Genomic DNA, 72,089 nt, shown 5'->3' with positions numbered 1-72,089 from the left:
TTACTGTAAATAAAAAAATCTGAAATTTTTCAGTAAAATTTTGGCACCTGAGCTGCCCGTTTGTTATTTGTTGTTTTTACCGCAAATCAACAAGTGTAGATTTCCGGTGTATTACTGTAAATGCCAAAACATCACCACAGTTTATTACAGTAAAAAAAAAAAAAGTACCGTTTTTTTCCATTTAGAGAAAACTGCTGTAAAAAAACAAGGGCAGCCTTGGCAGAGTCCAACCCTCACTGGAGGCTTACTGCCGGCAATGCGGACCAAGCTCTGGCACTGAGCATACAGGGAGCGGACTGCCACAATCAGACAGTCTGATACCCCATACTCCCCGAGCACTCCCCACAGGACTTCCCGAGGGACACGGTCGAATGCCTTCTCCAAGTCCACAAAGCACATGTAGACTGGTTGGGCAAACTCCCATGCACCCTCAAGGACCCTGCCGAGAGTATAGAGCTGGTCCACAGTTCCACGACCAGGACGAAAACCACACTGTTCCTCCTGGATCCGAGGTTCGACTATCCGGCGTAGCCTCCTCTCCAGTACACCCGAATAGACCTTACCGGGAAGGCTGAGGAGTGTGATCCCACGATAGTTAGAACACACCCTCCGGTTCCCCTTCTTAAAGAGAGGAACCACCACCCCGGTCTGCCAATCCAGAGGTACCGCCCCCGATGTCCACGCAATGCTGCAGAGTCTTGTCAACCAAGACAGCCCCACAGCATCCAGAGCCTTAAGGAACTCAGGGCGGATCTCATCCACCCCCCCGGGGCCTTGCCACCGAGGAGCTTTTTAACTACCTCAGCAACCTCAGCCCCAGAAATAGGAGAGCCCACCACAGATTCCCCAGGCACTGCTTCCTCATAGGAAGACGTGTTGGTGGGATTGAGGAGGTCTTCGAAGTATTCCCTCCACCGATTCCACAACATCCGCAGTCGAGGTCAGCAGAACACCATCCTCGCCATACACGGTGTTGATAGTGCACTGCTTAGAGAAAAGCACTATATAAATATCATTCACTTCCTGTGCACTTAAGATGTGACTTTAAGGTTTTACTACTTACGTATAAAATACTACACGGTCTAGCTCCAGCCTATCTTGTCGATTACATTGTACCATATGTCCCGGCAAGAAATCTGCGTTCAAAGAACTCCGGCTTATTAGTGATTCCCAGAGCCCAAAAAAAGTCTGCGGGCTATAGAGCGTTTTCTATTCGGGCTCCAGTACTATGGAATGCCCTCCCGGTAACAATTAGAGATGCTACCTCAGTAGAAGCATTTAAGTCCCATCTTAAAACTCATTTGTATACTCTAGCCTTTAAATAGCCCCCCTGTTAGACCAGTTGATCTGCCGTTTCTTTTCTTTTCTCCTCTGCTCCCCTTTTCCTTGTGGAGGGGGGGGGGCACAGGTCCGGTGGCCATGGATGAAGTGCTGGCTGTCCAGAGTCGGGACCCGGGGTGGACCGCTCGCCTGTGCATCGGCTGGGAACATCTCTACGTTGCTGACCCGTCTCCGCTCGGGATGGTTTCCTGCTGGCCCCACTATGGACTGGACTCTTACTATTATGTTGGATCCACTATGGACTGGACTCTCACAATATTATGTCAGACCCACTCGACATCCATTGCTTTCGGTCTCCCCTAGAGGGGGGGGGGTTACCCACATATGCGGTCCTCTCCAAGGTTTCTCATAGTCATTCACATCGACGTCCCACTGGGGTGAGTTTTTCCTTGCCCGTATGTGGGCTTTGTACCGAGGATGTCGTTGTGGCTTGTGCAGCCCTTTGAGACACTTGTGATTTAGGGCTATATAAATAAAGATTGATTGATTGATTGATTGATCTGTCATGTCTGTATTATCATGTTTTGTTTTAAGTCATGTTTTGTTTAGTTTCTGTCTTTTCACTCCCTTGTCTGGTCACCATAGCAACCATTAGTTTTCACCTGTCACGTCACGCACCTGTTTCACGTTTTGAGTCACGCACCTGCTTTCACTAATCATGTCCATAGTATTTAAGTTCATTCATTTTCTGTTGTTCGGCCTGACGACCTCACACCACATTTATGCTCTGTCCATGCCTGTTACTTCTTTCCATGTCAATTCCTCAAGCAACTATTTCTGTCCAAGCCAAAGTAAGTTTTTGTTCCATGTTTAGTCTTTTTGGTTTCATAGTTTGTTCTCCGCCATTGTGCGTGTTTTTTGTTTGTACTTTTTTGCTATAGTCTTTTGGTTTTATAGTTTATTCTCCGCCACTGTGCGCGCTTTCATTTATTCCTTTTTTTTTATAATAATAAATCATGTACCTTCATTCCCGTCTCGCACGAGCCAACTTTCCGTTGCATCCCGGAAAAGCAAACTCCCAAGATCAAGTCTTGACACTATCGGAGTCTTAAACTAACAGAAAATAACAAAAAACATGATCCAGACCACAGATCATGACCATTTCTATTTAAAAATTGGTGTGATAATATATTTGTGCATAATTAGACAACATTTAAGTGAACATCATTTGAGATTACATGGAGTATTTTTTATTTTTTTTCTCCCAAAATAGAAAGAAAGAATTTAGTAAGAAAAAGTTACAGTACTTTATTGATACATTTTATTTGCAGGCTTTCCAGGGCCAAATGAAATGAAGTGGCGGGCCACATCTGGCCCCCCGGGGCCTTGAGTTAGACACCTGTGTGCTAGCTGGTGTACCTGTTAATCCATCAAACTCAAAGGATTGGTCCTCTTCTTATAAACTAATATTCATGGTCGCCAACCAAATCTGGGAATCGAACCCGTGACGACTGGATGAGTCAAAATGCTTCAAAGAAACGTTGACCTTTTCCAGCCCAGCGATCAATAACACAAAAAAAATGCAATTGAGAGAAAGTGTACTTTTGCAAGAAGACAATGATTGACAGAAGGAGGTTTAAAAGTCCGTCTGGCCTGCAGCTTTGCATAAATGTCATTGTCGGGAGGAAACTAACTTTTATTTTGGTTTTGTCGTGCCAAAATGAGGATTGTATCCGCCGTGCCACTGTGTTTGTGTTTGTGTTTGATGCTGGGGCTCCCTGGACCAGGAAGGTACGTATGATGGATGAAGGAACTGTGATGTAACGTCTTCTAATAATGAACAATTTCAATAATTTTTTAAAAATGATGTTTTTATGAATGAAGTTGTGAGATTTATTATCAAATCAAATCAAATCAACTTTATTTATAAAGCACATTTAAAATTTACCACAGGGGTAGCCAAAGTGCTGTACAATGAGCAGGTTAAAAGATAAAACGAGTACCGAGCAAACACAACACAACACAAACAGAACACGATAAAAAATAAATAATTAAAATAGAATTAATAAAAACATAAAAACATAAAAACAGGATCACAGCAGGTGTATTATGGGGCGCCATTGCAGGATGGATATCACTCAGTGTTAAAAGCCATGGAATAAAAGTATGTTTTTAAGAGAGATTTAAAAACAGGAAGAGAGGAGGCTTGTCTAACACTCAGAGGTAGGTCGTTCCAGAGCTTGGGAGCAGCAACGGCGAAAGCTCTGTCACCTCTAAGCTTCAGCCTTGTGTCAGGGACCGTCAACAGCAGCTGATCGGCTGATCTTAAGGATCGGGTGGGGCAGTAAGGCTGAAGGAGGTCGGAGAGATAGGTTGGCGCGAGGTTGTTTAGACATTTAAAAACAAATAAGAGGAGTTTAAAATGTATTCGGTAACGCACAGGGAGCCAGTGAAGGGACGCTAAAATAGGGGTGATGTGCTCACGTCTGCGGGTCTGTGTTAGCAGACGAGCAGCAGAGTTCTGCACGAGCTGCAGGCGGGCGAGGGAGGCCTGGCTAATGCCAACATACAGGGCATTACAATAATCAAGACGAGTCGAGATAAAAGCGTGGATTAATTTCTCAAGATCATGTCTTGATAGAAGCGGTTTCACTTTCGCTATTTGGCGTAATTGATAAAAGCTTTTTTGAACGACGCTGCTGATTTGTTTTTCGAATTTAAAATCTGAGTCAAACTTTACCCCCAGGTTTGTGACAGAGTCGCTGAGATACGGGGTCAGAGTGCCGAGGTCAACGTTGGGGGAGGGAGAGCGACTTGGACCGAACAACATAACTTCTGTTTTGTCTTCATTTAGGCTCAGGAAGTTAGCTGAAAGCCAGACTTTGATGTCGTGCAGGCAGTCAATAAGACGTTGAACCGTGTTATTTTGTGCCATGGGAAAATAAATCTGGCAATCATCGGCATAAAAATGAAATGCAATACTGTACTTCCTAAAAATAGAACCAAGGGGGAGAAGGTAAAGCGCAAATAAAATTGGGGCAAGGATTGAGCCCTGGGGGACCCCATGTGGTAAAGGAGCTGTGGACGACATAAAACTGTCTACTTTTACACAAAAACTCCTGTCGGTTAGGTACGACCGGAACCAGTTGAAGGCGGCGCCCTTAATGCCCACACAGTTCTCAAGACGAGTGATGAAGGTGGCGTGGTCGACGGTTATGTGCAATACATCTATTTCATGAACTATGTTTATGTTTCATCATCTTTTTAAATGGCATTCCAAATATTGCACTCAAGGAGAGGTTCTTTATTGGAGGCGCACAAAAATATTGATTCACAAATTGCGATTCCATCCATCCATCCATCCATCTTCTTCCGCTTATCCGAGGTCGGGTCGCGGGGGCAGCAGCCTAAGCAGGGAAGCCCAGACTTCCCTCTCCCCAGCCACTTCGTCCAGCTCCTCCCGGGGGATCCCGAGGCGTTCCCAGGCTAGCCGGGAGAGATAGTCGTCCTGGGTCTTCCCCGTGGCCTCCTACCGGTCGGACGTGCCCGAAACACCTTCCTAGGGAGGCGTTCGGGTGGCATCCTGACCAGATGCCCGAACCACCTCATCTGGCTCCTCTCGATGTGGAGGAGCAGCGGCTTTACTTTGAGCTCCCCCCGGATGACAGAGCTTCTCACCCTATCTCTAAGGGAGAGCCCCGCCACTCGGCGGAGGAAACTCATTTCGGCCGCTTGTACCCGTGATCTTGTCCTTTCAGTCATGACCCAAAGCTCATGACCATAGGTGAGGATGGGAACGTAGATCGACCGGTAAATCGAGAGCTTTGCCTTCCGGCTCAGCTCCTTCTTCACCACAACGGATCGATACAGCGTCCGCATTACTGAAGACGCCGCACCGATCCGCCTGTCGATCTCACGATCCACTCTTCCCCCACTCGTGAACAAGACTCCGAGGTACTTGAACTCCTCCACTTGGGGCAAGATCTCCTCCCCAACCCGGAGATGGCACTCCACCCTTTTCCGGAAGAGAACCATGGACTCGGACTTGGAGGTGCTGATTCCCATCCCAGTCGCTTCACACTCGGCTGCGAACCGATCCAGTGAGAGCTGAAGATCTTGGCCGGAGGAAGCCATCAGGACCACATCATCTGCAAATAGCAGAGACCTAATCCTGCAGCCACCAAACCAGATCCCCTCAACGCCTTGACTGCGCCTACTGCGGCCACAGCTCCAATCGGCCGCCTCGACAATAGAGGTACGGAACATTGTCCACTCGGACTCAATGTCCAGCACCTCCCTCGTGACATGTTCAAAGTTCTTCCGGAGGTGGGAATTGAAACTCTCTCTGACAGGAGACTCTGCCAGGCGTTCCCAGCAAACCCTCACAATGCGTTTGGGCCTGCCAGGTCTGTCCGGCATCCTCCCCCACCATCGCAGCCAACTCACCACCAGGTGGTGATCGGTAGAAAGCTCCGCCCCTCTCTTCACCCGAGTGTCCAAAACATGAGGCCGCAAATCCGATGACACAACTACAAAGTCGATCATGGAACTGCGGCCTAGGGTGTCCTGGTGCCAAGTGCACATATGGACACCCTTATGTTTGAACATGGTGTTTGTTATCGACAATCTGTGACGAGCACAAAAGTCCAATAACAGAACACCACTCGGGTTCAGATCCGGGCGGCCATTCTTCCCAATCACACCTCTCCAGGTTTCACTGTCGCTGCCAACATGAGCGTTGAAGTCCCCCAGTAGAACGAGGGAATCACCCGGGGGAGCACTCTCCAGTACTCCCTCGAGTGAATCCAAAAAGGGTGGGTACTCTGAGCTGCGGTTTGGCGCGTAAACGCAAACAACAGTCAGGACCCGTCCCCCCACCCGAAGGCGGAGGGAAGCTACCCTCTCGTCCACCGGGTTGAACTCCAACGTGCAGGCTTTGAGCCGAGGGGCAACAAGAATTGCCACCCCAGCCCGTCGCCTCTCACTGCCGGCAACGCCAGAGTGGAAGAGAGTCCAGCCCCTCTCAAGAGAAGTGGTTCCAGAGCCCTTGCTGTGCGTCGAAGTGAGTCCGACTATATCTAGCCGGAACTTCCCCACCTCACGCACTAGCTCAGGCTCCTTCCCCCCCAGCGAAGTGACGTTCCACGTCCCAAGAGCCAGCTTATGTAGCCGAGGATCGGACCGCCAAGCGCCCTGCCCTCGGCTGCCGCCCAGCTCACACTGCACCCGACCTCTATGGCCCCTGCTATGGGTGGTGAGCCCATTGGAGGGGGGACCCACGTTGCCTCTTCGGGCTGTGCCCGGCCGGGCCCCATGGGGACAGGCCCGGCCACCAGGCGCTCGCCATAGTGCCCCACCTCCGGGCCGGGCTCCAGAGGGGGGCCCCGGTGACCCGCGTCCGGGCGAGGGAAATCTGGGTCCTTGGTTTGTGTTCTTCATCGAGGTCTTCGAGCTGCTCTTTGTCTGATCCCTCACCTAGGACCAGTTTGCCTTGGGAGACCCTACCAGGGGGCATAGAAACCCCCGGACAACATAGCTCCTAGGATCATTGGGACACGCAAACTCCTCTACCACGTTAAGGTGGCAGCTCAGAGAGGAGAAAAATTGCGATTCCTGATTCTAAATCCTTTCATTATTTTCCATAAATGTACATTCACATATTTATATACATATACATATATAAATACACATGCACATACAGTACAGGCCAAAAGTTTGGACACACCTTCTCATTCAATGCATACTTGCCAACCCTCCCGAATTTTCCCGGGAGAGTCCCGAAATTCAGCGCCTCTCCCGAAAACCTCCCGGGACAAATATTCTCCCGAAAATCTCCCGATTTTCAGCCGGAGCTGGAAGCCACGCCCCCTCCAGCTCCATGCGGACCTGAGTGAGGACAGCCTTTTTTCATGACAGGGTGACAAGAACTAAATCATCCAGACTAGAGATAAATTGTATTATTATGTTTATCTTACCTAAAAATAAATATATTTATTAATTTAAAAAAAAACAACTAAATACATTTTTACTATATTTTGCTAAAAACCTCAAAATTAATTGTATTTTTATTTGTATTTTTTCGTGACTTCTTATTACATCCAGCCATAGAATTATACATTAAAATAAACATATTTGAAATAATTGATTTTAAATGATCATAATAATTCATTTAAAATGACCATATTTAATTATTAAAATAATTGCATGTTTATCAACAACTTTAGCATTTTATTCATTACATTTTGAAACTCTCAGAAGCCAAGTTATGTTATATTCCTTAATATTTATTTATGTAAGTTTGAAGTATCAATTATCTAAACACAGTTTGTTTTTTGCATATTTTCAGGATGTAGATATCTATATATGAAATACTTGACTTGGTGAATTCTAGCTGTCAATATACTCCTCCCCTCTTAACCACCTTAACTACCTCTTGAAGCTCATGGAGAGAATGCCAAGAGTGTGCAAAGCAGTAATCAGAGCAAAGGGTGGCTATTTTGAAGAAACAACAATATAAAACATGTTTTCAGTTATTTCACCTTTTTTTAACTCCACATGGAAATAAAGATTGAATGAGAAGGTGTGTCCAAACTTTTGGCTTGTACTGTACATATATACACACATATGTACACATATATATATATGACGTCACTTTCAACCTGAGAAATAACAGCTACCAACCATTCACGAAACCCAACACAACACTCCAATACGTGCACCATGACAGCAACCACCCACCCACCACCACGAAAAGAATACCTACCGGAATCAATAAAAGGCTATCGATGCTGTCATCTAGCAAAGCTGAATTTGACCAAGCAACCCCTCCGTACCAAAAAGCCCTTGATGAAAGCGGATACAATTTCACCCTCACCTATGAACCCACGCCAGAAAACCAGCCAAAAAAGGACAGAAAACGGAACGACATCATCTGGTACAACCCCCCATACAGCAAAAACGTCTCAACGAACATTGGACACAAATTCCTCAATCTGATTGACAAACACTTTCCCAAAGACAACATCCTAAGAAAAGTATTCAACAAGAACAACATTAAATTGAGCTACAGCTGCATGAACAATATACGACAAATCATCTCAAACCACAACAAAACAATTGCAAATGAGCCGTCGGCCCTCAGACAGAACGACTCCAAAACCAACAAAGGATGTAATTGTCGAAAGAAACCTGATTGCCCTCTCAACGGGGGGTGCTTACAAACATCAGTTGTCTACCAATCTAAGGTAATACGCAAGGACATTAACACATCCGACACATATGTAGGATTAACCGAGGGAGAATTCAAAACCAGATGGAACAATCACAAGGCTTCTTTCAGGAACAAAAACCTGCGAAATACCACAGAACTCAGCAAACACATTTGGGACCTCAAAGACAATAATGTTGAATATTCAATAACATGGCAAATTCTTGCATCCAGCACACCTTACAATAGTGGTAATAAAAGATGCAACCTATGCTTGAAAGAGAAACTGTTTATTATTTACCGTCCAGACCTGTCATCCCTCAACAAGCGCAGCGAAATTGTAACAACATGCCGCCATAGACGGAAACACCTCCTAGGTAACACATGAGCCAATCACCACGCCCCTAGGCCAGCCTGTACCCACCCACTCTGTGCCCTATATAAACCATGGTATGCGAATGCTCCCATTAACATCTCCTGACGATTGAGGGTACCCCCCCTCATGAAACAGGCCTGTAGAGATGAAATAGTCTTGTGATTTTTTTTCCCACACATACATATATATATATATATATATATATATATATATATATATATATATATATATATATATATATATTAGAGATGCGCGGTTTGCGGACACAACCGCGGAGTCCGCGGATTATCCGCGGATCGGGCGGTTGAAATTAAAAAAAATTAGATTTTAAATAGATTCAGGCGGGTGGCAGTTAAACCAATTGGGAAATATATATACATAGTTAAATGTTGTTACCCACATACGAAAAACGAGCAGGCACCTGCAGCATATGCCACAACAGAAGAAAAAAAAAAAAAGAGATGGTCACCTTTACAGAGCGGAGAAGGGACGCCTCGCCGGGGTCCGGGACCGAGGCCCCTTCCCCCGAGAGGGCCCCACCGGGAGCCGTAGCTGAGGCGATCCGCGAGAAGGGCCCGACGCACGTCCAGGGTCACCACCGCACCGACACCCCGCCTCGTCCGCCTTCGCCGCCGCCGGCGTCACGCGCAGCAGGTAAGCAGCTTACCTGCCCGCCACCCCCGTGGCCGGGGGCTCGTAACAGGGGTCACTCAGCGCGCTCCGCCCGCGCAGCTTACCTGCCCGCCACCCCTGTTGCCGGGGGCGCGTAACAGGGGTCACTCCGCGCGCAGTGCGCTCACGAAAGGGGTGGGGCTCACCCTGGTTGATATAGACAGCAGGACGGTGGCCATGGAAGTCGGAACCCGCTAAGGAGTGTGTAACAACCCACCTGCCGAATCAACTAGCCCTGAAAATGGATGGCGCTGGAGCGTCGGGCCCATATACCCGGCCGTCGCCGGCAGCGAGACGCGCTTGGAGGTGCGCTCAGCGCGGCTCCCAGATGATTGCGCACTGGTGTGCGTCTGGGTCGTGACAGCGTGGCACGCGAATGTCGGTACTGCATTGGATCAGTCTCCTTTCTTTAACAGGCAAAAGCTTTATAACCTCACTAATGCCTTGCATCGTCTATATTAGATATATAACAACGGGCGGGTGCGGGCGGGTGCGGTTCTGATTAAATGTTAAATCGGGTGGATGGCGGATGGTTGACGACTTTCTGATGCGGTTGCGGATTAAATAATTGCCTATCCGCGCATCTCTAATACATATACATTAGAGCTGCGCGGTTTGCGGACACAACCGCGGAGTCCGCGGATTATCCGCGGGTCGGGCGGTTGAAATAAAAAAAAATTAGATTTTAAATAGATTCAGGCGGGTGGCAGTTAAACCAATTGGGAAATATATATACATAGTTAAATGTTGTTACCCACATACGAAAAACGAGCAGGCACCTGCAGCATATGCCACAACAGAAGAAGAAGAAAAAAAGAGATGGACACTTTTACAGAGCGGAGAAGGGACGCCTCGCCGGGGTCCGGGACCGAGGCCCCTTCCCCCGAGAGGGCCCCACCGGGAGCCGTAGCTGAGGCGATCCGCTAGAAGGGCCCGACGCACGTCCAGGGTCACCACCGCGCCCACCGCACCGACACCCACCTGCCGAATCAACTAGCCCTGAAAATGGATGGCGCTGGAGCGTCGGGCCCATATACCCGGCCGTCGCCGGCAGCGAGACGCGCTTGGAGGTGCGCTCAGCGCGGCTCCCATATGATTGCACACTGGTTTGCGTCTGGGCCGTGACAGCGTGGCACGCGAATGTCTGTGATGCATTGGATCAGTCTCCTTTCTTTAACAGGCAAAAGCTTTATAACCTCACTAATGCCTTGCATCGTCTATATTAGATATATAACAACGGGCGGGTGCGGGCGGGTGCGGTTCTGATTAAATGTTCAATCGGGTGGATGGCGGATGGTTGACGACTTTCTGATGCGGTTGCGGATGAAATAATTGCCTATCCGCGCATCTCTAATATACATATATAAATACACATACACATACAGTACAGGCCAAAAGTTTGGACACACCTTCTCATTCAATGTGATTTCTTTATTTCCATGACTATTTACATCAGACTACGGCACACGGGAAGTCCCAAGTTTAAAAAAAAAAAGAAGTTATTTTTGTATTTTGTACTTTTTATATTATTATTATTTTAAATCTGTCCTTTTTAATCCTTCTCCGAGCCGCTCAGGCAAATCATATTGTCTAAAAATGCATTTTCCTATCGATAACGTGACATCTGTGTCAATTAGTGCTCGAGGAATATATATATACATATACACACATATATATACATATGGATATATATATATATATACACATATATACATATATACACATATATTAGAGATGCGCGGATAGGCAATTATTTCATCCGCAACCGCATCACAAAAGTCGTCAACCATCCGCATCCACCCGAACCAACATTTTATCAAAACCGCACCCGCCCGCACCCGCCCGTTGTTATATATCTAATATAGACGATGCAAGGCATTAGTGAGGTTATAAAGCTTTTGCCTGTTAAAGAAAGGAGACTGATCCAATGCAGCAGAGACATTCAATGCGTGATAATATTATTTATCATTATTATAGTATTACCGTATTTTCCGCACTATAAGGCGCACCGGATTATTAGCCGCACCTTCTATGAATTACATATTTCATAATTTTGTCCACCAATAAGCCGCCCCGGACTATAAGCCGCGCCTACGCTGCGCTAAAGTGAATGTCAAAAAAACGCTGCGCTAAAGTGAATGTCAAAAAAACAGTCAGATAGTTCAGTCAAACTTTAATAATATATTGAAAACCAGCGTTCTAACAACTCTGTCCCAAAATGTACGCAAATGTGCAATCACAAACATAGTAAAATTCAAAATGGTGTAGAGCAATAAATAGCAACATAATGTTGCTCGAACGTTAATGTCACAACACACAAAATAAACATAGCGCTCACCTTCTGAAGTTATTCTTCATTCGTAAATCCTTCGAATTCTTCGTCTTCGGTGTCCGAATTGAAAAGTTGCGCAAGCGTGGGATCCAAAAATGGCCGGTTCCGTCTCGTCGAAGTCATCGGATTCAGTGTCGCTGTTGTTGTGCAGCAGTTCTGTGAATCCTGCCTTCCGGAAAGCTCGGACCACAGTTGTGACCGAAATATCTGCCCAGGCATTTACGATCCACTGGCAAATGTTGGCGTATGTCGTCCGGCGCTGTCTGCCCGTCTTAGTGAAGGTGTGTTCGCCTTCGGAGCTGTGTGAAAAAAGCCACCCGGCCTCTTCGCGTAAACTTCCCTTAACCACTCGCTCATCTTTTCTTCATCCATCCATCCCTTCGAGTTAGCTTTTATGATGACGCCGGCTGGAAAGGTCTCTTTTGGCAAGGTCTTCCTTTTGAATATCACCATGGGTGGAAGTTAGCATGGCAAGCTAGAACCACAGTGAAGGATGACTTCTCATTCCCTGTGGTGCGAATATTCACCGTACGTGCTCCCGTTCCACAGTGCGGTTCACAGGAATATCAGTTGCTGTGAAATACGGTAGTAATCCGTGTGCGGATGGAGAGATTGCGTCTTTTTATGAACCGGATCCTTGTCGCTTAGTAGGAGCCATTTTGTGGTCTTTACAGATGTAAACAGGAAATGAAACGTACGGTGATATCCGCGCGTTTTTTCTTCTTCTTCCGGGGGCGGGTGGTTGCTTACAGTAGAAGAAGAAGCGCTTCCTGTTCTATGGGGGCGGGTGCTTTCCTTGGCGGTTGCTTGCGTAGAAGAAGAAGCGCTTCCTGTTCTACCGGGAAAAAAGATGGCGGCTGTTTACCGAAGTTGCGAGACCGAAACTTTATGAAAATGAATCGTAATAAAGCGCACCGGGTTATAAGGCGCACTGTCAGCTTTTGAGAAAAATTGTGGTTTTTAGGTGCGCCTTATAGTGCGGAAAATACGGTATTGTCATTTCCATGAAGGAAGTGTTGACTATTGTTGCCAATGCCCTCAGATCAGGAGTGCGTTCCTCACACTTTGTGTGTGCAGTTGCAGCAAGCAGAACGAGGCTTTTAAGAAGTTAAAACAATGTTTTAGAAAGACTAGGCCTATATTTTCGTTAGGTAAAAAAAATGTTCTGAATTTATTCCAATGAATATTAACTTGTTATAATGCTCAAATAGGGACGAGGGCGGGGGTGCACAGTGAAGCAGTGAACAATTTCGCGACAAAGATGAACCTTTATTGATTGATCTGCAGCCATGACAAAATATCAGACAATCTCCATTGCCAACGACAGGCAGGAAAATAAAGATAAACACATAGCCTATGTTCTAGGCATAGGCTCATACGTTTTTAAGTTGAAATAAAAAAAATAAATAAAAAATGTGCCTCATAAGCCTTAGGCTGTCAATCACGTGCACAAACTTAAATTATACAATAACATATGTATGTCATCTCTATTTAAACAAAAATAAATTAAATAAATAATAAAAACAAATTACCTGCAACTTATTGGCCAAGGCAAATAGCTGAAGGGGGGAAATCAAACCCATCAGACTGCACTTTATCATCAAACTTGAATTATAATGAAAATAGACGGTCGCGACAAACAAAGCAGGCTAAATATCCTTACATTGTCGCCAATCGGAGATGCGCTTCACTTGAAAGCGAGGCCAAATAATTATTCACACATAGTAGTATATCTCCAATAGAAAAAAACCACAATAAACAACGCAATTGCCTTAATTCCTTTGCATTGTAGTGCGCCCAAACAACACGTAACCATCAAAATTATTCAGCTGACCGAACTGAATATAGGTTAGACATGGGCTTATTTGGTATAGCCTATAGGTATATTTCCGAATTGGTTCAACCGCCAACCGCCCGCATCTATTTAAAATCTATTTTTACCCGCCCGACCCGCGGTTTATCCGCGGACTCCACGGTTGTGTCCGCAAACCGCGCATCTCTAACATATATACATATATATATATATATATATATATATATATATATATATATATATATATATATATATATATATATATATACGTCACTATGGGACGTTTTGACGGAGCAGAAACGTGTGAACTTGTTGGGAGTTTCCTCCTCTCCCAGCTCGCTAGCCTCAATCTGAACCTTGGTATTTACCGTGATGACGGACTGGCAGTGTGTCGCGCCTCGCCAAGGAGCAGCGAGAATACCAAGAAGCGCATATGCCAAATTTTCAAAGAGAACGGCCTACGGATCACGATTGAAGCCAACAAGCAAACCGTCAACTTCCTTGACGTCACTTTCAACCTGAGAAATAACAGCTACCAACCATTCACGAAACCCAACACAACACTCCAATACGTGCACCATGACAGCAACCACCCACCCACCACCACGAAAAGAATACCTACCGGAATCAATAAAAGGCTATCGATGCTGTCATCTAGCAAAGCTGAATTTGACCAAGCAACCCCCCCGTACCAAAAAGCCCTTGATGAAAGCGGATACAATTTCACCCTCACCTATGAACCCACGCCAGGAAACCAGCCAAAAAAGAACAGAAAACGAAACGACATCATCTGGTACAACCCCCCATACAGCAAAAACGTCTCAACGAACATTGGACACAAATTCCTCAATCTGATTGACAAACACTTTCCCAAAGACAACACCCTAAGAAAAGTATTCAACAAGAACAACATTAAATTGAGCTACAGCTGCATGAACAATATACGACAAATCATCTCAAACCACAACAAAACAATTGCAAATGAGCCGTCGACCCCCAGACAGAGCGACTCCAAAACCAACAAAGGATGTAACTGTCGAAAGAAACCTGATTGCCCTCTCAACGGGGGGTGCTTACAAACATCAGTTGTCTACCAATCTAAGGTAATACGCAAGGACATTAACACATCCGACACATATGTAGGATTAACCGAGGGAGAATTCAAAACCAGATGGAACAATCACAAGGCTTCTTTCAGGAACAAAAACCTGCGAAATACCACAGAACTCAGCAAACACATTTGGGACCTCAAAGACAATAATGTTGAATATTCAATAACATGGCAAATTCTTGCATCCAGCACACCTTACAATAGTGGTAATAAAAGATGCAACCTATGCTTGAAAGAGAAACTGTTTATTATTTACCGTCCAGACCTGTCATCCCTCAACAAGCGCAGCGAAATTGTAACAACATGCCGCCATAGACGGAAACACCTCCTAGGTAACACATGAGCCAATCACCACGCCCCTAGGCCAGCCTGTACCCACCCACTCTGTGCCCTATATAAACCATGGTATGTGAATGCTCCCATTAAAATCTCCTGATGATTGAGGGAACCCCCTCTCATGAAACAGGCCTGTAGAGATGAAATAGTCTTGTGATTTTTTTTCCCACACATACATATATATATATATATATATATATATATATATATATATATATATATACATACATACACATATATTTATATAATTTTTTTTAACCCAATGCGGGCCCGGAGTCAAAAAGTGTGGGGCCCCCTCATTTACATTGTGTATTGTCACATCAAAACTATGAATGAACACATGTGGAGTTATGTACTTAACAAAAAAAATAACTGAAAACATGTTTTATGTTCTAGTTTCTTCAAAATAGCCACCCCTTTGCTCTGGTTACTTTTTCGCACACTCTTGGCATTCTCTCCATGAGCTTCAAGAGTCACCTGCAGGGCCGGCCCGTGGCATAGGCCGTATAGGCAAATGCTAAGGGCGCCGTCCATCAGGGGGCGCCACGCCAGTGCCACAAATGTTGGAGAAAAAAAAGAAAAACGTTGGTACTATTATTTCAAAATACAAAAAATAATCCCACGTTAATTAAAATGCAAAGTAAAGCCTATTTATTAGAAATATTATTTGTTACAACATCCCCCCCCCCTCCCCCCGCACGGTGCGCCCCCTCCCTTCCCGTATCATGACTCTTTTTGGACGTCACCACATCAAAAAATCAACACAAGATGTCAAAACGGCCAAAACTGTCAGGTGCCCAGGGAAGAAAAAAGAGAAAAGAAGAGGAGGAGAAACGAGAAAAGACAGAGGTAGCAGGTAGGTAACGTTAGCCTACATGAAATTATTTGTCTGTTACAGAATGTGATAGTAGCTGGCTTTTTAGCATTAAGCTAATGTTACATGATTCGGCAATTGCTAATCAATAAATAGCTAGTTCTGTTTTAACGTCGGGTTAATATTGTGGAGGGGGCTAAATTGTTATGGAAAATAATAATGTAACGTTAGGTAATTACAGTACTCCCACCTTACATTCCTCAGGGACATTTGTATTAGATCTTTTAAGCAGGTGTTTTTTGTTTACATTGTTATTGCCTTCTGGTTAGCTAATGTTTGCCCTGCAGGTAATAGTCACTTTTCCACCCCTTTATATATTAGGTATAGTTGTAAGTAAAAAAAAAAAAAGGTCAAAGACAAAGCTATTCAGTTTCTTGTGAGTATATACCAGAGGTGGGACCAAGTCATTGTTTTGCAAGTCACAAGTAAGTCTCAAGTCTTTGCCCTCAAGTCCGAGTCAAGTCCCGAGTCAAGACAGGCAAGCCCCGAGTCAAGTCCAAAGTCAAGACTGGAAAGTCTCAAGTCAAGTCCTAAGCCCTGCATTTTGAGCTTCGAGTCCTTTCAAGTCCTTTTAACCACAGACTAATATATTAACACAGATTGTGTATGCTTTTCAAACGCTGTATTTATTTATTAAAACAAGTGCATTTTAAATTGCAGGAAAGAAAATTGTGCTGACATTGCACTTTATAATAGCACTATTAACCAGTCATTTGAAACATTAACTCATTCCTTTACAGAACAAACACATTGAAAAATAAAGTGCAAATGTACTTATTTGTACAAAAGTGTTAACATTGAAAAAACATGACATATACCTGAACATAACAAAAAAGTTGTACTTTTTATATGTCAGGGCCCTATGCTGCATTGCATTTGCAAAAGACCAAATTAGCCAAGAGTCTGTCAGTCATTTGTGCACGATGGGGGCGTAGTATGATGCCACCATGGCTGAAAACTCGCTCCACTGGAGCACTGGAGGCAGGCACTGCCAAGACTCTCATGGCCACTCGGAACAGTGAAGGAAGAGTCTTCATGTTCAATGCCCAGAACAAAAGGGGGGAGAGAGTTGTTTTGGGTTGGTGCACTACTTGTAAGTGTATCTTGTGTTTTTTATGTTGATTTAATTAAAGAAAGAAAAAAAAAAATTATTTCTTGTGCGGCCCGATACCAATCGATCCACGGACCAGTACCGGGCCGCGGCCCGGTGGTTGGGGACCACTGAGGTAAACAACCAACAGTATGTCAGAAAGCTAGCTAAAACGGTACACATATTCATAATATAGTATACATTTTAACTGACCTTTATTTTACTATTTTTGTCTTTTTTTAGGTGGCTAAAATACGCGGTGCTGCTGACCGCCGTCTAACGTTACGTGTGATATATTGACTAACGTAACCCTGCTTAAAAAAAATCACTGAACAAAAAGTATGAATAAGGTAGTGAACTGCAACAGATTCCCGTGTTTGCAATAACGTTATAACGTTAGCAGTGAGTTTACAGCCTCACTGATTTAACTACACAGCAAATAAAAGTCACGTTACTTAGCCAATAAACGTTATCTTACATTCAAAACTTACCCTTCTTTGTGCAACTTCAAATGCCGGACGAAGTTGGAAGTTGTTGCCTCTCCATCAGTCATTTTGGAACCGCATGTGTTGCATACTGCAAACCGTTTTGTGTTGACCACCTCGTAATTTTTATACCCAAACGAAATTATTTTAGGTATCATTTTTTGTTCACTGGCGTGTGGTTTGGACATGTCTTCTTCCTTGGTTGTCCTGCAATTTGATTGGATGAATGCTGTGTGATGAAAACAAAGTAGATCTAATTTGATTGGCTGTTGTACTGAGAGCACACCAGCTGACACACGCAACGCTGATAGACAAGTACACAATGAAAAATACGGAGCGCTCCCGAATAACTTTTTCATCTTTGGGTTTTGGGGAAAGTAGCAAGTCATGTCAAGTCATGTCAATTCAAAAGGCTCAAGTCCAAGTGAAGTCACAAGTCATTGATGTTAAAGTCGAAGTCGAGTTGCAAGTCTTTTTACATTTTGTCAAGTCGAGTCTAAAGTCATCAAATTCATGACTCGAGTCTGACTCGAGTCCAAGTCATGTGACTCGAGTCCACACCTCTGGTATATACACTTCACTGCCGATGTGGGGGGGCGCCACCTAAAATCTTGCCTAGGGCGCCAGATTGGTTAGGGCCGGGCCTGACTTATACACATGTTTTAGACCGTGGTGGCAGCAGAGAGTGTGTGTGGGGGGGGTGCAGAATTTATTTATTTTCCTTCCTCAGAGGGCGAGACAGAACATCATTTTGAAGCACTTCCCGAATGCAAAATAGTCCCAAACACAGTGAAAAAAATGTTTTTGTTCTCCAATGACGTGTAAATCTGGTAAATCACTTCATTGAAGTTGTGATTCATGGTTTCTCCTCAAGTGACGCCCTCGTTCACCTCCCTGGGACCGTGACAGCAGTCAGCGTGACCCGTGACAATTTGTACGCCAAGAATGAAGACTTCTTGCACCGCTCTTCTTTCGACGGCTTTCAAAGACGGAGGCCGATGGAGGACTCCAGGTGGTTGTAATCCGTAGTGAAAGTCAAAATATGTTTTTCTAAAAATGATGGTTTCCAACGTTTTCGAGAAAATTCAAAGTTTGCACCTCCGTGGCGTGCGACGTTAATTACAGCAAACTTTCCCCACCAAGTCCTAGTATGACAGGCTATACATACAGGTAAAAGCCAGTAAATTAGAATATTTTGAAAAACTTGATTTATTTCAGTAATTGCATTCAAAAGGTGTAACTTGTACATTATATTTATTCATTGCACACAGACTGATGCATTCAAATGTTTATTTCATTTAATTTTGATGATTTGAAGTGGCAACAAATGAAAATCCAAAATTCCGTGTGTCACAAAATTAGAATATTGTGTAAGGGTTACATTTTGAAGACACCTGGTGCCACAAACTAATCAGCTGATTAACTCAAAACACCTGCAAAGGGCTTTAAATGGTCTCTCAGTCCAGTTCTGAAGCCTACACAAACATGGGGAAGACTTCAGATTTGACAGCTGTCCAAAAGGCAACCATCGACACATTGCACAAGGAGGGAAAGACACAAAAGGTTATTGCTGAAGAGGCTGGCTGTTCTCAGAGCTCTGTGTCCAAACACATTAATGGAGAGGCAAAGGGAAGGAAAAACTGTGGTCAGAAAAAGTGTACAAGCGATAGGGATCACCGCGCCCTGGTCAAGATTGTGGAAAAAAAAAACATTCAAAAATGTGGGGGAGATTCAGAAGGAGTGGACAGCTGCTGGAGTCAGTGCTTCAAGATCCACCACCAAGAGACGCTTGAAAGACATGGGTTTCAACTGCCGCATACCTCGTGTCAAGCCACTGTTGACCAAGAAACAGCGCGCAAAGCGTCTCACCTGGGCTAAGGAAAAAAAGAGCTGGACTGCTGCTGAGTGGTCCAAAGTCATGTTTTCTGACGAAAGCAAATGTTGCATTTCCTTTGGAAATCGAGGTCCCAGAGTCTGGAGGAAGACAGGAGAGGCACAGGATCCACGTTGCCTGAAGTCTAGTGTAAAGTTTCCACCATCAGTGATGGTTTGGGGTGCCATGTCATCTGCTGGTGTCGGTCCACTCTGTTTCCTGAGATCCAGGGTCAACGCAGCCGTCTACCAGCAAGTTTTAGAGCACTTCATGCTTCCTGCTGCTGTCCTGCTCTATGGAGATGGAGATTTCAAGTTCCAACAGGACTTGGCGCCTGCACACAGCGCAAAATCTACCCGTGCCTGGTTTACGGACCATGGTATTTCTGTTCTAAATTGGCCCGCCAACTCCCCTGACCTTAGCCCCATAGAAAATCTGTGGGGTATTGTGAAAAGGAAGATGCAGAATGCCAGACCCAAAAACGCAGAAGAGTTGAAGGCCACTATCAGAGCAACCTGGGCTCTCATAACACCTGAGCAGTGCCAGAAACTCATCGACTCCATGCCACGCCGCATTAACGCAGTAATTGAGGCAAAAGGAGCTCCAACCAAGTATTGAGTATTGTACATGCTCATATTTTTCATTTTCATACTTTTCAGTTGGCCAACATTTCTAAAAATCCCTTTTTTGTATTAGCCTTAAGTAATATTCTAATTTTGTGACACACGGGATTTTGGATTTTCATTTGTTGCCACTTCAAATCATCAAAATTAAATGAAATAAACATTTGAATGCATCAGTCTGTGTGCAATGAATAAATATAATGTACAAGTTACACCTTTTGAATGCAATTACTGAAATAAATCAAGTTTTTCAAAATATTCTAATTTACTGGCTTTTACCTGTATATATATATTTTTTTTAAATGCTAAAACAGATGCTATGAATATTTAAAGCATACTTGCCAACCCTCCCGAATTTTCCGGGAGACTCCCGAAATTCAGCGCCTCTCCCGAAAACCTCCCGGGACAAATATTCTCCCGAAAATCTCCCGATTTTCAGCCGGAGCTGGAGGCCACGCCCCCTCCAGCTCCATGCGGACCTGAGTGAGGACAGCCTTTATTCATGACAGGGTGACAAGAACTAAATCATCCAGACTAGAGATAAATTGTATTATTATGTTTATATTACCTAAAAATAAATATATTTATTAATTAAAAAAATAAATAAATAAATGTTTACTATATTTTGCTATAAACATCAAAATTAATTGTATTTTTATTTTTTCTGACTCCTTATTACATCCAGCCAAATAAACATATTTGAAATAATTAATTTTAAATGATCATAATAATTCATTTAAAATGACCATATTTAATTATTAAAATAATTGCTTGTTTATCAACAACTTTAGCATTTTATTCATTACATTTTGAAGCTCTCAGAAGCCAAGTTATGTTATATTCCTTAAGATTTATTTATGCAAGTTTGAAGTATCAATTATCCAAACACAGTTTTGTTTGCTTATTTTCAGGATGTATATATATATATATATATATATATATATATATATATATATATATATATATATATATATATATATATATATGTATATATATATATATATATATATATATGTATGAAATACTTGACTTGGTGAATTCGAGCTGTAAATATACTCCTCCCCTCTTAACCACGCCCCCAACCACGCCCCGCTCCACCCCCGACCACGCCCCCCACCCCCACCTCCCGTAATCGGAGGTCTCAAGGTTGGCAAGTATGATTTAAAGACAAAACTTTGTCAGCTTTTCATTGTAGGTGAATAATTACTCATTATTAGCAAGAACATTTCAGCTTTTTCTCATTACATTACATTTTTTGTTGCTCTTTTTCTTACAATTTCCCCCCTGTGAAAATAGAAATATAAAATTAATAATAATAATAATAATATGATTATGGAACTGCATAAGTTAGGGTGTCAAAATGTATTCCTGTATGAAAATATTAATGTTCAGTTACACATTTAACAATGTTTATTATTGTTGTTGGATTTTTTAAATTTTTTAATTATTTATTTATTTATTTTTTATTTTTTTTATTGACATCCATCATCAGACATTCCTATCCATTACATCATATTCACATAAATCATATATCTATTGTCTGCCCTAAATGTCAAAATATTTTTGTTTATATCCCACCCATACCACCTCTCACCCCCAAAAAAGAAAGAAACAACAGAAAAAAAACAAAGTAATATCTACAAATACATCGATTAAATAAACAAAGAAAGGGAAAAAAGAAATAATACATTAGTAATAATAATAATCAAAAATAAAATAAAATATAAACAGATGCATATATATATATATATATATATATATATATATATATATATATATATATATATATATATATATATATATATTGGATTTTTTTTACATTATTAATTCATGAATTAGTATTATTTTAATTTTTATATATATATATTTTTTAAATAATACAAATAATAATAATAACAATAATAATAACAATAATATGATTATGTAATTGCATAAGTTAGTGTGTCAAAAATGATGCTTGTATGAAAATATTAATGTTCAGTTACACATTTACAATATCTATTATTGTTGTTGTATTTTTTTTAAATTATTAATTCATAAATTAGTATTATTTTTATTTTTTGATTGACTAACACAACTTTTTTGATATTTTTATTTTATTTTATTTCTATTTTGACAGCTTCTATTATATTAGATCAAGGCTGTCCAAACTTATCACACCAAGGTTGCATGCTGAAAAGTCAAGTATGCGGCGACCAATTTTATATTTTTCATTAAAAAAAACCTTTTAAAACAGATATTATATATATTTAAAGACACACTTTGATGTTTTGGTGATTAGGTAAAATATTATTAATTATTAGTTTGACAATTTCATCTTTTTCTCATTACATTCCCCTTTTATGCTCTTTTTTCTTACATTTGTTATGTTGTTTTCCCCCTGTAAAAATAGAAAAATAATACAAATAATAATAATAATAATAATAATAATAATAATAATAATAATAATAATAATAATAATAATATGATTATGTAAGTGCATAAGTTAGTGTGTCAAAAACTATGCCTGTATGAAAATATTAATGTTCAGTTACACATTTAACAATGTTTATTATTGTTGTTGGATTCTTTTTATTTTTTTATTTATTTATTTTTTTTCATTTTTTTTTTAATTGACATCCAGCCTCCGACATTCCTATCCATTACATCATATTCACATAAATCATATATCTATTGTCTGCCCTAAATGTCAAAATATTTTTGTTTATATCCCACCCATACCACCTCTCACCCCCAAAAAAGAAAGAAACAACAGAAAAAAAACAAAGTAATATCTACAAATACATCGATTAAATAAACAAAGAAAGGGAAAAAAGAAATAATACATTAGTAATAATAATAATCAAAAATAAAATAAAATATAAACAGATGCATATATATATATATATATATATATATATATATATATATATATATATATATATATATATATATATATATATATATATATATATATATATATATATATATATATATATATATATATATATATATATATATATATATATATATATGTTGGATTTTTTTTACATTATTAATTCATGAATTAGTATTATTTTAATTTTTATATATATATATTTTTTAAATAATACAAATAATAATAATAACAATAATATGATTGTGTAATTGCATAAGTTAGTGTGTCAAAAATGATGCCTGTATGAAATTATTAATGTTCAGTTACACATTTACAATATCTATTATTGTTGTTGTATTTTTTTTTTTTATTATTAATTCATAAATTAGTATTATTTTTATTTTTTGATTGACTAACACAACTTTTTTGATATTTTTATTTTATTTTATTTCTATTTTGACAGCTTCTATTATATTAGATCAAGGCTGTCCAAACTTATCACACCAAGGTTGCATGCTGAAAAGTCAAGTATGCGGCGACCAATTTTATATTTTTCATTAAAAAAAACCTTTTAAAACAGATATTATATATATTTAAAGACACACTTTGATGTTATTGGTGATTAGGTAAAATATTATTAATTATTAGTTTGACAATTTCATCTTTTTCTCATTACATTCCCCTTTTATGCTCTTTTTTCTTACATTTGTTATGTTGTTTTCCCCCTGTAAAAATAGAAAAATAATACAAATAATAATAATAATAATAATAATAATAATAATAATAATAATAATAATAATAATAATATGATTATGTAAGTGCATAAGTTAGTGTGTCAAAAACTATGCCTGTATGAAAATATTAATGTTCAGTTACACATTTAACAATGTTTATTATTGTTGTTGGATTCTTTTTATTTTTTATTTTTTTTATTTTTTTTATTTTTTTTTTTAATTGACATCCAGCCTCCGACATTCCTATCCATTACATCATATTCACATAAATCATATATCTATTGTCTGCCCTAAATGTCAAAATATTTTTGTTTATATCCCACCCATACCACCTCTCACCCCCAAAAAAGAAAGAAACAACAGAAAAAAAAACAAAGTATTATCTACAAATACATCGATTAAATAAACAAAGAAAGGGAAAAAAGAAATAATACATTAGTAATAATAATAATCAAAAATAAAATAAAATATAAACAGATGCATATATATATATATATATATATATATATATATATATATATATATATATATATATATGTATGTGTGGGAAAAAAATCACAAGACTATTTCATCTCTACAGGCCTGTTTCATGAGGGGGGGTTCCCTCAATCATCAGGAGATTTTAATGGGAGCATTCACATACCATGGATTATATAGGGCACAGAGTGGGTGGGTACAGGCTGGTGTAGGGGCGTGGTGATTGGCTCATGTGTTACCTAGGAGGTGTTTCCGTCTGTGGCGGCATGCTGTTACAATTTCGCTGCGCTTGTTGAGGGATGACAGGTCTGGACGGTAAATAATAAACAGTTTCTCTTTCAAGCATAGGTTGCATCTTTTATTACCACTATTGTAAGGTGTGCTGGATGCAAGAATTTGCCATGTTATTGAATATTCAACATTATTGTCTTTGAGGTCCCAAATGTGTTTGCTGAGTTCTGTGGTATTCCGCAGGTTTTGGTTCCTGAAAGAAGCCTTGTGATTGTTCCATCTGGTTTTGAACTCTCCTTCAGTTAATCCTACATATGTGTCGGATGTGTTAATGTCCTTGCGTATTACCTTAGATTGGTAGACAACTGATGTTTGTAAGCACCCCCCGTTGAGAGGGCAATCAGGTTTCTTTCGACAGTTGCAACCTTTGTTGGTTTTGGAGTCGGTATATATATATATATATATATATATATATATATATATATATATATATATATATATATATATATATATATATATATATATATATATATATATATATATGTTGGATTTTTTTTACATTATTAATTCATGAGTTAGTATTATTTGAATTTTTTGATTAACTAACTTAACTTTTTCGATATTTGAATTGTATTTTATTTCTATTTTGACAGCTTCTATTATATTAGATCAAGGCTGTCCAAACTTATCACACCAAGGTTGCATGCTGAAAAGTCAAGTATGCGGCGACCAATTTTATATTTTTCATTAAAAAAAACTTTTTAAAACAGATATTATATATATTTAAAGACACACTTTGATGTTATTGGTGATTAGGTAAAATATTATTAATTATTAGTTTGACAATTTCATCTTTTTCTCATTACATTCCCCTTTTATGCTCTTTTTTTCTTACATTTGTTATGTTGTTTTCCCCCTGTAAAAATAGAAAAAAAAAATAAATAAATAAAAAAAAAAAATAATAATAATAATAATAATAATATGATTGTGTAACTGCATAAGTTAGTGTGTCAAAAATGATGCCTGTATGAAAATATTAATATCCGGTTACACATTTACAATAGTTATTATTGTTGTTGTATTTTTTTTAAATGATTAATTCATAAATTAGTATTATTTTTATTTTTTGATTGACTAACACAACTTTTTTGATATTTTTATTTTATTTTATTTCTATTTTGACAGCTTCTAATATATTAGATCAAGGCTGTCCAAACTTATCACACCAAGGTTGCATGCTGAAAAGTCAAGTATGCGGGGGCCAATTTTATATTTTCCTTTTTTTTTAAACTTTTAAAACAGATATGATATATATTTAAAGACACACGTTTATGTTATTGGTGATTAGGGAAAATATTATTAATTATTAGTTTGAAAATTTTAGCTTTTTGTCATTACATTCCCATTGTATGCTTTTTTTTAAAATTACATTTGTTATGTTGTTTTTCCCCCTGTAAAAATATAAATGTAGTAAAAATAATAATAATAATATGATTGTGTAACTGCATAAGTTAGTGTGTCAAAAATTATGCCTGTATGAAAATATTAATGTTCAGTTACACATTTAACAATGTTTATTATTGTTGTTGGATTTTTTTACATTATTAATTCATGAATTATTTTGTATTTTTATTTTAGGCTATAGTATGCTAATATAACTAATATAGACACTTACATCATGTGTTGTCTTCATTATAACACTTATATAAGACTTTTAATGTCATTTTGATAGTAGGCTAATATAGACACTTACATCATGTGTTGTCTTCATTACAACACTCATATAAGACTTTTAAAGTCATTTTGATAGTAGGCTAATATAGCCACTTACATCATGTGTTGCCTTCATTATAACACTTATATAAGACTTTTAAAGTCATTTTGATAGTAGGTTAATATAACTAATATAGACACTTACATCATGTGTTGTCTTCATTATAACACTTATATAAGACTTTTTAAAGTAATTTTGATAGTAGGCTATTATAACTAATACAGACACTTACATCATGTGTTGTCTTCATTATAATACTTATATAAGACTTTTAAAGTCATTTTGATAGTAGGCTAATATAGACACTTACATCATGTGTTGTCTTCATTATAACACTTATATAAGACATTTAAAGTCATTTTGATAGTAGGCTAATATAGACCCTTACATCATGTGTTGTCTTCATTATAACACTTATATAAGACATTTAAAGTCATTTTGATAGTAGGCTAATATAGACACTTACATCATGTGTTGCCTTCATTATAACACTTATATAAGACATTTAAAGTAATTTTGATAGTAGGCTAATATAGACACTTACATCATGTGTTGTCTTCATTATAACACTTATATAAGACTTTTAAAGTCACATTGATAGTCGGCTAATATAACTAATATAGACACTTACATCATGTGTTGTCTTCATTATAACATTTATATAAGACCTTTAAAGTCATTTTGATAGTAGGCTAATATAGCTAATATATACACTTACATCATGTGTTGCCTTCATTATAACACTTATATAAGACTTTTAAAGTCATTTTGATAGTAGGCTAATATAACTAATATAGACACTTACATCATGTGTTGCCTTCATTATAACACTTATATAAGACTTTTAAAGTCATTTTGATAGTAGGCTAATATAACTAATATAGACACTTACATCATGTGTTGTCTTCATTATAACACTTATATAAGACTTTTAAAGTCATTTTGATAGTAGGCTAATATAGACACTTACATCATGTGTTGTCTTCATTATAACACTTATATAAGACTTTTTAAAGTAATTTTGATAGTAGGCTATTATAACTAATATAGACACTTACATCATGTGTTGCCTTCATTATAACACTTATATAAGACTTTTAAAGTCATTTTGATAGTAGGCTAATATTGCTAATATAGACACTTACATCATGTGTTGTCTTCATTATAACACTTATATAAGACTTTTAAAGTTTTTGATAGTAGGCTAATATAGAAACTTACATCATGTGTTGTCTTCATTATAACACTTATACAAGACTTTTAAAGTCATTTTGATAGTAGGCTAATATAGCTAATATAGACACTTACATCATGTGTTGTCTTCATTATAACACTTATATAAGACTTTTAAAGTCATTTTGATAGTAGGCTAATATAGCTAATATAGCCACTTACATCATGTGTTGCCTTCATTATAACACTTATATAAGACTTTTTAAAGTAATTTTGATAGTAGGCTAATATAGCTAATATAGACACTTACATCATGTGTTGTCTTCATTATAACACTTATATAAGACTTTTAAAGTCATTTTGATAGTAGGCTAATACAGACACTTACATCATGTGTTGCCTTCATTATAACACTTATATAAGACTTTTAAAATCATTTTGATAGTAGGCTAATATAACTAATATAGACACTTACATCATGTGTTGTCTTAATTATAACACTTATATAAGACTTTTAAAGTCATTTTGATAGTAGGCTAATATAGACACTTACATCATGTGTTGTCTTCATTATAACACTTATATAAGACTTTTAAAGTCATTTTGATAGTAGGCTAATATAGCCACTTACATCATGTGTTGCCTTCATTATAACACTTATATAAGACTTTTTAAAGTAATTTTGATAGTAGGCCAATATAACTAATATAGACACTTACATCATGTGTTGTCTTCATTATAACACTTATATAAGACTTTTAAAGTCATTTTGATAGTAGGCTAATATAGACACTTACATCATGTGTTGTCTTCATTATAACACTTATATAAGACTTTTAAAGTCATTTTGATAGTAGGCTAATATAACTAATATAGACACTTACATCATGTGTTGTCTTCATTATAACACTTATATAAGACTTTTAAAGTCATTTTGATAGTAGGCTAATATAGACACTTACATCATGTGTTGTCTTCATTATAACACTTATACAAAACTTTTAAAGTCATATTGATAGTCGGCTAATATAACTAATATAGACACTTACATCATGTGTTGTCTTCATTATAACACTTATATAAGACTTTTAAAGTCATTTTGATAGTAGGCTAATATAGCTAATATAGACACTTACATCATGTGTTGCCTTCATTATAACACTTATATAAGACTTTTAAAATCATTTTGATAGTAGGCTAATATAACTAATATAGACACTTACATCATGTGTTGTCTTAATTATAACACTTATATAAGACTTTTAAAGTCATTTTGATAGTAGGCTAATATAGACACTTACATCATGTGTTGTCTTCATTATAACACTTATACAAGACTTTTAAAGTCATTTTGATAGTAGGCTAATATAGCCACTTACATCATGTGTTGCCTTCATTATAACACTTATATAAGACTTTTAAAGTCATTTTGATAGTAGGCTAATATTGCTAATATAGACACTTACATCATGTGTTGTCTTCATTATAACACTTATATAAGACTTTTAAAGTCATTTTGATAGTAGGCTAATATAGACACTTACATCATGTGTTGCCTTCATTATAACACTTATATAAGACTTTTAAAGTCATATTGATAGTAGGCTAATATAACTAATATAGACACTTACGTCATGTGTTGCCTTCATTATAACACTTATATAAGACTTTTAAAGTCATATTGATAGTAGGCTAATATAACTAATATAGACACTTATGTCATGTGTTGCCTTCATTATAACACTTATATAAGACTTTTAAAGTCATATTGATAGTAGGCTAATATAACTAATATAGACACTTACATCATGTGTTGTCTTCATTATAACACTTATATAAGACTTTTAAAGTCATATTGATAGTAGGCTAATATAACTAATATAGACACTTATGTCATGTGTTGCCTTCATTATAACACTTATATAAGACTTTTAAAGTCATATTGATAGTAGGCTAATATAACTAATATAGACACTTACATCATGTGTTGTCTTCATTATAACACTTATATAAGACTTTTAAAGTCATTTTGATAGTAGGTTAATATAACTAATATAGACACTTATGTCATGTGTTGTCTTCATTATAACACTTATATAAGACTTTTAAAGTCATTTTGATAGTAGGCTAATATAGACACTTACATCATGTGTTGTCTTCATTATAACACTTATATAAGACTTTTAAAGTCATTTTGATAGTAGGCTAATATAACTAATATAGACACTTACATCATGTGTTGCCTTCATTATAACACTTAAGACTTGTAAAGTCATTTTGATAGTAGGCTAATATAGCCACTTACATCATGTGTTGTCTTCATTATAACACTTATATAAGACCTTTAAAGTAATTTTGATAGTAGGCTATTATAACTAATATAGACACTTACATCATGTGTTGCCTTCATTATAACACTTATATAAGACTTTTAAAGTCATTTTGATAGTAGGCTGATATAGACACTTACATCATGTGTTGTCTTCATTATAACACTTATATAAGACTTTTAAAGTCATATTGATAGTCGGCTAATATAACTAATATAGACACTTACATCATGTGTTGCCTTCATTATAACATTTATACAAGACCTTTAAAGTCATTTTGATAGTAGGCTAATATAGCTAATATAGACACTTACATCATGTGTTGCCTTCATTATAACACTTATATAAGACTTTTTAAAGTAATTTTGATAGTAGGCTATTATAACTAATATAGACACTTACATCATGTGTTGCCCTCATTATAACACTTATATAAGACTTTTAAAGTCATTTTGATAGTAGGCTAATATAGACACTTACATCATGTGTTGTCTTCATTATAACACTTATATAAGACTTTTAAAGTCATATTGATAGTAGGCTAATATAACTAATATAGACACTTACATCATGTGTTGCCTTCATTATAACACTTATATAAGACTTTTAAAATCATTTTGATAGTAGGCTAATATAGACACTTACATCATGTGTTGTCTTCATTATAACACTTATATAAGACTTTTAAAGTCATTTTGATAGTAGGCTAATATAACTAATATAGACACTTATGTCATGTGTTGTCTTCATTATAACACTTATATAAGACCTTTAAAGTCATTTTGATAGTAGGCTATTATAGCTAATATAAACACTTACGTCATGTGTTGCCTTCATTATAAGACTTGTATACATTTGTTGGGTACCGGTACCAAAATATTGGTATTGGGACAACCCTACACCATACCATACCAAATCACAAGTTGACTCAGGGTTATTGGGGGGAAAAAACTACCTCAAAACATTGCCATTTTTTCCGCAACTTTTTGGAAATTCAGGCATTCTTGGGCGCAACTATCACACACACAAAAAACCCCAGCAAAATCCCGGAGGGCCTGAAAAGGAACAGACTGTATTGGACCGCGGGGGCTTCACGCTGCCCCCACCGAGCCAGAAAAAAACAGGAAGTCTTTCTAGTCAGGAGAAACATTGGCCAAGCACCTTGCCAGCTTCCTGAGCAAGCTTGGAGGAAACTGCAGAACCTCACAAAAGTTGTCGCATCAGCACATTCTTGTGAATTCCCCCCCACTGCCACTGGAACCAGCTCAGATACTGGGTAAGACTAAGACTAAGACCCCCCACTGCCACTGGAACCAGCTCAGATACTGGGTAAGACTAAGACTAAGACCCCCCACTGCCACTGGAACCAGCTCAGATACTGGGTAAGACTAAGACCCCCCCACTGCCACTGGAACCAGCTCAGATACTTGGTAAGACTAAGACTAAGACCCCCCACTGCCACTGGAACCAGCTCAGATACTTGGTAAGAGGTAAGACTAAGACCCCCCCACACTCTTAGCCTGCATTTGTGGCAACAGACTATAGACTTTTGCTCCTCCATTTGTGTGCAGCGGAGTTTAAAAGCTGATTGTCGTACGTCTTCATGCACACAAAAGTGTAAAAGTCCTTCTGCCAGAAATGCTCCGTCAGCACAAAAGGTCACATGACTCAGCAGTGGGAGTGTTGGGCAAGAGTCCGTGTGGGTGGGCCCTGGACCATGGGAGAGATGCAGTGAGGTCTGTCGCCATCTGGTGGTCACACGTGGCGATGCATCAGAAGAGTTATTATTGCCATTGAAGTGTTATTATTGCCATTGAAGAGTTATTATTGCCATTGAAGAGTTATTATTGCCATCAGAAGAGTTATTATTGCCATTGAGGAGTTATTATTGCCATTGAAGAGTTATTATTGCCATTGAAGAGTTATTATTGCCATTGAAGAGTAACTATTATTGCCATTGAAGAGTTATTATTGCCATTGAAGAGTATTTATTATTGCCATTGGAGAGTTATTATTGCCATTGAAGAGTTTTTATTATTGCCATTGAAGAGTTATTATTGCCATTGAAGAGTTATTATTATTGCCATTGAAGAGTTATTATTGCCATTGAAGAGTTATTATTGCCTTTGGAGAGTTGTTATTGCCATTGAAGAGTTATTATTGCCATTGAAGAGTTATTATTGCCATTGAAGAGTAACTATTATTGCCATTGAAGAGTTATTATTGCCATTGAAGAGTATTTATTATTGCCATTGGAGAGTTATTATTGCCATTGAAGAGTTTTTATTATTGCCATTGAAGAGTTATTATTGCCATTGAAGAGTTGTTATTGCCATTGAAGAGTTAGTATTGCCATTGAAGAGTTATTATTGCCTTTGAAGAGTTATTATTGCCATTGAAGAGTTATCATTGCGATTGAAGAGTTATTATTGCCATTGAAGAGTTATTATTGCCATTGAAGAGTTATTATTGCCATTCAAAGAGTTATTATTGCCATTGAAGAGTTATTATTGCCATTGAGAGTTATTATTGCCATTGAAGAGTAACTATTATTGCCATTGAAGAGTTATTATTGCCATTGAAGAGTATTTATTATTGCCATTGGAGAGTTATTATTACCATTGAAGAGTTATTATTGCCATTGAAGAGTTATTATTACCATTGAAGAGTTATTATTGCCATTGAAGAGTTATTATTGCAATTGAAGAGTTATTATTGCCATTGAAGAGTTATTATTGCCATTGAAGAGTTATTTTTGCAATTGGAGAGTTATTATTGCCATTGAAGAGTTATTATTGCCATTGAAGAGTTATTATTGCCTTTGGAGAGTTATTATTGCCATTGAAGAGTTATTATTACCATTGAAGAGTTATTATTGCCATTGAAGAGTATTTATTATTGCCATTGGAGAGTTATTATTGCCATTGAAGAGTTATTATTGCCATTTAAGAGTAACTATTATTGCCATTGAAGAGTTATTATTGCCATTGAAGAGTTATTATTGCCATTGAAAAGTTATTATTGCCATTGAAGAGTTTTTATTATTGCCATTGAAGAGTTATTATTGCCATTGAACAGTTATTATTGCCATTGAAGAGTTATTATTGCCATTGGAGAGTTATTATTGCCATTGAAGAGTTTTTATTATTGCCATTGAAGAGTTATTATTGCCATTGAACAGTTATTATTGCCATTGAAGAGTTATTATTGCCATTGGAGAGTTATTATTGCCATTGGAGAGTTATTATTTCCATTGGAGAGTTATTATTGCCATTGAAGAGTTATTATTGCCATTGAAGAGTTATTATTGCCATTGAAGAGTTGTTATTGCCATTGAAGAGTTATTATTGCCATTGGAGAGTTATTATTGCCATTGAGGAGTTTTTATTGCCATTGAAGAGTTATTATTGCCATTGAAGAGTTATTATTGCCATTGAAGAGTAACTATTATTGCCATTGAAGAGTAATTATTGCCATTGAAGAGTATTTATTATTGCCATTGGAGAGTTATTATTGCCATTGAAGAGTTTTTATTATTGCCATTGAAGAGTTATTATTGCCATTGAAGAGTTATTATTATTGCCATTGAAGAGTTATTATTGCCATTGAAGAGTTATTATTGCCTTTGGAGAGTTGTTATTGCCATTGAAGAGTTATTATTGCCATTGAAGAGTTATTATTGCCATTGAAGAGTAACTATTATTGCCATTGAAGAGTTATTATTGCCATTGAAGAGTATTTATTATTGCCATTGGAGAGTTATTATTGCCATTGAAGAGTTGTTATTGCCATTGAAGAGTTAGTATTGCCATTGAAGAGTTATTATTGCCTTTGAAGAGTTATTATTGCCATTGAAGAGTTATCATTGCGATTGAAGAGTTATTATTGCCATTGAAGAGTTATTATTGCCATTGAAGAGTTATTATTGCCATTCAAAGAGTTATTATTGCCATTGAAGAGTTATTATTGCCATTGAGAGTTATTATTGCCATTGAAGAGTAACTATTATTGCCATTGAAGAGTTATTATTGCCATTGAAGAGTATTTATTATTGCCATTGGAGAGTTATTATTACCATTGAAGAGTTATTATTGCCATTGAAGAGTTATTATTACCATTGAAGAGTTATTATTGCCATTGAAGAGTTATTATTGCAATTGAAGAGTTATTATTGCCATTGAAGAGTTATTATTGCCATTGAAGAGTTATTTTTGCAATTGGAGAGTTATTTTTGCCATTGAAGAGTTATTATTGCCATTGAAGAGTTATTATTGCCATTGAAGAGTTATTATTGCCTTTGGAGAGTTATTATTGCCATTGAAGAGTTATTATTACCATTGAAGAGTTATTATTGCCATTGAAGAGTATTTATTATTGCCATTGGAGAGTTATTATTGCCATTGAAGAGTTATTATTGCCATTTAAGAGTAACTATTATTGCCATTGAAGAGTTATTATTGCCATTGAAGAGTTATTATTGCCATTGAAAAGTTATTATTGCCATTGAAGAGTTTTTATTATTGCCATTGAAGAGTTATTATTGCCATTGAACAGTTATTATTGCCATTGAAGAGTTATTATTGCCATTGGAGAGTTATTATTGCCATTGAAGAGTTTTTATTATTGCCATTGAAGAGTTATTATTGCCATTGAACAGTTATTATTGCCATTGAAGAGTTATTATTGCCATTGGAGAGTTATTATTGCCATTGGAGAGTTATTATTTCCATTGGAGAGTTATTATTGCCATTGAAGAGTTATTATTGCCATTGAAGAGTTATTATTGCCATTGAAGAGTTGTTATTGCCATTGACGAGTTATTATTGCCATTGAAGAGTTATTATTGCCATTGAAGAGTAACTATTATTGCCATTGAAGAGTTATTATTGCCATTGAAGAGTATTTATTATTGCCATTGGAGAGTTATTATTACCATTGAAGAGTTATTATTGCCATTGAAGAGTTATTATTACCATTGAAGAGTTATTATTGCCATTGAACAGTTATTATTGCCATTGAAGAGTTATTATTGCCATTGAAGAGTTATTATTATTGCCATTGAAGAGTTTTTATTGCCATTGAAGAGTATTTATTATTGCAATTGAAGAGTTGTTATTGCCATTGACGAGTTATTATTGCCATTGAAGAGTTATTATTGCCATTGAAGAGTAACTATTATTGCCATTGAAGAGTTATTATTGCCATTGAAGAGTATTTATTATTGCCATTGTAGAGTTATCATTACCATTGAAGAGTTATTATTGCCATTGAAGAGTATTTATTATTGCCATTGGAGAGTTATTATTGCCATTGAAGAGTTATTATTGCCATTGAAGAGTAACTATTATTGCCATTGAAGAGTTATTATTGCCATTGAAGAGTATTTATTATTGCCATTGGAGAGTTATTATTACCATTGAAGAGTTATTATTGCCATTGAAGAGTTATTATTACCATTGAAGAGTTATTATTGCCATTGAAGAGTTATTTTTGCCATTGGAGAGTTATTATTGCCATTGAAGAGTTATTATTATTGCCATTGAAGAGTTATTATTGCCATTGAAGAGTAACTATTATTGCCATTGAAGAGTTATTATTGCCATTGAAGAGTATTTATTATTGCCATTGGAGAGTTATTATTACCATTGAAGAGTTATTATTGCCATTGAAGAGTTATTATTACCATTGAAGAGTTATTATTGCCATTGAAGAGTTATTTTTGCCATTGGAGAGTTATTATTGCCATTGAAGAGTTATTATTATTGCCATTGGAGAGTTATTATTACCATTGAAGAGTTATTATTGCCATTGAAGAGTTATTATTACCATTGAAGAGTTATTATTGCCATTGAAGAGTTATTTTTGCCATTGGAGAGTTATTATTGCCATTGAAGAGTTATTATTATTGCCATTGAAGAGTTGTTATTGCCATTGAAAAGTTATTATTGCCATTGAAGATTTATTATTGCTTTTGGAGAGTTATTATTATTGCCATTGAAGAGTTAGTATTGCCATTGAAGAGTTTTTATTGCCATTGAAGAGTAATTATTGCAATTGAAGAGTTATTATTGCCATTGAAGAGTTATTATTGCCATTGAAGAGTTATTATTGCCATTGAAGAGTATTTATTATTGCCATTGGAGAGTTATTATTGCCATTGAAGAGTTATTATTGCCATTGAAGAGTAACTATTATTGCCATTGAAGAGTTATTATTGCCATTGAAGAGTATTTATTATTGCCATTGGAGAGTTATTATTACCATTGAAGAGTTATTATTGCCATTGAAGAGTTATTATTGCCATTGAAGAGTTATTATTGCCATTGGAGAGTTATTATTGCCATTGGAGAGTTATTATTGCCATTGGAGAGTTATTATTGCCATTGAAGAGTTATTATTGCCATTGGAGAGTTATTATTGCCATTGGAGAGTTATTATTGCCATTGAAGAGTTATTATTGCCATTGAAGAGTAACTATTATTGCCATTGAAGAGTTATTATTGCCATTGAAGAGTTATTATTATTGCCATTGAAGAGTTGTTATTGCCATTGAAGAGTTAGTATTGCCATTGAAGAGTTATTATTGCCATTGAAGAGTTATTATTGCCATTCAAATAGTTATTATTGCCATTGAAGAGTTATTATTGCCATTGAAGAGTTATTATTGCCATTGAAGAGTAACTATTATTGCCATTGAAGAGTTATTATTGCCATTGAAGAGTATTTATTATTGCCATTGGAGAGTTATTATTACCATTGAAGAGTTATTATTGCCATTGAAGAGTTATTATTACCATTGAAGAGTTATTATTGCCATTGAAGAGTTATTATTGCAATTGAAGAGTTATTATTGCCATTGAAGAGTTATTATTGCCATTGAAGAGTTATTTTTGCCATTGGAGAGTTATTTTTGCCATTGAAGAGTTATTATTGCCATTGAAGAGTTATTATTGCCATTGAAGAGTTATTATTGCCTTTGGAGAGTTATTATTGCCATTGAAGAGTTATTATTACCATTGAAGAGTTATTATTGCCATTGAAGAGTATTTATTATTGCCATTGGAGAGTTATTATTGCCATTGAAGAGTTATTATTGCCATTTAAGAGTAACTATTATTGCCATTGAAGAGTTATTATTGCCATTGAAGAGTTATTATTGCCATTGAAAAGTTATTATTGCCATTGAAGAGTTTTTATTATTGCCATTGAAGAGTTATTATTGCCATTGAACAGTTATTATTGCCATTGAAGAGTTATTATTGCCATTGGAGAGTTATTATTGCCATTGAAGAGTTTTTATTATTGCCATTGAAGAGTTATTATTGCCATTGAACAGTTATTATTGCCATTGAAGAGTTATTATTGCCATTGGAGAGTTATTATTGCCATTGGAGAGTTATTATTTCCATTGGAGAGTTATTATTGCCATTGAAGAGTTATTATTGCCATTGAAGAGTTATTATTGCCATTGAAGAGTTGTTATTGCCATTGACGAGTTATTATTGCCATTGAAGAGTTATTATTGCCATTGAAGAGTAACTATTATTGCCATTGAAGAGTTATTATTGCCATTGAAGAGTATTTATTATTGCCATTGGAGAGTTATTATTACCATTGAAGAGTTATTATTGCCATTGAAGAGTTATTATTACCATTGAAGAGTTATTATTGCCATTGAAGAGTTATTATTGCCATTGGAGAGTTATTATTGCCATTGAAGAGTTATTATTGCCATTGAAGAGTATTTATTATTGCAATTGAAGAGTTGTTATTGCCATTGACGAGTTATTATTGCCATTGAAGAGTTATTATTGCCATTGAAGAGTAACTATTATTGCCATTGAAGAGTTATTATTGCCATTGAAGAGTATTTATTATTGCCATTGTAGAGTTATCATTACCATTGAAGAGTTATTATTGCCATTGAAGAGTATTTATTATTGCCATTGGAGAGTTATTATTGCCATTGAAGAGTTATTATTGCCATTGAAGAGTAACTATTATTGCCATTGAAGAGTTATTATTGCCATTGAAGAGTATTTATTATTGCCATTGGAGAGTTATTATTACCATTGAAGAGTTATTATTGCCATTGAAGAGTTATTATTACCATTGAAGAGTTATTATTGCCATTGAAGAGTTATTTTTGCCATTGGAGAGTTATTATTGCCATTGAAGAGTTATTATTATTGCCATTGAAGAGTATTTATTATTGCCATTGGAGAGTTATTATTACCATTGAAAAGTTATTATTGCCATTGAAGATGTATTATTGCTTTTGGAGAGTTATTATTATTGCCATTGAAGAGTTATTATTGCCATTGAAGAGTTTTTATTGCCATTGAAGAGTAATTATTGCAATTGAAGAGTTATTATTGCCATTGAAGAGTTATTATTGCCATTGAAGAGTAACTATTATTGCCATTGAAGAGTTATTATTGCCATTGAAGAGTATTTATTATTGCCATTGGAGAGTTATTATTGCCATTGAAGAGTTATTATTGCCATTGAAGAGTAACTATTATTGCCATTGAAGAGTTATTATTGCCATTGAAGAGTATTTATTATTGCCATTGGAGAGTTATTATTACCATTGAAGGGTTATTATTGCCATTGAAGAGTTATTATTGCCATTGGAGAGTTATTATTGCCATTGGAGAGTTATTATTGCCATTGAAGAGTTATTATTGCCATTGAAGAGTAACTATTATTGCCATTGAAGAGTTATTATTGCCATTGAAGAGTTATTATTATTGCCATTGAAGAGTTGTTATTGCCATTGAAGAGTTAGTATTGCCATTGAAGAGTTATTATTGCCTTTGGAGAGTTATTATTGCCATTGAAGAGTTATTATTGCCATTGTCAATGCATATTGTCAGTGCTCAGTTCCAGCACCCGCACGTGTTTTAAAATGTGTTTGGCATGGTGGCAGTATCTTCCTGCCAGGCCGTGCGTGTGCCGCCTTGTTGGTCTTTGTCAAAACAAGCAAATATTTGCTTTGCCTGACGGGAAAACCTGCAGAGTTTCTAGTACATTACGCAACGCCCGAAACAGCACTTTGTGTGTTGCCCTGCAGTAGAAGTGACATCAGTGGTCTTTCATTAATCTAGAGTTGCACCGATACCAATATTTTGGTACCGGTGCCGGTGCCGGAACCGGTAACAGGTGGTGTGGTATTAGCGGTGCACCTTGCATCATTTACAGACCACATTGGTCTGACTACGGTCCTTTTGAAAAAAATCCAAAAAAAAGTGCGATACTGTCCAGGTGACTTTTCCTCTTTTATCCACCATTTCTTCCCTCTTTGCCGCACTCTTATTGTATTTTTATTTTGTTGAGAATGTCTTTGCTCTATACAACACTCATTTTTTTTTTGTGTTTAGCAACAAATGATTTGCTCTCTGCAGCACACTTTTTAGAAATATATTTGTGGAATTCTCGCAACTCAGGGTTCCCTGGACCACCAATGACGGACATGACAGCCTCGGTCATCTTTGCCAACAATGATTTATTTACGCCCCCCACAATATTCATTGTATTATATTTTCATCAACAATTTTATACGCTCTCTGCAGCACTTATTTTATTCATTTATTTTTTTAACATATTTATTTATCTATTTGATCGACAATTTATTCACTCTCTGCAGCACTCATTTGTACTTTCTCTTCTCACTCCATGCAGAGAATCAACCGCCGACAACAAAATGGCGCAACCAGACTTGATAGTTGATACTGTCACCCGATTGGCTGTTTGCATGTCACACCCACTGACCACTGATCACTTCCTGCATTGCTTGGTGACCAGAGAGCGAGTGTCTTTGTTCATGCAACCAACCTTGCTTCCATACTTCCACTTTCTCCGATGAATAAGAAAAAAACATATTATTCAACGCATTTTTTATTGATATCGTTTCATCGGCCAGCCCTATGACCTGTCAGTGCAGGTGATATCATGCTAGTTCAGAGGTATCAAAATCATTTTCATTGAGGGCCACATGGCAGTTATGTTTGGCCCCAGAGGGCCGCTTCTAACAGTGAATACTATTATTATACATTTTTCTATGCATTTTATTAGTAGATTTTTTTTTTAACTAAAATGTATAAAAAAATATGGTAAGTTGTAATAATTTCACATCAAAATGTAGTGTATATTACTGTAAATGGAATAATATTACTGCTGTTTTTATGGTAAAAAAAAAAAAAGGCAGCTCAATTGCCAGAATTTTACTGTAAAATTTAAAAAAAACATTTTTTTACTGTAAATAAAAAAATCTGAAATTTTTCAGTAAAATTTTGGCACCTGAGCTGCCCGTTTGTTATTTGTTGTTTTTACCGCAAATCAACAAGTGTAGATTTCCGGTGTATTACTGTAAATGCCAAAACATCACCACAGTTTATTACAGTAAAAAAAAAAAAGTACCGTTTTTTTCCATTTAGAGAAAACTGCTGTAAAAAAAAATATGGTAAGTTGCAATAATTTCACCTCAAAATGTAGTGTATATTACTGTAAATGGAATAATAGTACTGCTGTTTTTATGGTAAAAAAAAAAAAAAAAGGCAGCTCAATTGCCAGAATTTTACTGTAAAATTTAAAAAAAACATTTTTTTACTGTAAATAAAAAAATCTGAAATTTTTCAGTAAAATTTTGGCACCTGAGCTGCCCGTTTGTTATTTGTTGTTTTTACCGCAAATCAACAAGTGTAGATTTCCGGTGTATTACTGTAAATGCCAAAACATCACCACAGTTTATTACAGTAAAAAAAAAAAAAGTACCGTTTTTTTCCATTTAGAGAAAACTGCTGTAAGAAAAAATATGGTAAGTTGCAATAATTTCACCTCAAAATGTAGTGTATATTACTGTAAATGGAATAATAGTACTGCTGTTTTTATGGTAAAAAAAAAAAAAGGCAGCTCAATTGCCAGAATTTTACTGTAAAATTTAAAAAAAACTTTTTTTTACTGTAAATAAAAAAATCTGAAATTTTTCAGTAAAATTTTGGCACCTGAGCTGCCCGTTTGTTATTTGTTGTTTTTACCGCAAATCAACAAGTGTAGATTTCCGGTGTATTACTGTAAATGCCAAAACATCACCACAGTTTATTACAGTAAAAAAAAAAAAAGTACCGTTTTTTTCCATTTAGAGAAAACTGCTGTAAAAAAAAATATGGTAAGTTGCAATAATTTCACCTCAAAATGTAGTGTATATTACTGTAAATGGAATAATAGTACTGCTGTTTTTATGGTAAAAAAAAAAAAAAAGGCAGCTCAATTGCCAGAATTTTACTGTAAAATTTAAAAAAAACATTTTTTTACTGTAAATAAAAAAATCTGAAATTTTTCAGTAAAATTTTGGCACCTGAGCTGCCCGTTTGTTATTTGTTGTTTTTACCGCAAATCAACAAGTGTAGATTTCCGGTGTATTACTGTAAATGCCAAAACATCACCACAGTTTATTACAGTAAAAAAAAAAAAAGTACCGTTTTTTTCCATTTAGAGAAAACTGCTGTAAAAAAAAATATGGTAGGTTGCAATAATTTCACCTCAAAATGTAGTGTATATTACTGTAAATGGAATAATAGTACTGCTGTTTTTATGGTAAAAAAAAAAGGCAGCTCAATTGCCAGAATTTTACTGTAAAATTTAAAAAAAACATTTTTTTACTGTAAATAAAAAAATCTGAAATTTTTCAGTAAAATTTTGGCACCTGAGCTGCCCGTTTGTTATTTGTTGTTTTTACCGCAAATCAACAAGTGTAGATTTCCGGTGTATTACTGTAAATGCCAAAACATCACCACAGTTTATTACAGTAAAAAAAAAAAAAAGTACCGTTTTTTTCCATTTAGAGAAAACTGCTGTAAGAAAAAATATGGTAAGTTGCAATAATTTCACCTCAAAATGTAGTGTATATTACTGTAAATGGAATAATAGTACTGCTGTTTTTATGGTAAAAAAAAAAAAAGGCAGCTCAATTGCCAGAATTTTACTGTAAAATTTAAAAAAAACTTTTTTTTACTGTAAATAAAAAAATCTGAAATTTTTCAGTAAAATTTTGGCACCTGAGCTGCCCGTTTGTTATTTGTTGTTTTTTACCGCAAATCAACAAGTGTAGATTTCCGGTGTATTACTGTAAATGCCAAAACATCACCACAGTTTATTACAGTAAAAAAAAAAAGTACCGTTTTTTTCCATTTAGAGAAAACTGCTGTAAAAAAAAACAAGGGCAGCCTTGGCAGAGTCCAACCCTCACTGGAGGCTTACTGCCGGCAATGCGGACCAAGCTCTGGCACTGAGCATACAGGGAGCGGACCGCCACAATCAGACAGTCTGATACCCCATACTCCCCGAGCACTCCCCACAGGACTTCCCGAGGGACACGGTCGAATGCCTTCTCCAAGTCCACAAAACACATGTAGACTGGTTGGGCAAACTCCCATGCACCCTCAAGGACCCTGCCGAGAGTATAGAGCTGGTCCACAGTTCCACGACCAGGACGAAAACCACACTGTTCCTCCTGAATCCGAGGTTCGACTAACCGGCGTAGCCTCCTCTCCAGTACACCTGAATAGACCTTACCGGGAAGGCTGAGGAGTGTGATCCCACGATAGTTAGAACACACCCTCCGGTTCCCCTTCTTAAAGAGAGGAACCACCACCCCGGTCTGCCAATCCAGAGGTACCGCCCCCGATGTCCACGCAATGCTGCAGAGTCTTGTCAACCAAGACAGCCCCACAGCATCCAGAGCCTTAAGGAACTCAGGGCGGATCTCATCCACCCCCGGGGCCTTGCCACCGAGGAGCTTTTTAACTACCTCAGCAACCTCAGCCCCAGAAATAGGAGAGCCCACCACAGATTCCCCAGGCACTGCTTCCTCATAGGAAGACGTGTTGGTGGGATTGAGGAGGTCTTCGAAGTATTCCCTCCACCGATTCCACAACATCCGCAGTCGAGGTCAGCAGAACATCATCCTCGCCATACACGGTGTTGATAGTGCACTGCTTAGAGAAAAGCACTATATAAATATCATTCACTTCCTGTGCACTTAAGATGCGACTTTAAGGTTTTACTACTTACGTATAAAATACTACACGGTCTAGCTCCAGCCTATCTTACCGATTGTATTGTACCATATGTCCCGGCAAGAAATCTGCGTTCAAAGAACTCCGGCTTATTAGTGATTCCCAGAGCCCAAAAAAAGTCTGCGGGCTGTAGAGTGTTTTCTATTCGGGCTCCAGCACTATGGAATGCCCTCCCGGTAACAGTTAGAGATGCTACCTCAGTAGAAACATTTAAGTCCCATCTCAAAACTCATTTGTATACTCTAGCCTTTGAATAGCCCCCCTTTTTTAGACCAGTTGATCTGCCGTTTCTTTTCTTTTCTCCTCTGCTCCCCCCTATCCCTTGTGGAGGGGAAGACACACAGATCCGGTGGCCATGGATGGGGTGCTGGCTGTCCGGGGTCGGGACCCGGGGTGGACCGCTCGCCTGTATATCGGTTGGGAACATCTCTGCGCTGCTGACCCGTCTCCGCTCGGGATGGTTTCCTGCTGGCCCCACTATGGACTGGACTCTTACTATTATGTTGGATCCACTATGGACTGGACTCTCACAATATTATGTCAGACCCACTCGACATCCATTGCTTTCGGTCTCCCCTAGAGGGGGGGGTTACCCACATATGCGGTCCTCTCCAAGGTTTCTCATAGTCATTCACATCGACGTCCCACTGGGGTGAGTTTTTCCTTGCCCGTATGTGGGCTTTGTACCGAGGATGTCGTTGTGGCTTGTGCAGCCCTTTGAGACACTTGTGATTTAGGGCTATATAAATAAAGATTGATTGATTGATTGATTGATCTGTCATGTCTGTATTATCATGTTTTGTTTTAAGTCATGTTTTGTTTAGTTTCTGTCTTTTCACTCCCTTGTCTGGTCACCATAGCAACCATTAGTTTTCACCTGTCACGTCACGCACCTGTTTCACGTTTTGAGTCACGCACCTGCTTTCACTAATCATGTCCATAGTATTTAAGTTCATTCATTTTCTGTTGTTCGGCCTGACGACCTCACACCACATTTGTGCTCTGTCCATGCCTGTTACTTCTTTCCATGTCAATTCCTCAAGCAACTATTTCTGTCCAAGCCAAAGTAAGTTTTTGTTCCATGTTTAGTCTTTTTGGTTTCATAGTTTGTTCTCCGCCATTGTGCGTGTTTTTTGTTTGTACTTTTTTTGCTATAGTCTTTTGGTTTTATAGTTTATTCTTCGCCACTGTGCGCGCTTTCATTTATTCCTTTTTTTTATAATAATAAATCATGTACCTTCATTCCCGTCTCGCACGAGCCAACTTTCCGTTGCATCCCGGAAAAGCAAACTCCCAAGATCAAGTCTTGACACTATCGGAGTCTTAAACTAACAGAAAATAACAAAAAACATGATCCAGACCACAGATCATGACCATTTCTATTTAAAAATTGGTGTGATAATATATTTGTGCATAATTAGACAACATTTAAGTGAACATCATTTGAGATTACATGGAGTATTTTTTATTTTTTTTTCTCCCAAAATAGAAAGAAAGAATTTAGTAAGAAAAAGTTACAGTACTTTATTGATACATTTTATTTGCAGGCTTTCCAGGGCCAAATGAAATGAAGTGGCGGGCCACATCTGGCCCCCGGGGCCTTGAGTTAGACACCTGTGTGCTAGCTGGTGTACCTGTTAATCCATCAAACTCAAAGGATTGGTCCTCTTCTTATAAACTAATATTCATGGTCGCCAACCAAATCTGGGAATCGAACCCGTGACGACTGGATGAGTCAAAATGCTTCAAAGAAACGTTGACCTTTTCCAGCCCAGCGATCAATAACACAAAAAAAATGCAATTGAGAGAAAGTGTACTTTTGCAAGAAGACAATGATTGACAGAAGGAGGTTTAAAAGTCCGTCTGGCCTGCAGCTTTGCATAAATGTCATTGTCGGGAGGAAACTAACTTTTATTTTGGTTTTGTCGTGACAAAATGAGGATTGTATCCGCCGTGCCACTGTGTTTGTGTTTGTGTTTGATGCTGGGGCTCCCTGGACCAGGAAGGTACGTATGATGGATGAAGGAACTGTGATGTAACGTCTTCTAATAATGAACAATTTCAATAATTGTTTTTAAAATGATGTTTTTATGAATGAAGTTGTGAGATTTATTATCAAATCAAATCAAATCAACTTTATTTATAAAGCACATTTAAAATTTACCACAGGGGTAGCCAAAGTGCTGTACAATGAGCAGGTTAAAAGATAAAACGAGTACCGAGCAAACACAACACAACACAAACAGAACACGATAAAAAATAAATAATTAAAATAGAATTAATAAAAACATAAAAACAGGATCACAGCAGGTGTATTATGGGGCGCCATTGCAGGATGGATATCACTCAGTGTTAAAAGCCATGGAATAAAAGTATGTTTTTAAGAGAGAGATTTAAAAACAGGAAGAGAGGAGGCTTGTCTAACACTCAGAGGTAGGTCGTTCCAGAGCTTGGGAGCAGCAACGGCGAAAGCTCTGTCACCTCTAAGCTTCAGCCTTGTGTCAGGGACCGTCAACAGCAGCTGATCGGCTGATCTTAAGGATCGGGTGGGGCAGTAAGGCTGAAGGAGGTCGGAGAGATAGGTTGGCGCGAGGTTGTTTAGACATTTAAAAACAAATAAAAGGAGTTTAAAATGTATTCGGTAACGCACAGGGAGCTAGTGAAGGGACGCTAAAATAGGGGTGATGTGCTCACGTCTGCGGGTCTGTGTTAGCAGACGAGCAGCAGAGTTCTGCACGAGCTGCAGGCGGGCGAGGGAGGCCTGGCTAATGCCAACATACAGGGCATTACAATAATCAAGACGAGTCGAGATAAAAGCGTGGATTAATTTCTCAAGATCATGTCTTGATAGAAGCGGTTTCACTTTCGCTATTTGGCGTAATTGATAAAAGCTTTTTTGAACGACGCTGCTGATTTGTTTTTCGAATTTAAAATCTGAGTCAAACTCTACCCCCAGGTTTGTGACAGAGTCGCTGAGATACGGGGTCAGAGTGCCGAGGTCAACGTTGGGGGAGGGAGAGCGACTTGGACCGAACAACATAACTTCTGTTTTATCTTCATTTAGGCTCAGGAAGACTTTGATGTCGTGCAGGCAGTCAATAAGACGTTGAACCGTGTTATTTTGTGCCATGGGAAAATAAATCTGGCAATCATCGGCATAAAAATGAAATGCAATACTGTACTTCCTAAAAATAGAACCAAGGGGGAGAAGGTAAAGCGCAAATAAAATTGGGGCAAGGATTGAGCCCTGGGGGACCCCATGTGGTAAAGGAGCTGTGGACGACATAAAACTGTCTACTTTTACACAAAAACTCCTGTCGGTTAGGTACGACCGGAACCAGTTGAAGGCGGCGCCCTTAATGCCCACACAGTTCTCAAGACGAGTGATTAAGGTGGCGTGGTCGACGGTTATGTGCAATACATCTATTTCATGAACTATGTTTATGTTTCATCATCTTTTTAAATGGCATTCCAAATATTGCACTCAAGGAGAGGTTCTTTATTGGAGGCGCACAAAAATATTGATTCACAAATTGCGATTCCATCCATCCATCCATCCATCTTCTTCCGCTTATCCGAGGTCGGGTCGCGGGGGCAGCAGCCTAAGCAGGGAAGCCCAGACTTCCCTCTCCCCAGCCACTTCGTCCAGCTCCTCCCGGGGGATCCCGAGGCGTTCCCAGGCCAGCCGGGAGACATAGTCTTCCCAACGTGTCCTGGGTCTTCCCCGTGGCCTCCTACCGGTCGGACGTGCCCGAAACACCTTCCTAGGGAGGCGTTCGGGTGGCATCCTGACCAGATGCCCGAACCACCTCATCTGGCTCCTCTCCATGTGGAGGAGCAGCGGCTTTACTTTGAGCTCCCCCCGGATGACAGAGCTTCTCACCCTATCTCTAAGGGAGAGCCCCGCCACCCGGCGGAGGAAACTCATTTCGGCCGCTTGTACCCGTGATCTTGTCCTTTCGGTCATGACCCAAAGCTCATGACCATAGGTAGAGGATGGGAACGTAGATCGACCGGTAAATCGAGAGCTTTGCCTTCCGGCTCAGCTCCTTCTTCACCACAACGGATCGATACAGCGTCCGCATTACTGAAGACGCCGCACCGAACCGCCTGTCGATCTCACGATCCACTCTTCCCCCACTCGTGAACAAGACTCCGAGGTACTTGAACTCCTCCACTTGGGGCAAGATCTCCTCCCCAACCCGGAGATGGCACTCCACCCTTTTCCGGAAGAGAACCATGGACTCGGACTTGGAGGTGCTGATTCCCATCCCAGTCGCTTCACACTCGGCTGCGAACCGATCCAGCGAGAGCTGAAGATCTTGGCCGGAGGAAGCCATCAGGACCACATCATCTGCAAATAGCAGAGACCTAATCCTGCAGCCACCAAACCAGATCCCCTCAACGCCTTGACTGCGCCTAGAAATTCTGTCCATAAAAGTTCAGAACAGAATGGGTGACAAAGGGCAGCCTTGGCGGAGTCCAACCCTCACTGGAAACGTGTCCGACTTACTGCCGGCAATGCGGACCAAGCTCTGACACTGATCATACAGGGAGCGGACTGCCACAATCAGACAGTCCGATACCCCATACTCTCTGAGCACTCCCCACAGGACTTCCCGAGGGACACGGTCGAATGCCTTCTCCAAGTCCACAAAGCACATGTAGACTGGTTGGGCAAACTCCCATGCACCCTCAAGGACCCTGCCGAGAGTATAGAGCTGGTCCACAGTTCCACGACCAGGACGAAAACCACACTGTTCCTCCTGAATCCGAGGTTCGACTATCCGGCGTAGCCTCCTCTCCAGTACACCTGAATAGACCTTACCGGGAAGGCTGAGGAGTGTGATCCCACGATAGTTGGAACACACCCTCCGTTTCCCCTTCTTAAAGAGAGGAACCACCACCCCGGTCTGCCAATCCAGTGGTACCGCCCCCGATGTCCACGCGATGTTGCAGAGTCTTGTCAACCAAGACAGCCCCACAACATCCAGAGCCTTAAGGAACTCCGGGCGGATCTCTTTCATTATTTTCCATAAATGTATATTCACATATTTATATACATATACATATATAAATACACATGCACATACAGTACAGGCCAAAAGTTTGGACACACCTTCTCATTCAATGCATACTTGCCAACCCTCCCGAATTTTCCCGGGAGAGTCCCGAAATTCAGCGCCTCTCCCGAAAACCTCCCGGGACAAATATTCTCCCGAAAATCTCCCGATTTTCAGCCGGAGCTGGAGGCCACGCCCCCTCCAGCTCCATGCGGACCTGAGTGAGGACAGCCTTTTTTCATGACAGGGTGACAAGAACTAAATCATCCAGACTAGAGATAAATTGTATTATTATGTTTATCTTACCTAAAAATAAATATATTTATTAATTTAAAAAAAAAAAAAACTAAATACATTTTTACTATATTTTGCTAAAAACATCAAAATTAATTGTATTTTTATTTGTATTTTTCCGTGACTTCTTATTACATCCAGCCATAGAATTATACATTAAAATAAACATGTTTGAAATAATTGATTTTAAATTATCATAATAATTCATTTAAAATGACCATATTTAATTATTAAAATAATTGCTTGTTTATCAACAACTTTAGCATTTTATTCATTACATTTTGAAGCTCTCAGAAGCCAAGTTATGTTATATTCCTTAATATTTATTTATGCAAGTTTGAAGTATCAATTATCTAAACACAGTTTGTTTTTTGCATATTTTCAGGATGTAGATATCTATATATGAAATACTTGACTTGGTGAATTCTAGCTGGCAATATACTCCTCCCCTCTTAACCACGCCCCCAACCACGCCCCGCCCCACCCCTGACCACGCCCCCACCCTCCACCTCCCGAAATCGGAGGTCTCAAGGTTGGCAAGTATGATTCAATGTGATTTCTTTATTTCCATGACTATTTACATCAGACTACGGCACACGGGAAGTCCCAAGTCTTTAAAAAAAAGAAGTTATTTTTGTATTTTGTACTTTTTATATTATTATTATTTTAAATCTGTCCTTTTTAATCCTTCTCCGAGCCGCTCCGGCAAATCATATTGTCTAAAAATGCATTTTCCTATCGATAACGTGACATCATCGCGCCACTGTGTCAATTAGTGCTCGAGGAATATATATATATATATATATATATATATATACACACACATATATATATATACATATATACATGTATATACATATATACACACATATATATATATATATATATATATATATATATATATATATATATATATATATATATATATATATATATATATATATATATACATATATACATATTGTACATATATATATAAATATATATATATATATATATATATACACACACATATATACACACACACACACACACATATATATATACATACACATATATACATATATTCACATATATACATATATACACATATATATATACATATATACATACTGTACATATATGTGTATATATATATATATATATATATATATATATATATATATATATATATATATATATGTATATATATATATATATATATATATATATATATATATGTATATATATAATGTATATAATGTCATGGTGCACGTATTGGAGTGTTGTGTTGGGTTTCGTGAATGGTTGGTAGCTGCTCAGGTTGAAAGTGACGTCAAGGAAGTTGACGGTTTGCACCAATACGTGCACCATGGCAGCAACCACCCACCCACCACCACGAAAAGAATACCTACCGGAATTAATAAAAGGCTATCGATGCTGTCATCTAGCAAAGCTGAATTTGACCAAGCAACCCCCCCGTACCAAAAAGCCCTTGATGAAAGCGGATACAATTTCACCCTCACCTATGAACCCACGCCAGGAAACCAACCAAAAAAGAACAGAAAACGAAACGACATCATCTGGTACAACCCCCCATACAGCAAAAACGTCTCAACTAACATTGGACACAAATTCCTCAATCTGATTGACAAACACTTTCCCAAAGACAACACCCTAAGAAAAGTATTCAACAAGAACAACATTAAATTGAGCTACAGCTGCATGAACAATATACGACAAATTATCTCAAACCACAACAAAACAATTGCAAATGAGCCGTCGGCCCCCGGACAGAGCGACTCCAAAACCAACAAAGGCTGCAACTGCCGAAAGAAACCTGATTGCCCTCTCAACGGGGGGTGCTTACAAACATCAGTTGTCTACCAATCTAAGGTAACACGCAAGGACATTAACACATCCGACACATATGTAGGATTAACCGAGGGAGAATTCAAAACCAGATGGAACAATCACAAGGCTTCTTTCAGGAACCAAAACCTGCGGAATACCACAGAACTCAGCAAACACATTTGGGACCTCAAAGACAATAATGTTGAATATTCAATAACATGGCAAATTCTTGCATCCAGCACACCTTACAATAGTCATACCAAAGACTATAAAAATGGGACCCATTACCTCCCTGCTTGGCACTCAGCATCAAGGGTTGGAATTGGGGGTTAAATCACCAAAATGATTCCCGGGCGCAGCCACCGCTGCTGCCCACTGCTCCCCTCACCTCCCAGGGGGTGATCAAGGGTGATGGGTCAAATGCAGAGAATAATTTCGCCACACCTAGTGTGTGTGTGACAATCATTGGTACTTTAACTTTAACTTTAAAAGATGCAACCTATGCTTGAAAGAGAAAATGTTTATTATTTACCGTCCAGACCTGTCATCCCTCAACAAGCGCAGCGAAATTGTAACAGCATGCCGCCACAGACGGAAACACCTCCTAGGTAACACATGAGCCAATCACCACGCCCCTACGCCAGCCTGTACCCACCCACTCTGTGCCCTATATAAACCATGGTATGTGAATGCTCCCATTAAAATCTCCTGATGATTGAGGGAACCCCCCCTCATGAAACAGGCCTGTAGAGATGAAATAGTCTTGTGATTTTTTTCCCACACATACATATATATATATATATATACATACACATATATTTATATAATTTTTTTTAACCCAATGCGGGCCCCGAGTCAAAAAGTGTGGGGCCCCCTCATTTACATTGTGTATTGTCACATCAAAACTATGAATGAACACATGTGGAGTTATGTACTTAACAAAAAAAATAACTGAAAACATGTTTTATGTTCTAGTTTCTTCAAAATAGCCACCCTTTGCTCTGGTTACTTTTTCGCACACTCTTGGCATTCTCTCCATGAGCTTCAAGAGTCACCTGCAGGGCCGGCCCGTGGCATAGGCCGTATAGGCAAATGCTAAGGGCGCCGTCCATCAGGGGGCGCCACGCCAGTGCCACAAATGTTGGAGAAGAAAAAAAAAGTTGGTACTATTATTTCTAAATACAAAAAATAATCCCACGTTAATTAAAATGCAAAGTAAAGCCTATATAATAGAAATATTATTTGTTACAACATTACCCCCCCCCCCCCCCCCCCCCCCCCTCCCGCACGGTGCGCCCCCTCCCTTCCCGTATCATGACTCTTTTTGGACGTCACCACATCAAAAAATCAACACAAGATGTCAAAACGGCCAAAACTGTCAGGTGCCCAGGGAAGAAAAAAGAGAAAAGAAGAGGAGGAGAAACGAGAAAAAGACAGAGGTAGCAGGTAGGTAACGTTAGCCTACATGAAATTATTTGTCTGTTACAGAATGTGATAGTAACCTGGCTTTTTAGCATTAAGCTAATGTTACATGATTCGGCAATTGCTAATCAATAAATAGCTAGTTCTGTTTTAACGTCGGGTTAATATTGTGGAGGGGGCTAAATTGTTATGGAAAATAATAATGTAACGTTAGGTAATTACAATACTCCCACCTTACATTCCTCAGGGACATTTGTATTAGATCTTTTAAGCAGGTGTTTTTTGTTTACATTGTTATTGCCTTCTGGTTAGCTAATGTTTGCCCTGCAGGTAATAGTCACTTTTCCACCCCTTTATATATTAGGTATAGTTGTAAGCCTGGTTGTTAAAGTGCACATCATTAATGTTAATTAAGCAATATGTATGTAAAAAATATTGTATTTCATATATTCATTTTTTATTTTTTGCATTCATTTATTTATTCATATTTTTTTTTATCTTGTTAACTATATTCTGATTGTTAATTTGCTTTCTTTAAGTAAAAAAAAGGTCAAAGACAAAGCTATTCGGTTTCTTGTGAGTATATACACTTCACTGCCGATGTGGGGGGGCGCCACCTAAAATCTTGCCTAGGGCGCCTGAAATGGTTTTCACTTCACCGGTGCGCTTGAAGCTCATGGAGAGAATGCCAAGAGTGTGCAAAGCAGTAATCAGAGCAAAGGGTGGCTATTTTGAAGAAACTAGAATATAAAACATGTTTTCAGTTATTTCACCTTTTTTTAACTCCACATGGAAATAAAGATTGAATGAGAAGGTGTGTCCCAACTTTTGGCCTGTACTATATATGTATACACACATATGTATGTATATATGTACATAAATATATATTATTTACATTTTTTATTCTATTTTATAAGAATTTAAAAGAAAAAAAGACAATATTCAGCCACGACTTGTCCAGGGTGTACCGCGCCTTCCGCCCGAATGCAGCTGGGATAGGCTCCGCTCGCCACCCCAAAAAGGACAAGCAGTAAAAAAAAAAAAAAAAAAAAAGGCTAGATGGATGGCATATTCAGTGGCCTAGTGGTTAGAGTGTCCGCCCTGAGATGGGTAGGTTGTGAGTTCAAACCCCGGGACGAGTCATACCAAAGACTATAAAAATGGCACTCAGCATCAAGGGTTGGAATTGGGGGTTAAATCACCCAAAAATGTTTCCCGGGCGTGGCCACCGCTGCTGCTCACTGCTCCCCTCACCTCCCAGAGGGTGAACAAGGTTATGGGTCAAATGCAGAGGACAAATCATTAGTACTTTAACTTTTCTAACCTGTTTTGAAAAAGTTTCATCATCATTATTATACCAAATAATTGGGGGAATGGATTCTGAATTGAATGGTCACCCAGGAGTCAGAGTTAAATCGTTCCATGCCCAAAGATTCACACTCCTATTAATTATGCCAGGATCTATCACTCCGTCCACACAATGCTAAGTTAAAGGCCTTATAATAAACACACAGAGTTTATCAAGTGAGCCAAGTTTTAGAATCCAATACACAAACCTGATGGCTGACTTCCTCCTCAGAGAATACACAACAGAGCTAATGGTGGCTAATTGTGTCTTCCAGGGGAGAAGAACTTCCCGACCCGCCCGCTGTGGACTGCCAGTGGAGTCGCTGGTCTGAGTGGAGACTTTGTGATCCCTGCACTTTGACGCGAGTAAGTCCAACTTTTACTCAAAACTATTAGTTTCATGACATGGTCTGAAAGCTGCTAAACACCCGACCAGGTCATGCCATCACTGGCCACAGGGGGGAGACATACAACGGAACCTCCGCAGCTGAAATCTCCCTCAAGTGGGACAATTTAGAGTGTGACACAACATTTTTGGGGGGGTTAAAAAAACATGCCTCAAAAATTTAATATCAAATATCAATTTATCATCGAGAATCGTAAAACTTGAGCTGACTCAGCAACATACTTGCCAACCTTGAGACCTCCGATTTCGGGGGGTGGGGTGGGGGCGTGGTTAAGAGGGGAGGAGTATATTTACAGCTAGAATTCACCAAGTCAAGTATTTCATATATATATATATATATATATATATATATATATGGATTGGCAGACCGGGGTGGTGGTTCCTCTCTTTAAGAAGCGGAACCGGAGGGTGTGTTCTAACTATCGTGGGATCACACTCCTCAGCCTTCCCGGTAAGGTCTATTCAGGTGTACTGGAGAGGAGGCTACGCCGGATAGTCGAACCTCGGATTCAGGAGGAACAGTGTGGTTTTCGTCCTGGTCGTGGAACTGTGGACCAGCTCTATACTCTCGGCAGGGTCCTTGAGGGTGCATGGGAGTTTGCCCAACCAGTCTACATGTGCTTTGTGGACTTGGAGAAGGCATTCGACCGTGTCCCTCGGGAAGTCCTGTGGGGAGTGCTCAGAGAGTATGGGGTATCGGACTGTCTGATTGTGGCAGTCCGCTCCCTGTATGATCAGTGTCAGAGCTTGGTCCGCATTGCCGGCAGTAAGTCGGACACGTTTCCAGTGAGGGTTGGACTCCGCCAAGGCTGCCCTTTGTCACCCATTCTGTTCTGAACTTTTATGGACAGAATTTCTAGGCGCAGTCAAGGCGTTGACGGGATCTGGTTTGGTGGCTGCAGGATTAGGTCTCTGCTTTTTGCAGATGATGTGGTCCTGATGGCTTCATCTGGCCAGGATCTTCAGCTCTCACTGGATCGGTTCGCAGCCGAGTGTGAAGCGACTGGGATGAGAATCAGCACCTCCAAGTCCGAGTCCATGGTTCTCGCCCGGAAAAGGGTGGAGTGCCATCTCCGGGTTGGGGAGGAGACCTTGCCCCAAGTGGAGGAGTTCAAGTACCTCGGAGTCTTGTTCACGAGTGAGGGAAGAGTGGATCGTGAGATCGACAGGCGGATCGGTGCGGCGTCTTCAGTAATGCGGACGCTGTATCGATCCGTTGTGGTGAAGAAGGAGCTGAGCCGGAAGGCAAAGCTCTCAATTTACCGGTCGATCTACGTTCCCATCCTCACCTATGGTCATGAGCTTTGGGTTATGACCGAAAGGACAAGATCACGGGTACAAGCGGCCGAAATGAGTTTCCTCCGCCGGGTGGCGGGGCTCTCCCTTAGAGATAGGGTGAGAAGCTCTGCCATCCGGGGGGAGCTCAAAGTAAAGCTGCTGCTCCTCCACATCGAGAGGAGCCAGATGAGGTGGTTCGGGCATCTGGTCAGGATGCCACCCGAACGCCTCCCTAGGGAGGTGTTTAGGGCACGTCCGACCGGTAGGAGGCCACGGGGAAGACCCAGGACACGTTGGGAAGACTATGTCTCCCGGCTGGCCTGGGAACGCCTCGGGGTCCCACAGGAAGAGCTGGACGAAGTGGCTGGGGAGAGGGAAGTCTGGGTTTCCCTGCTTAGGCTGCTGCCCCCGCGACCGACCTCGGATAAGCGGAAGAAGATGGATGGATGGATGGATATAAATAAGAGAAATACTTGAATTTCAGTGTTCATTTATTTACACATATACACACACATAACACTCATCTACTCATTGTCGAGTTAAGGGTTGAATTGTCCATCCTTGTTCCATTCTCTGTCGCTATTTTTCTAACCATGCTGAACACCCTCTCTGATCATGCATTCTGCTTCGTCTCCTTGTTGTGTGCGCAGTTGTGCACTGCACTCTCTAAAAGCCTTAGATATTATTGTCATATATGCATGTACAATAGACATACTTGCCAACCCTCCGGGATTTTCCGGGAGACTCCCGAAATTCAGCGCCTCTCCCGAAAACCTCCCGGGACAAATTTTCCCCCGAAAATCTCCCGAAATTCAGGCAGAGCTGGAGGCCACGCCCCCTCCAGCTCCATGCGGACCTGAGTGACGTGTTGACAGCCTGTTGTACATGCACATGTGACCCACCCATAATGTGTCACATTTTTGTGTTGATTTATTTAGTTTATTTTGTGGTTTGAAATCGTTTTTGGAGCTGTCATTACACATTTATCAGTATTCACATTGGTCAGTAGGGGGCAGTAGGGCGTTTCTTCCCAATTGAATGCTATCACCTGCAGACCGGAAGTGTCTTGTCATTCTGATGAGCGCGACCGGTCTGTGAACAATTGAAACGTCCTGTGTGCTTTTTCCTCCTGTATAACAGGTTAGTTTTGGTGAATCAACTCACTGAATAATATCCATGTGATCTTTATAAGTTTAAGTACACATTCTGATGGTGGAGCCTAACTCTAAAGTGTTTGTGAGTTGTAGTTTGTAAATGAACACTGAAATTCAACAAAAAAAAAAATATATATATATATATATATATATATATATATATATATATATATATATATATATATATATATATATATATACTTGACTTTCAGTGAATTCTAGCTATATATATATATATATATATATATATATATATATATATATATATATATATATATATATATATATATATATATATACTTGACTTTCAGTGAATTCTAGCTATATATATATATATATATATATATATTTTTTTTTTTTCTTTTTTTTTTTTTCTTATATATATATTTCTTATATATAAGAAATACTTGACTTTCAGTGAATTCTAGCTATATATATATATATATATATATATATATATATATATATATATATATATACGTATATATATATATATATATATATATATATATATATATATATATATATATATATATATATATATATATATATATATAGCTAGAATTCACTGAAAGTCAAGTATTTCTTATATATATATATATATCTTAACCACGCCCCCAACCACGCCCCCCGCCCCACCCCCAAAAACGCCCCCACCCCCACCCCCCACCCCCCACCTCCCGAAATCGGAGGTCTCAAGGTTGGCAAGTATGCATACAGCTTTTGGAGCAACATATGTTGCCATCCAAGCAACGTTATCATGGACGACAAGCAAGACAATGCCAAACCACGTGTTACAACAGCGTGGCTTCGTAGTAAAAGAGTGCGGGTACTAGACTGGCCTGCCTGTAGTCCAAACCTGTCTCCCATTGAAAATGTGTGAAGGCTAAAATATGAGAAGGGAGACTGTTGAACAACTTAAGCTGTACGTCAAGCAAGAATGGGAAAGAATTCCACTTCAAAAATGTGTCTCCTCAGTTCCCAAACCTTTACTGAGTGTTGTTAAAAGGAAAGGCCATGTAACAATCTTTGTATTCTCTATATTTACACAACGTGACAACTTTACTGCTTTTGTCAATTTTGCGTGTCATGTATCGATTCTTTTGTCGCCTTTTCCCAAAAAAACCCCAGCTAAAAACAATGTTCTTGTTCCCAGAGGCGTTCTCGAAGCGTAGTGGTTTTTGGCCAGTTCGGTGGCGAGGCCTGCCAGGGCTCGATCGGCGAGCGGGAGCCTTGCGTAGCCGATACAGAATGCCCACAAGAGCCACTTCCTGCGTGCTCAGACACGGAGTTCCAGTGCGAGTCAGGTGCGTTTTTTTTTTTTGTATGTTTGGTTTTTACGTTGAATAAAAACAACGTCGGGATGATGAAGTCGCTTCAATGTCTACTCAGGCTCTTGCATCAAGAAGAGGCTGATGTGCAACGGAGACTACGACTGCGAGGACGGTTCCGACGAGGACTGCGATCCCCTCCGGAAACCGTGCGGCTCCTCAGTCCTGCAAAACAACGAGCAAGGCAGGACGGCAGGATACGGGTGAGAAGAGCCCCGGCTCATCAAAGAATGAAGGCTTACTGATGAGTTGGAATTGGTCTTCTAGAGCCACACCTCAGCGTCTTTTGTCCGTATCCAAGTTCCAATGGTGACGTAGATCCATCAACTAAAGTCCTCTTAAACTTAATACTGTAATTACGTTCTTAAGAAACGAATAGGTTAAAGGCATCCTTGCCAGCCTCTACATAATTAATCTTACATACCTCTGAATGCTACATGTTAGTTGCCATCTTGTGGACAATGTGAGTAAATCAGATTGATGACCCTTAAAAGTACATTCGAAACAATAGCACAGCATTTACTTATACGACACAATCCAAACAACCTTCCCTAGTCATGATGCAAAGAAACTAAATACAACTAACATAAAGGTCAACATGGTTCTCGCCCGGAAAAGGGTGGAGTGCCATCTCCGGGTTGGGGAGGAGATCCTGCCCCAAGTGGAGGAGTTCAAGTACCTAAGAGTCTTGTTCACGAGTGAGGGAAGAGTGGATGGTGAGATCGACAGGCGGATCGGTGCGGCGTCTTCAGTAATGCGGACACTGTATCGATCCGTTGTGGTGAAGAAGGAGCTGAGCCGGAAGGCATAGCTGATTTGGTCCCAGCTTTTCCGTTCCGCTTGCATCTCGAACCTGCGTCGTCCGGCTTTAGAGACGAGCGTGCTAGCAACCGAGCTATCAACACTCTTAACGATGCCGGAGAGCGAGGTTTACCAACGTACTTATGGTCCAGCCACACTGGCCGCCCCCCTAAACCTCACTCTCATCCCGTTCACGGCTCCACTGTAACAATCCCCACTTTTTTGTTTTAGCCCAAATTCGAACCTGGGTCGTCCGGCGTTAGAGGCAAGTGAGCAACCGAGCTAAAAGCCGGAGCTATCAAACTCTGTAAACCAGTCTTGTGTAACGGAGGCCAGACAGTGTGGCTGGTCCGTGTGTACGTTAGTAAACCTCACTTCCCGACGACTTAAAGAGTTGACCCTCTCGGGCTTCTAGTTCGAGTCACATGCGGAGTGGGACGCAAAATGGCATGGACCGAATCAACTGGGTTACAGTGGCCCGCCTAATCAGAATCAGAACCAGAAACACTTTATTAATCCTCTAGGGGGAAATTGATGAGAGTGAGGTTTAGGGTGAGTTTAGCGGATTCCGGCCAGTGTGGGCTGGCTGCCAAGTTGGCCACTCGCTTCTCATTCGCTCGACCAGGGTTTGTGTTTCTCTCCGGGTTGGGGAGGAGATCTTGCCCCAAGTGGAGGAGTTCAAGTACCTAGGAGTCTTGTTCACGAGTGAGGGAAGAGTGGATGGTGAGATCGACAGGCGGATTGGTGCGGCGTTTTCAGTAATGCGGACACTGTATCGATCCGTTGTGGTGAAGAAGGAGCTGAGCCGGAAGGCAAAGCTGATTTGGTCCCAGCTTTTCCGTTCCGCTTGCGTCTCGAACCTGCGTCGTCCGGCTTTAGAGACGAGCGTGCTAGCAACCGAGCTATCAACACTCTTAACGATGCCGGAGAGCGAGGTTTACCAACGTACTTATGGTCCAGCCACACTGGCCGCCCCCCTAAACCTCACTCTCATCCCGTTCACGGCACCACTGTAACAATCCCCGCTATTTTGTTTTTGCCCAAATTCGAACCTGGGTCGTCCGGCGTTAGAGGAAAGTGCGCTAGCAACCGAGCTAAAAGCCGGAGCTATCAAACTCTGTAAACCAGTCTTATGTAATGGAGGCCAGACAGTGTCGCTGGCTTAGTAAACTTCACTTCCCGACGACTTCAAGAGTTGACCCTCTCGGGCTTCTAGTTCGAGTCACATGCGGAGTGGGACGCAAAATGGCATGGACCGAATCAACTGGGTTACAGTGGTGCCATGACCCGTCTAATCAGAATCAGAACCATAAACCCTTTATTAATCCTCTAGGGGGAAATTGATGAGAGTGAGGTTTAGGGTGAGTCTAGCGGATTCCGGCCAGTGTGGGCTGGCTGCCAAGTTGGCCACTCGCCTCTCATTCGCTCGACCAGGGTTTGTGTTTCTCTCCGGGTTGGGGAAGAGATCTTTCCCCATGTGGAGGACTTCAAGTACCTCGGAGTCTTGTTCACGAGTGAGGGAAGAGTGGATGGTGAGATCGACAGGCGGATCGGTGCGGCGTCTTCAGTAATGCGGACACTGTATCGATCCGTTGTGGTGAAGAAGGAGCTGAGCCGGAAGGCAAAGCTGATTTGGTCCCAGCTTTTCCGTTCCGCTTGCGTCTCGAACCTGCGTCGTCCGGCTTTAGAGACGAGCGTGCTAGCAACCGAGCTATCAACACTCTTAACGATGCCGGAGAGCGAGGTTTAACAACGTACTTATGGTCCAGCCACACTGGCCGCCCCCCTTAAACCTCACTCTCATCCCGTTCACGGCTCCACTGTAACAATCCCCACTTTTTTGTTTTAGCCCAAATTCGAACCTGGGTCGTCCGGCGTTAGAGGAAAGTGCGCTAGCAACCGAGCTAAAAGCCGGAGCTATCAAACTCTGTAAACCAGTCTTATGTAATGGAGGCCAGACAGTGTCGCTGGCTTAGTAAACTTCACTTCCCGACGACTTCAAGAGTTGACCCTCTCGGGCTTCTAGTTCGAGTCACATGCGGAGTGGGACGCAAAATGGCATGGACCGAATCAACTGGGTTACAGTGGTGCCATGACCCGCCTAATCAGAATCAGAACCAGAAACACTTTATTAATCCTCTAGGGGGAAATTGATGAGAGTGAGGTTTAGGGTGAGTCTAGCGGATTCCGGCCAGTGTGGGCTGGCTGCCAAGTTGGCCACTCGCTTCTCATTCGCTCGACCAGGGTTTGTGTTCCTCTCCGGGTTGGGGAGGAGATCTTGCCCCAAGTGGAGGAGTTCAAGTACCTCGGAGTCTTGTTCACAAGTGAGGGAAGAGTGGATGGTGAGATCGACAGGCGGATCGGTGCGGCGTCTTCAGTAATGCGGACACTGTATCGATCCGTTGTGGTGAAGGAGCTGAGCCGGAAGGCATAGCTGATTTGGTCCCAGCTTTTCCGTTCCGCTTGCGTCTCGAACCTGCGTCGTCCGGCTTTAGAGACGAGCGTGCTGGCAACTGAGCTATCAACACTCTTAACGATGCCGGAGAGCGAGGTTTACCAACGTACTTATGGTCCATCACACTGGCCGCCCCCCTAAACCTCACTCTCATCCTGTTCACTGCACCACTGTAACAATCCCCACTTTTTTGTTTTCGCTCAAATTCGAACCTGGGTCGTCCGGCGTTAGAGGCAAGTGAGCAACCGAGCTAAAAGCCGGAGCTATCAAACTCTGTAAACCAGTCTTATGTAACGGAGGCCAGACAGTGTGGCTGGTCCGTGTGTACGTTAGTAAACTTCACTTCCCGACGACTTCAAGAGTTGACCCTCTCGGGCTTCTAGTTCGAGTCACATGCGGAGTGGCACGCAAAATGGCATGGACCGAATCAACTGGGTTACAGTGGTGCCATGACCCGCCTAATCAGAATCAGAACCAGAAACCCTTTATTAATCCTCTAGGGGGAAATTGATGAGAGTGAGGTTTAGGGTGAGTCTAGCGGATTCCGGCCAGTGTGGGCTGGCTGCCGAGTTGGCCACTCGCCTCTCATTCGCTCGACCAGGGTTTGTGTTTCTCTCCGGGTTGGGGAAGAGATCTTTCCCCATGTGGAGGACTTCAAGTACCTCGGAGTCTTGTTAACGAGTGGATGGTGAGATCGACAGGCGGATCGGTGCGGCGTCTTCAGTAATGCGGACGCTGTATCGATCCGTTGTGGTGAAGAAGGAGCTGAGCCGGAAAGCAAAGCTCTCAATTTACCGGTCAATCTACGTTCCCATCCTCACCTACGGTCATGAGCTTTGGGCTATGACCGAAAGGACAAGATCACAGGTAGAGGCGGCCGAAATGAGTTTCTTCCGCCAGGTGGCAGAAGAAACTAATCCGGGAGGAGCTCAAAGTAAAGCCGCTGCTCCTCCACATCGAGAGGAGCCAGATGAGGTGGTTCGGGCATCTGGTCAGGATGCCACCCAAACGGGCTACGGGGAAGACCCAGGACACATTGGGAAGACTATGTCTCCAAGCTGGCCTGGGAACGCCTCGGGATCCCCCGGGAGGAGCTGGACGAAGTGGCTGGGGTCTGGGGAGAGGGAAGTCTGGGCTTCCCTGCTTAGGCTGCTGCCCCTGCGACCCGCCCTCGGATAAGCGGAAGAAGATGGATGGGATGGATGGGTTTGTGTTTCTGTGCGGAATGGGATGAAGACCTAGGGCCGAACCAACCGGGTTACACTTACTTCAGACTTGTGTGGCTTACTCCAGAATCAACATTTTGGGCGCCGACCCCCGGATGAACCCCTTTAACAACGACTATTTCAACGGGAAATGTGACCGAGTCCGGAATCCGTACACCGGAAAGCACGACAGGCTTCCTTGGAACGTCGGCGTGCTCTACTATCAGGTCAGCTCGCATGTTACCGTTAAGTTCCAGCTAAAAAAAATCCAAAATTGCTGATGAACCTCCTTGCATCTCCAGACACTTGCAGAGGAAACGGTCTCCAGGGAAGTCTACGAGGACACGCACAGCCTTCTGAGAGAAATCCTCACAGAGATGACGGAGAAAGTGGAGGCGGGACTTTCCTTCAAGTTCAGCCCGAGCGAGGAATCCATGTCGTCGGGTGCGCAAGTCGGCGTCGGTTTGGAATATCAGTACAAGAAGGAATCCATGATCAAAGAGGTCTCGGAGTACTCCAACATAAAGGTGACGGGAGAACCCTTCCCAGCAGACACAAGACATTGATACGACGTTGATTACACGTACATGTCCTTTAAAACTGACTTTGAAACAACGTTGCAAAATAGTTGTATTTGTATGTTGAGACAACGTTGATGTCTAACGTTGGGAAATTACCAAAATTCTATGGTTAAATCAACGTCAGAATCTGACATTGATGAAACGTTTTTAAAAAGCATGTTGTTTCAACGTCAGGTTTGGGTTGCTCCACGTCAGGACCTTAGTCAACAAGTTGTCAACGTTGTTTCAAAGTCTTGTGCCTGCTGGGTTGTGAACTCTTTGATTGTTCCCTAATTACTGTTGTCCATGGTCTGCTGGTCTAGAACAAGAGTTTCATGAGGGTCCGGGGCAGGATCCAGTTGAACACCTACAGGCTTCGTTCCCGCGAGCTCCAAGTGGCCGATGAGTTCCTGGCGCACATCCGGTCTTTGCCCGTGCAGTACGACAAAGCCATTTACTTTGCCTTCCTGGAGGACTACGGGACCCACTACACCAAAAACGGGAGGTCCGGCGGAGAATACGAGTTGATCTACGTTCTTAACCAGGATGCCATCAAGGCCAAAAGTATACAGAATCCTGATCATTTTACAGTCAAAGTTGAAAAGCGCTGATATCTCTTTTGCCAGATCTGACCGAGCGGAAGATTCAGGAATGCGTCAAATTGGGCATCTCGGTGGATTTTGCCGTGGACAGTATTAAAGATGGCAAAGCTCATGCCAGCGACGACAAGTGTGAAACCGTATCCACAAGTCTCAAAGGTGGACTCCTGGTCTTTCACGACGTGGCACCACGTACATTGTTTTACCTGCGCCTCACTTTCCGTGTTCCCCCCACCCTCAGACGAGATCGCCGGCAAGGCGGTGGTGGACAAGGTGATGACGTCCGTCAAAGGCGGCACCCTGGAGAGCGCGGTGGTCATGAGGGCCAAGCTCAACAAAGAAGGTGTGATGGATGTGGACACCTACCAGAAGTGGGCTCGGACCATCGCCGACGCCCCGGCGCTGCTCCACAGTGAGGTGGGCATGACACGATAACAACAAATATTTGTTGTTTTCATTGGGAAAATACTGGGATTTTTGGGACATTTACATAGATACAAGGTATTTTACACAGTATATCCCGCCTGTCACGTTCAAACACTGAAGACATCTATTAAACAAGACAAAAGGCAAGGAATCAAACAGAGACAGAATTCATCCATCCATCCATTTTCTACCGCTTATTCCCATTGGAGTCGCGGGGGGCGCTGGAGCCTATCTCAGCTACAATCGGGCGGAAGGCGGGGTACACCCTGGACAAGTCGCCACCTCATCGCAGGGCCAACACAGATAGACAGACAACATTCACACTCACATTCACACACTAGGGCCAATTTTAGTGTTGCCAATCAACTTATCCCCAGGTGCATGTCTTTGGAAGTGGGAGGAAGCCGGAGTACCCGGAGGGAACCCACGCAGTCACGGGGAGAACATGCAAACTCCACACAGAAAGATCCCGAGCCCGGGATTGAACCCAAGACTACTCAGGACCTTCGTATTGTGAGGCAGATGCACTAACCCCTCTGCCACCGTGAAGCCCCGAGACAGAATTCAATTTGGACTCAATATTGAGGAGAGACATGGCCACTGCACTCTCTGTACAGTCCTGCACCACGCTCTGACGAAGAAGGTTTTCGTCTCCTCATTTATTCAGATGTTCAATGTTCACGCACCAACACATGTCACAGCAGGAATGGGAAGTATATAAAACAGTCATTGTTTTCGGTCGCTTTGAAGTCCAAGAAGAGGATTTCTCGGGCTTGGGCTCTTCCTGGATCCAGCTGAGGCAGGTGTTGGAGGACAATGGATAACCCCTCCCGTCTCCTGACCACAGGGACTTCAAGAGGGCAGCGGGTCGTAAATAGCGTTGACCTCGGTTACCAAATAGTTGGAAGAGAGTTTGTGAAATATTTCAAAGAGAGTTCGTTTAACACTTCAAAGAGAGTTCCTCTGGAAGTTGAGCAGATCCTGCCATCTGTCCGTGTTGAAATCACAGTGGCGTTTCACGAGCCTTCTTCCTCTTGTTAGGCCTCGAAAGACAGCATTCATAATACAACGTTTCTTTTGTGATAACTTACAAACAATTATTCCAACACCGCCCTCTGCGGGTTCTAGGACGTAATGACGTAATTACTGACGGAGGCAGATAATTACATATATCCATATTTGTGTGTTACTTCTTTTAAACCGTAGTCATAGTACAAAACAGCTAGTGTTCTTTATTTGTTATCTTTTGGTTGTCTGCAAATACTGTGTGCCAACTTTTGAGAATGTGAAGGGGGAGATCTTCTCTGCTCTTCGTCTAAAACCGACTTTAGATAATAAACAAAAGGGACCTTGGGTGAGCTGGGAGAAAGGGGGAGAAGTAATACATTATTTCGCTTATCTTTCCCTTTGCCCAGCTGTGGAGAAAGGGACAAGAGGGTGGGGGCAAGAGAGACGAAATAAAAGAAGAAGTTTTGCCGTATGAAAAGTTAGACCAATTTAGCTGGGCGAGTGAGCGCTTCTGTACGGGATTTGGTCTCAAGTTTATTTCCAAAGGCTTTGGAAATAAAATGACAAAATACCTATTCTGTCTCTGGTGGTTCTTCTACTCAGCTTTACGTGTCATAAAAGAGCTTGGGAGTGACCAGCAACTTGAATTCCCTGGGAGGAACAACTGGTCCAAACGCAACATTACTTACGTACGTAACACATGCACTCGCATTAGCTTTGGGTATTGTTTGCTATTAATAGCGATTTGAATAGTTAGCTGTTACTGAATGTGCATTCTATCATAACAACAACAGTTAAAAAGTTGTTACATTATCAAATACATGTGTAATGTCACGGGGGAAAAAAACATCGTAAGGTTACGTTTAAAAAAAGTTACAGGAAAAAGTCGTTACGCGAATAAATTCATAATGTTACGAAGAAGAATCAAAATGTTACCACAATAAAGTCACAATGTTTAGGGTAAAATGTTGTGCACTACAAAAAATTGATTCGTAATAAAACGATAGAAAGTCGTGATGTTACAAAAATAAAATGACAATGAAGTTGTAAAACCGCAGAAAGAAATTTAAAGTGATGCTAGAATTAAGTGGTGATGTTACGATGAAAAAATGGCAAAACCACATTATCACGTTCCAAGTCTTTTCCTTTGACTAGTGTTGCGTTTTGACCAGTTGTTCCTCCCAGGGAATTCAAGTTGCTGGTCACTCCCCAGCTCTTTTGATGACACATAAAGCTGAGTAGAAGAACCACCAGAGACAGAATAGGTATTTTGTCATTTTATTTCCAAAGCCTTTGGAAATAAACTTGAGACCAAATCCCGTACAGAAGCGCTCACTCGCACAGCTAAATTGGTCTCAACTCCCATACGGAAAACTTATTTTCTATCTCGTCTCTCTTGCCCCCACCCTACTTGTCCCTCTTACTCCACATCTGGGCAAAGGGAAAGATAAGAGAAATAATGTATTACTACTCCCTCTCTCTATCTCCTCAAACCACGTACCTTTTGTTTATTATCTAAAGTCGGCTTTAGACGAGAAGCGGAGAAGATCTCCCCCTTCACATTCCTCAAAGTTGGCACACAGTACTTGCAGACAACCAAAAGATAACAAATAAAGAACACTAGCTGTTTTGTAATATGACTATGAAAATAAAGAAGTACCGTATTTTCCGCACTATAAGGCGCACCTAAAAACCACAATTTTTCTCAAAAGCTAACAGTGCGCCTTATAACCCGGTGCGCTTTATTACGATTAATTTTCATAAAGTTTCGATCTCGCAACTTCGGTAAACAGCCGCCATCTTTTTTCCCGGTAGAACAGGAAGCGCTTCTTCTTCTACGCAAGCAACCGCCAAGGAAAGCACCCGCCCCCATAGAACAGGAAGCGCTTCACCCGCCCCCATAGAACAGGAAGCGCTTCACCCGCCCCCGGAAGAAGAAGAAAAAACGCGCGGATATCACCGTACGTTTCATTTCCTGTTTACATCTGTAAAGACCACAAAATGGCTCCTAATAAGCGATCCGGTTCATAAAAAGACGCAATCTCTCCATCCGCACACGGATTACTACCGTATTTCACAGCAACTGATATTCCTGTGAACCGCACTGTGGAACGGGAGCACGTACGGTGAATATTCGCACCACAGGGAATGAGAAGTCATCCTTCACTGTGGTTCTAGCTTGCCATGCTAACTTCCACTCATGGTGATATTCAAAAGGAAGACCTTGCCAAAAGAGACCTTTCCAGCCGGCGTCATCATAAAAGCTAACTCGAAGGGATGGATGGATGAAGAAAAGATGAGCGAGTGGTTAAGGGAAGTTTACGCGAAGAGGCCGGGTGGCTTTTTTCACACAGCTCCGAAGGCGAACACACCTTCACTAAGACGGGCAGACAGCGCCGGACGACATACGCCAACATTTGCCAGTGGATCGTAAATGCTTGGGCAGATATTTCGGTCACAACTGTGGTCCGAGCTTTCCGGAAGGCAGGATTCACAGAACAACAGCGACACTGACTCCCGATGACTTCTACGAGACGGAACCGGCCATTTTGGATACCACGCTTGCGCAACTTTTCAATTCGGACACCGAAGACGAAGAATTCGAAGGATTTACGAATGAAGAATAACTTCAGAAGGTGAGCGCTATGTTTATTTTGTGTGTTGTGACATTAACGTTCGAGCAACATTATGTTAATATTGCTCTACACCATTTTGAATTTTACTATGTTTGTGATTGCACATTTGCGTACATTTTGGGACAGAGTTGTTAGAACGCTGGTTTTCAATATATTATTAAAGTTTGACTGAACTATCTGACTGTTTTTTTGACATTCACTTTAGCGCAGCGTTTTTTTGACATTCACTTTAGCGCAGCGTAGGCGCGGCTTTTAGTCCGGGGCGGCTTATTGGTGGACAAAATTATGAAATATGTAATTCATAGAAGGTGCGGCTAATAATCCGGTGCGCCTTATAGTGCGGAAAATACGGTAACACACAAATATGGATCGGTTCGCAGCTGAGTGTGAAGCGACTGGGATGAGAATCAGCACCTCCAAGTCCGAGTCCATGGTTCTCGCCCGGAAAAGGGTGGAGTGCCATCTCCGGGTTGGGGAGGAGATCTTGCCCCAAGTGGAGGAGTTCAAGTACCTCGGAGTCTTGTTCACGAGTGAGGGAAGAGTGGATCGTGAGATCGCCAGGCGGATCGGTGCGGCGTCTTCAGTAATGCGGACGATGTATCGGTCCGTTGTGGTGAAGAAGGAGCTGAGCCGGAAGGCAAAGCTCGCAATTTACCGGTCGATCTACGTTCCCATCCTCACCTATGGTCATGAGCTTTGGGTTATGACCGAAAGGACAAGATCACGGGTACAAGCGGCCGAAATGAGTTTCCTCCGCCGGGTAGCGGGGCTCTCCCTTAGAGATAGGGTGAGAAGCTCTGCCATCCGGGAGGAGCTCAAAGTAAAGCCGCTGCTCCTCCACATCGAGAGGAGCCAGATGAGGTGGTTCGGGCATCTGGTCAGGATGCCACCCGAACGCCTCCCTAGGGTAGGAGGCTGCGGGGAAGACCCAGGACACGTTGGGAAGACTATGTCTCCCGGCTGGCCTGGGAACACCTCGGGGTCCCCAGGGAGGAGCTGGATGAAGTGGCTGGGGAGAGGGAAGTCTGGGCTTCCCTGCTTAGGCTGCTGCCCCCGCGACTCGACCTCGGATAAGCGGAATAAGATGGATGGATGGATGGCACACAAATATGGATATATGTAATTATCTGCCTCCGTCAATAGTTTTCTGTTTTTGGTGCTATTTTGACTTCTCAAGAATAAACCATGCTCCTACCTGCAAGTCCTGTCCGGAGCGATCCATTTGCCTTCCTGGGAGAACGACTCTGCTGTGAGCTGCGAAAACCATGTGTGTGTAAAAGCCGCATATATTATGTGACTGGGCCGGCACGTTGTCTGTATGAAGGAAAAGCGGACCTGACGACAGGTTGTAGAGGACGCTAAAGGCAGTGCCTTTAAGGCATGCCCCAGATATTGTGGAAATCAGGAGAAATTCGGTAGAATGGTTGCCCCGGGAGAGGCACTGAAATTCGGGAGTCTTGGCAAGTATGCTTTGTGTGTCTCTGCCAGCCGCAGCCCATCTACACCCTGGTCCCCCTGGACATGGCGAACGCCAGCGCCAGGATCGCCAACATGAAGCGGGCCACGGCGGACTACATAGCGGAGTACAGCGTGTGCAAGTGTAGTCCGTGCCACAACGGAGGCACCCTGGCTCTGCTGGACGGGAGGTGTGTGTGTCTCTGCTCCAATCTCTTCGAGGGACGGGCCTGCCAGAATTTCAAAGGCGACAAAATCAAGCACTCGGGTAGGAGTCCGACATGACGCGGCGTCGCCACGACACGCGCAGTGATGTCGCCGTTTGTTTTTTGTGCAGTGGCTACGAGGCCTACGGTCTCCCAAGAGGGCAACTGGTCTTGTTGGTCCAGCTGGTCCAGCTGTAGCGGTGGAAAGCGGACCAGGACGCGGGCTTGCAACACGATAGGAGTCCTCGGCGCCATCTGTAGGGGAGACACCAGCAGCGAAGAGTACTGCTGAACAACAGCCACGCCTACTAAATCCAAGTCTGGGGAAACAGCGGCCCCCGGTGGTTGAAGACGGTATCACTGAAATGTAGGCGTTTTGTTTTTCTTAGTGATTATCAGTGCTGCATTTGTTTTGTTGTACAGATACACTTTATTCATCGTAACCACTCAAAAAGTGTCGGTAAAGTTGTAAAACTACAAGAATACTTTTCAAACATTGTCTTTGTCTACAGGAATAAAGTGGTAATGGTACAAGAATAAAAGTATGACGTTAGCATGTTAAATTTAGCATGCTAACAGTTAGCTTGTGTCACATACCAAGTTATATGACTCTAAGGTGTATGGCTAAGGAATTAGAGAAAAAAGTGTCAAATTAGCTGAAAAAGTTAGCACTTTAATGTTAGCATACTAACAGTAACAAGTGTCACATACTAGGTTAAATGACTGTAGGGTAAACGGTTGCAAAATTAGCTCAAAAAGTTCTCATTTTAATGTTAGAATGCTAACGTTAGCATGATAATAGTTAGCGTCTTCCGCATACCAAGTTATATGACTCGCTGCGAAAATAGAGGAAAAAAAAGTGTACATTTGGATGAAAAACTTAGCATGCTTAAGTTAGCTTGCCAGCATTCTATCGTTTGCATGCTAACAGTTAACAAATGTCACATACCAAGTTATATGACTCTGGTGTAAACGGTTGCAAAACTAGCTCAAAATGTTAGCAAGCTAACATTAGCATGCTAACAGTTAGCTTGTGTCACATACCAAGTTATATGACTCTAAGGTGTATGGCTAAGGAATTAGAGAAAAAAGTGTCAAATTAGCTGAAAAAGTTAGCACTTTAATGTTAGCATACTAACAGTAACAAGTGTCACATACTAGGTTAAATGACTGTAGGGTAAACGGTTGCAAAATTAGCTCAAAAAGTTCTCATTTTAATGTTAGAATGCTAACGTTAGCATGATAATAGTTAGCGTCTTCCGCATACCAAGTTATATGACTCGCTGCGAAAATAGAGGAAAAAAAAGTGTACATTTGGATGAAAAACTTAGCATGCTTAAGTTAGCTTGCCAGCATTCTATCGTTTGCATGCTAACAGTTAACAAATGTCACATACCAAGTTATATGACTCTGGTGTAAACGGTTACAAAGCTAGCTCAAAATGTTAGCAAGCTAACGTTAGCATGCTAACAGTTAGCTTGTGTCACATACCAAGTTATATGACTCTAAGGTGTACGGCTAAGGAATTAGAGAAAAAAGTGTCAAATTAGCTGAAAAAGTTAGCACTTTAATGTTAGCATGCTAACAGTAACAAGTGTCACATACTAGGTTAAATGACTCGCTGCGAAAATGGAGGAAAAAAAGTGTACATTTGGATGAAAAACTTAGCATGCTTAAGTTAGCTTGCCAGCATTCTATCGTTTGCATGCTAGCAGTTAAAAATTTCACATACCAAGTTATATGACTCTGGTGTAAACTGGTTGCAAAACTAGCTCAAAATGTTAGCATGTTAGCAAGCTAACGTTAGCATGCTAACATTTAGCTTGTGTCACATACAAAGTCGTATGACTCTAAGGTGTATGGCTGGGAAATTAGGGTAAAAAAGTGTAAAATTAGCTAAACAAGTTAGCACTTTAACGTTAGAACGCTATCGTTAGCATGCTAGCAAAGTAACAAGTGTCACATACCAGGTTAAATGACTGGAGGGTAAACGGTTGCAAAATTAGCTCAAAAAGCTTGCACTTTAATGTTAGCATGCTAACGTTAATATGCTAACAGTTAGCCTGCGTCGCATACCAGGTTATATGACTCCAAGGTGTATGGCTGGGGAATTACAGTAGAAAGTGTAAAATTTGCTTTAAAAAAAAGTTAGCACTTTAATGTTAGCATGCTAACAGAGTAACAAGTGTCACATACCAGGTTAAATGACTGTAGGGTAAACGGTTTGCAAAATTAGCTCAAAAAGCTCACACTTTAATGGTAGCATGCTAATGTTAACATGCTAACAGGTAGCCTGTGTCACATACCAAGTTACATGACTCTAAGGTGTGTGGCTGGGGAATTAGAGTAAAAAGGGTAAAATTAGCTAAAAAATTTTTTTTTAAAAAGTTAGCACTTTAATGTTAGCATGCTACCATTAGCATGCTAAGAGAGTAACAAGTGTCACATACCAAGTTATATGACTGTAAGGTAAAAGGTTGCAAAATTAGCTCAAAAAGCTCGCACTTAAATGGTAGCATGCTAACGTTAACATGCTAACAGTTAGCCTGCGTCGCATACCAGGTTATATGACTCCAAGGTGTATGGCTGGGGAATTACAGTAGAAAGTGTAAAATTTGCTTTAAAAAAAAGTTAGCACTTTAATGTTAGCATGCTAACAGAGTAACAAGTGTCACATACCAGGTTAAATGACTGTAGGGTAAACGGTTGCAAAATTAGCTCAAAAAGCTCAAACTTTAATGGTAGCATGCTAACGTTAACATGCTAACAGGTAGCCTGTGTCACATACCAAGTTACATGACTCTAAGGTGTGTGGCTGGGGAATTAGAGTAAAAAGGGTAAAATTAGCTAAAAAAAAAAAAAAAAAAAGTTAGCACTTTAATGTTAGCATGCTACCATTAGCATGCTAAGAGAGTAACAAGTGTCACATACCAAGTTATATGACTGTAAGGTAAAAGGTTGCAAAATTATCTCAAAAAGCTCGCACTTTAATGTTAGCATGCTAACGTTAACATGCTAACAGTTAGCATGTTTCACATACAAAGTTATATGACTGCAATCTATTTAGAATCTGGATGACTAAGAATCACAATTCGAATGTAAGTCGACTTTTTTTGTTTTTGCAGCCCTTTAATCAAGTATGAAATCATTCTAGTCGCATATGACCGACACATACGTAGTCTTCAATGCGTAATAGCAATTGTCAGAATAATTGTATCTAAGCTATCACATAACTTTGTGCTTCAATGAGTTCCCGGCGAGAGGACAGAAGCTGTCTTTGATCCTACCAAGCAAAAGGCTTGTAAAAACTCCACTGTGTAGGATGGGGAGCGACATGAGGGTGTCGGTTTCTTTTATGTCTTGTAATCCACAGGAAGATTTAGTCTTTACCCGAGATCTACAAAGCGGAGAAGGAGGCAGGGCCTGACCTCCCTCCAGGCACCTTTTCTTTGAACTGTTTTGTAACCAACGGCTGTTTACGACCCCCCTCCCTTAGAAACAGCTGGATAATTGCCCCCGCTCATAAAAGTGTTGAAAATACGTCACAAATCAAATATATCAAATATATATGATTTTTATTTTCAATGCTTACATTTGTAGATCAACTTCAGATGTATCTGCCAATTATACATTTGTAATATTATTTTTGCAACAATGCCAGTTTTAAAGTAAAAAAAAATAAAACTGCCGACGTGGCATCTTTGTGGCGTTCGTGTCAATATTGCAACTTTCTTTTCCCCCCACTTTGTAATGTGTTTTTATAATAATAGTATTTCCGAATAAAAGTACACCCCGAGTTGTGGTGAGTCAGCATTTAGCCAAGCACAGCAGTGATGTCATCCTGAAAAAAACTGCTGTGGCTGGGAAAGAACCAAAGGCTTT

The 72,089-nt window shown here is 40.2% G+C and overlaps 1 protein-coding gene across 1 annotated transcript; it reads left to right on the top strand.

Annotated features, from left to right (window-relative positions):
* The first annotated feature begins 44,586 nt into the window (after positions 1-44,586).
* On the top strand, positions 44,587-68,499 carry c9 (complement component 9). The gene is made up of 11 exons (XM_061966346.1): positions 44,587-44,734; positions 52,963-53,053; positions 56,682-56,832; positions 56,918-57,059; positions 61,406-61,544; positions 61,620-61,844; positions 62,201-62,441; positions 62,504-62,635; positions 62,718-62,893; positions 68,035-68,269; positions 68,339-68,499. Exons 1-11 carry the CDS (start codon positions 44,664-44,666, stop codon positions 68,497-68,499), a joined length of 1,764 nt encoding a protein of 587 aa, XP_061822330.1. The 5' UTR covers positions 44,587-44,663.
* The last annotated feature ends 3,590 nt before the right edge of the window (positions 68,500-72,089 follow it).

This window comes from Nerophis lumbriciformis, linkage group LG11 (assembly GCF_033978685.3).
Source record: "Nerophis lumbriciformis linkage group LG11, RoL_Nlum_v2.1, whole genome shotgun sequence".
Lineage (NCBI taxonomy): Eukaryota > Metazoa > Chordata > Actinopteri > Syngnathiformes > Syngnathidae > Nerophis > Nerophis lumbriciformis.
Note: the sequence above shows the minus strand (reverse complement) of the source record. Positions and strands in the feature narration are given on the sequence as shown.

Excerpts from the sequence above, each read along its gene's own strand:
- c9 (XM_061966346.1), top strand. The coding sequence starts at position 44,664 with ATGAGGATTGTATCCGCCGTGCCACTGTGTTTGTGTTTGTGTTTGATG. Across the intron at positions 53,054-56,681 it reads ATCCCTGCACTTTGACGCGA|AGGCGTTCTCGAAGCGTAGT; the intron begins GTAAGTCCAACT and ends TCTTGTTCCCAG. Across the intron at positions 62,442-62,503 it reads GGATGCCATCAAGGCCAAAA|ATCTGACCGAGCGGAAGATT; the intron begins GTATACAGAATC and ends CTCTTTTGCCAG.